Raw genomic sequence first — 72,089 nt, forward strand, 5'->3', positions numbered from 1 at the left:
TCCCTCACTCCCACCCACCCACCTTACCTCCTTTCCTACCCATCGAGGGGCACGCGCGCACACACACACACACACACACACACATATACACACATACAGTGCATATATACACACACACACACACACACACAGTGCATATGTACACACACACACACACACAGATATACACACACACAGTGCATATATACACACACACAAGCACACACACACACACACACAGATATACACACACACAGTGCATATATACACACACACAAGCACACACACACACACACACAGATATACACACACACAGTGCATATATACACACACACAAGCACACACACACACACACACACACACACTCTTCTATTTTGTGGATGTCTGTGAAGAGTAAGGGTTTCAGGTTGTATACTGTATACATTCCCTGATTTTAAATGGAACCATTCATACATTCACTTCAATCATTTGGATCTTGAACCAAGTGGCGCAACCCTAATCACTATTGCTTAACAGCATGATCACCCCTTTCATCACTTTGCATTAAACTGATGTGACATTGTAGATGGAACTTCACTCTGTGTCTGACCCCTAGAGCGTGTGATGGGACGGGGTGGAGGGAGCTTCACTCTGTGTCTCATCTGTAAATTATCTGTGCTCCTGAGAATGAATTCTCACATACATAACAGCATAAAAGAAAGATGAAGTCTCTACCTGGCCTGCTCGTCTGCTGTTCCTGTGGATTAGTGAGGGAGCATTAACCGTGTCATGGCTGATGGGACAGTGTGTGTGTTTGTGTGTGTGTGTGTGTGTGTGTGTGAGAGAGAAATGAGGGAAGGCAGGGTGAAAACTCTCAAGGGTGCTCATTGCTCCTGGTATCTGCTCTGACATCATGTATGACATCACACAGCTCGACTCATGACATCACAGAACTGTAACCAAGGGATGTCTCACTCTCAGAGTCAGATACCGAGGAGGGTACAGTAGTTTTTGATTTAGAGCCAGAGGTAACAAAGGGATAGCCATAGATCTCAGGTTTTGATAGTGTATGACTCACAGATTCTATTAACCAGCTCCGTCAGCCTCCCCATCACAGGGCACACCTTCAAAAGGCAATGACTCAAAAAGGCAGCATCCATCCCCTCCCCCAGGACATGCCCTCTTCTCTTTACTGCCATCAGGGAGGAAGTACAGGAGCCTGAAAACACACATTCAATGATTCCAGAACCGTTTGTCCCCGTCCGTCTTCAGATTTCTGAATGGACAATGAACCCGTGAACACTACCTCAATATATTTTTTCTCTTTTTGTAATACTGATTTATTTTAATTCTATATGTACTACTCCTGCCGCAGAACAACACATTTCACAACGTATACCCGTGATATTAAACCAGATTCTAATTCTGATTCTCTGACTTTTCATGGGTAGATGCCATAGGTTTGGGAGCCATTTCAGAAAACCCCATCAGACAGGCATTCTGGGGTTTGCTGATCGAGCCATGGAGTCATAGCACCAAAACAGGGCCTTTGGCCCACCCAGTCCATTTAGATCTATTCAGCCTAGCTCATCGACCTGCACCCAGACCATAGACCTTCATACCCCTCCCATCCATATCCCTATCCAAATTTCTCTTAAGTATTGCTGTCAAACCCACATCCACCACTTCTGTTGGCAGCTCGTTCCACACTCTCATCACCTGAGTGAAAAAGTTCCACCCTGGGTCACCTTAAATATTTCACCTTTCCCCCTTAGCCCATGACCTCTAGTTCTAGTCTCACCCAATCTAAGTGGAAAAAACCCTGCTTGCATTTACCCTATCTATACCCCTCATAATTTTGTTTACCTCTATCAAATCTCCCCTCATTCTCCTAATCTTTGGGAGGTAAAGTCCTAATATATTCAACCTGTCTCTATAACTTAGGTCCTCAAGTCCCAGCTACACCCTTGTACAACATGTCCAGATGTGAACAAGTCTTGTTTAAGGGCAGGACATGGGTAAAGTTCCCACAGACAATTGCTCTGTTTGACAGGCCTCTCAGCCTGTAGACGTACTTGAGGGGAGTGGGGCAGTTTAGCCAAACCCTTGCAGTTTAAGATCAGGTGGGCCACCCATTTTGGGGTGTGTTTCACGATAAACTCCCTGTGGTTCTCCAATATGGCAATTTTGTTGTACTCATGTTCCTGCGACCTAGAACTATTTCTTTACTGAGAGAATTCTCCGTAACCCTGATATACCGCCAGCATCCAACTAGAATCAAGCGCTTGAAATACTGCATCACCAGACAAGAAACAGTTCAACAATGGATTTTATAGCATAGTCAGGAGTTTTATTTAGGCTTGGTTGAAGAAATCCCTGCCCCAACTACTTGTATATAACCTGTAACAACCTGTAAAACCAGGGATCCCAACACACCAGACCACCGTTATACTATGATTCCCAATATCTGCTCTCCCTTACCCTGACTGCAGTTTGGGAAATCGGATCACTTGGCTGTCCTTCTACCCGCAAACAGCAGAAGCTAAAGATCAAACCTCCAAAGAGGTTCACAGGAGGCAGAAGAGTGGCTCCAGGATTGCTTCCAGTCAATGGACTGGACTGTGTTCAAGAATTCATCTGTGGATCTGAAGGACTACACCATGGGTTGTGATGGACTTTCTAAAAACAGTCCCCACAAAATTATTCAGAGTCTTGCCCAACTAAAAGCCCTGGATGAACCGTAGGCATTCAAGTATGGAGATGAAGAAAGTTACAAGAGATCCCCAGAAAACATCTCATGGGGAAAGAGGCAATTCCAGGCTCAGCTTATCACTGAAGGATGCTCCACAGCTGTGTCAGGGTTGATTGCTATCACCTCTTACAAAGAGAAGACAAACAACATGAATAAATGTGAATAAATGTGAAGTTATCCACTTTAGAAGCTGGAACAAGAGGGCAGAGTATTGTCTGAACGGTGTCGAGTTAGGTAAGGGAGAAATGCAAAGAGACCTAGGAGTCCTAGTTCACCAGTCAATGAAGGTGAATGAGCAAGTGCAACAGGCAGTGAAGAGGGCAAATGGAATGTTGGCCTTTGTTACAAGGGGAATTGAATACAAGAGCAAGGATGTTCTTTTGCATTTGTACAGGGCCCTGGTGAGACCACACCTGGAATATTGTGTACAGTTTTGGTCTCCAGGTTTAAGGAAGGACATTCTGGCAATTGAGGAAGTGCAGCGTAGATTCACTAGGTTGATTCCTGGGATGGCAGGGCTGTCTTACGCAGAGAGATTGGAGAGATTGGGCTTGTACACGCTGGAATTGAGGAGATTGAGAGGGGATCTGATTGAAACGTTTAAGATAATTAAAGGATTTGATAGGATTGAGGCAGAAAATATGTTCCAGATGTTGGGAGAGTCCAGTACCAGAGGGCATGGATTGAGAATAAGAGGTCAGTTATTTAAAACAGAGTTGAGGAAGAGCTTCTTCTCCCAGAGAGTTGTGGAGGTGTGGAATGCACTGCCTCGGAAGACGGTGGAGGCCAATTCTCTGGATGGTTTCAAGAAGGAGCTAGATAGATATCTGATGGATAGGGGAATCAAGGGATATGGGGACAAGGCAGGGACTGGGTATTGATAGTGAATGATCAGCCATGATCTCAGAATGGCGGTGCAGACTCGAGGGGCCAAATGGTCTACTTCTGCACCTATTGTCTATTGTCTAACACAGGAAAGAAGAGAGCTTCACTCCCAGATGAGCTCAATGCCTTTTATGCTCACTATGACCATCAGAACATGGCGGGACCATCATGAACTCCCACAGCCCCTGATGATCTTGTGATTTCATTCTTGTGTGAGCATCCATCAGGAGAGTGAAATCATGGACAGCATCTGGCTCAGCTGGAGTACCTGGCCAAGTACTAAAGACCTGTGCTGATCATCTGACTGGAGTGCTTACAAAGATCTTTAATCTCTTGCCTCAGCAGTGCACAGTACCAACCTGCTTCAAGCAGACTTCCCTTATACCGGTATCGAAGAAGCACGTGGTATCTTGCCTCAATGACGATTGTCCAGTGGCACTTACATCCACTGTGATGAAGTGCTCTTCACTCAGCAAAGATTCATATATCAGGATGATCTCTATTGACAACAGTTTCGTTCAATCCCATTGTCCCCTGAAAACTAATCAAAATCCTTCAATACCTTGTGCAATTGGATCCTCAATTTCCTCACTTGTAGACCCCAGTCAGTTTGGATTGGCAACGACATCTCCTCCACGATCTCCCTCAGCACAGGTGCACCACAGAACTGTGTGCATAGCCCCCTCTTTTACTCGCTTTACACCTATGACTGTGCAGCTAAGCACAGCTCCAATGCCATCTTCAAGTTTTCTGATGACAACCTTTTATTGGCCAAATCAAAGGTGGTGAAGAATTAGCATATAGGAGTGAGATTGAAAATCTTACTCAATCTCAGCAAGACCAACGAGAGCAAACCAGAGTCCATGAGCCAGTCTTCATCAGAGGGTCAGCAGTGGAGACGATCAAAAACTTTAAATCCCTGAGTGTTATCATTTCAGAGAACCTTTACTGGGGCCAGTAGCTAAGTACAATTATGAAGACAACTAAGCCATGCCTGTATTACCTTGGGAGTTTGCGAAGATTTGGCGCAACATGTAAAATTTTGAACATGTGTGGTGGAGAGCCTATTTACAGGTTGAATTATGGTCTGCTATGGAAACACCAATGCCCTTGAATGGAAAAGCCTACAAAAAGAAGTGGATATGATCCAGTCCATTATGGGTAAAGCCCTCCCCATCACTGGGCATATCTACAAGGAGCATTGTTGCAGGAAAGCTACGTGTATTGTCAGGGAACTTCACCACGCAGGCAATGCTCTCTTTTTGCTCATGTCATCAGGAAGAAGGCTCAGGAGCCTCAGGAGTAACACTGCCAGATTCGGGAACAGTTATTACTCGTCAACCATCAGGCTCTTGAACGAAAAGGAAAAAACTGCACTCAGCTTCACTTGCCCCATCATTGACATGTTCACACAATCTATGGACTCATTTTCCATAGAGAGTGAACCCTCACAAGGCAGGAGGTCTCGGTGGAGTACCTGGTAAGGCTCTGAAGCCCTGTGCCAACCAATTAGTGGGAGTATTCAGGAACATTTTCAACCTCTCACTGCTATAGGCGGAAGTTCACACTTGCTTTGAAAAGGCAACAAAGGCAACAGTACCTAAGAAGAATAATGTGGACTGCCTTAATGACTATCGCCCGGTAGCACTCACATTGACAGTGATGAAATGCTTTGAGAGTTTGGTCATGACTAAACTGAACTCCTGCCTCAGCAAGGACCTGGACCCATTGCAATTTGCCGATCACCACAGTAGGTCAACGGCAGATGCAATCTCAATGGCTCTCCACATGGCTTGAGACAACCTGGACAACACAAACGCCTATATCAAGATGTTGTTCATCAACTATAGCTCAGCATTTAATACCATCATTCCCACAATCCTGACTGAGAAGTTGCAGAACCTGGGCCTCTGTACCTCGCTCTGCAATTGGATCCTCGATTTCCTAACCGAAAGACCACAGTCTGTGCGGATTGGTGATAACATTTCCTCTTCGCTGATGATCAATACTAGTGCACCTCAGGGGTGTGTGCTTAGCCCACTGCTCTACTCTCTATATACACATAACTGTATGGCTAGGCATAGCTCAAATACCATTGTTATGTACCCCTAGCATTCATATTTTCTGTGGACTATTACTTTAAAATGTCGGGAGAATGAGACTGGCATTTGGACACTGTTTGGGCTGTTATTAGGAGAGAGAGAGAGGCGAAGAATGCTCGGAAGATTGATGTTATGGTTTCTCAGAAGTTTGTTTACCTTTTCACAAGGACACTTGCCTGCTTGTAAAGTGCTTACAGAGAGAGGAGAGCAGAGCTGGTTCTTTAACCCATTCACGGGGTGCATGACATAATTGGGGCCTGCGTCCAGGATTTGAATAAATTGTGCGGGGGCGTGTTTGAACTGATTGGGGAAAATCCCTTAATTTAATTTGGTTGTGTAGATGTTGATAAATTTTTGGAGGTGCCAACCTCTGAGGCGTTAGAGGATGCCAGAAGGTTGGAGCTGTTGAGTATTGCAGAAAAGTTGAAACTTGCAAAGATGAAATCGACAATGAGGGGTTTACAGATGCAGAGGGTCATAGCCGAGTTTTATGTATCTGAGGGGATGTTTAAAGTAGATGAGTTGGAGTTGTTTCCTGAAAGTAAACCTAGCGGGTTTGAGACCCAGTTTCAGATGGAAAGATTAAGGCTGGAGGCTGAGGAGAAGCGAAGGGAGTTTGAGTTACGAGTAAAACAGCTGGAGGCTGAAGAAGCAAAGAAACAGAGAGAGGAAGCAGAAAGACAGAGAAAGTTCGAGAGGGAGATGTGGCAGCTGAGAGGTCCAGTGTTGGACCCAGGCGATTTTTATAGCTTGAAAGAGCTGGTTGTAATTAAGGAATTTAAGTGTGTTCCCGATGATGTAAGGGCATTCCGAGATGAAAAGAATGTCGCTACCTTGCAGGAGTCTGCTAGGTTGGCAGATGAGGTCGTTTTAACCCACAAGGTTGAGTTTACTCCGGATAGGAGTTGCCCAGAGAATAGCTGGGAGGATCAGGGGAACCTGGAATTTGAAACTGGGACTGGTATTGAAAGCCTAGAAGTGGCAGCTGTCTCGTTTGCCAGTGTTCAGGTTGTTGAAGTACCTGTGGATTCATAGGGTACTGAACCTTGTGTTGAGACTTAGGTAAGGTCTGAGGTGTCTGACTTGGTTAAAAAGGAATGTAGTCCTTTTGTGTCAGATGGACATGGTTCAGTGAGTAAGGGGTTAACCCTGGCACCAGTGGAAAGTGAGGATTCTCAGTCACTTGTGTTAGAAGGTGTTCTAAAAGTTAGTGATGAGATGAAAACTGATGAGGTGAATTTTATTGAAGATAGTTGAAAAAGTATTGTTCCTGGATTTTTGAATAAAGTACTTGTGAAGTCTGGATTGGTTTCAAGACTTTTGACTTTGCTGAGAGAAACAGCTCTCTCAGATGTTGAGACAGTACATGCTGATTTGTTAAACTATATTTTGAAATTTAAAGATAAACAACTTGGTAATGTTGTTCAAGTTTTGAGATTTGGAGAGACCATTGGCAGGTGTTATTACGGAAACATTTGGAATTAAAGATCTTGAAGATAAAATTAATGACTTGTTTGGAAGTTCAGCAAATGGGCTTAGTTTGGAAAACATTGGTGATAAGCTAGCACTTGTGCAGGGTAAGGTTCAGGTCGTCCTTGAAAGCCCTGCTCAAGCTGATCACGTGATGGTTAGGTGTCCTGTTTCAAAGTAGAAAAGGGACAACGGTTGACCAAACACCACTTTGAATAACAGGATCTGGTTTTGCAGGAATTTGACTTATTTTTTGTAACAAAGCATGTGAAAGATAAAGACAATATCATTGTAGATTGACTGTTTGAATGTTAAGTTTAAAAGTGAAATAGAGGTTAGTATTTGTATATGCTTCTGTAATGTATTACATGATAATCATATACATATTGGTTCAAACTCTGTAATATACACCTAAGCTAAACATTTTTCCTCGTAAAAATTTCCTTAAAAGGAAGGGGGTGTTATGTACCCCTAGCGTTCATATTTTCTGTGGACTGTCACTTTAAAATGTCAGGAGAATGAGACTGGCATTTGGACACTGTTTGGGCTGTTATTAGGAGAGAGAGAGGCGAAGAATGCTCGGAAGATTGATGTTATGGTTTCTCGGAAGATTGTTTACCTTTTCACAAGGACACTTGTCTGCTTGTAAAGTGCTTACAGAGAGAGGAGAGCAGAGCTGGTTCTTTAACCCATTCACGGGGTACGTGACACCAATTTGCATTGTTGGGAGAATCTCAGGTGATGATGAGAGGGTGTACAGGAGTGAGATATGCCAACTAGTGGAGTGGTGTCGCAGCAGCAACCCGCCACTCAACGTCAGTAAGACAAAAAGGCTGATTGTGGACTTCAGGAAGGCTAAGACAAAGGAAGACATATCAATCCTCAAAGAGGGATCAGAAGTGGAGAGAGTGCGCAGCTTCAAGTTCCTGGGTGTCAAGATCTCTGAGGATCTAACCTCGTCCCAACATATTGATACAGTTATAAAGAAGGCAAGACAGGGGCTATATTTTATTAGGAGTTTGAAGAGATTTGGCATGTCAACAAATACACTCAAAAACTTCAATATTTGTACTGTGGAGAGCATTCTGACAGGCTGCATCACTGTCTGGTATGGCAGGAGCTACTGCACAGGACCGAAAGAAGCTCGATCTTGTGTACTAGCCTACAAAGTACCTAGGACATCTTTGGGGAGTGGTGTCTCAGAAAGGCAGCGCCCATTATTAAGGACCTCCAGCACCCAGGGCATGCCCTTTTGTCACTGTCACCCTCAGGTAGGAGGTACAGAAGCCTGAAGACACAAACTCAGCGATTCAGGAACAGCTTCTTCCCCCCTGCCATCCGATTCCTAAATGGATATTGAATCTTTGGACGCTACCTCACTTTTTTTTTAATATACAGTATTTTCTGTTTTTGCACCTTTTTTTAATCTGTTCAATATATGTAATTGATTTACTTGTTTATTTATTATTATTTATTATTTATTTTCCCTGCTAGATTATGTATTGCAGTGAACTGCTGCTGCTAAGTTAACAAATTTCACGTCACATGCCGGTGATAATAAACCTGATTCAAGGACTCTTCATCTCATGTTCTCAATATTTATTGCTTATTTATTTATTATTATTATTAAATTTTTCTTTTTGTAGTTGCACAGTCTATTGTTTTTTTGCACATTGGCTGTTAGCCCGGTCTTTCATTGATTATATTATGATTATTGCATTTATTGAGTATGCCCACAAGAAAATGAATCTCAGGTTTGTATATGGTGACATATGCTGTATGCACTTTGATAAATTTACTCTGAACTTTGATCTGGACCCTTCCCCACCCCAGCCACATTAAAAGGACCATTGCTCAGGGGAGATCAATGTTGGAAGAAATACAAAATGATGCCAGGCTTCAAGGCTTGAACAGACCCTGAGCAAAGCTATGTTGATTATTGAGATTCAGGTGTGATCTAATCATTCGCCTGCTCCCCTTCCCACTTCCTCTCTTTTTTTCCATTTCCCCCAACTGGTTCTCCTCCCACCTCTTCTCATCTCGCTCTGGGTCCGCTCCTCCCTCCCCTTCTCCCATAGTCCATTCTCATCTCCTACCAGATTCCTTCTTCAGCCAGTCACATTTTCCACTTATCACCTGCCAGCTTCTTTCTTCATCACCTTCCCCCAACCCCTGGCTTCACCTATCACCTGCCAGGTTGTACTCGTCCCCTCCCTCCACATAGTTATTCTGGCTTCCCCCTTCCTTTCCAATCCCGACAAAGGCTCTCAGCCCAAAATGTAGATGCTGCCTGGCCTGCTGAGTTCCTCTAGCTTTTTGTGTGGGTTTATGCTTCAGGTTACCAGCTTCAACTAAAAAGGAGAAGGCAAAGAAAATTGTTTGTTCCCCCAACCCATTATTTAGAACATAGACCAGTGTAGCCCGTGAACAAACAGGTTTTTCAGCCTTCAATGCTATGCCAAACCGATTAAATTAGTAATCAAATCCCTTCTGCCTACACAAACCCTTCCATTTTCTCACATCCATCTGCCTATCTAAACGTATTTTAGAAATCCCTCATGTATCTGCCTTTACTACCACCCCCAGCAGTGCATTCCAGGCACCCACCACTCTGTGTGTAAGAAAACTTGCCCCTCACATCTCCTTTGAATTTACCCCCTCTCACCTTAAATGCATGCCCTCTGGTATTAGATACAGTATTTCAACCCTGGGGAAAAGACACTGTCTACTCTATCTATGCCTCCCATTATCTTATGAACCTCTATCAGATCTCCCCTCAACCTCTGCTGCTCCAGAGAAAACACTCAAAGATTGTCCATACAAAGATAGCACATCCTTCTAATCCAGACAACATCCCAGTGAAACTCTTCTGCACTCTCTCCAAAGCCTCAACACCCTTTCTATAATAAGGCCATAAGACAAAGGAGGAAAATTGGGTCATTTGGCCCATTGAGTCTGAACAGCCATTTCACCATGGCTGATCCATTTCCCTCTCAGGCCCAACCTCCTGCCTTCTCTCTGTATCCCTTCACACCCAGACTATTCAAGAATTCAAGTATCAACCTGTGTCTTAAGTATACCCAATGACTTGGCCTCCACAGACATCTGTGCAACACATTCCACAGATTTTCTTGACATCCCTCCACTCTGAGGGTGTGTCCTCTGGTCTTGGACTCCCCCACCATGGGAAACCTCCTCTCCACATCCACTCTATCGAGGTCTTTCAACATTCGATAGGTTTCAATTATTCACCCCTCATTCTTCAGAATTCCAGTGAGTATAGGACCAGAGGCCTCAAATGCTCCTCATCTGATAAGTCATTCAATCCTGGAGTCATTTACCTGAACCTCCTTTGAACCCTCTCCAATGTCAGCACATCCTTTCTTAGATAGAAGGCACAAAACTGTTCACAGTACTCCAAATGAGGCCGTAATGGGGCAAACAGAATAGTATGCATTTAAGAATAAATAATTTACACCCAGTAAATGTTTTAAAAATAAAATCTGTCTAATTTATTTGCTTTTACATGTTTTTGCACTGATCACAGAGGCATGCTGATTCTGTGAAGGAGACCTGTTGGGTGAGGGTTCTTGTGGCTCTCCGCTGCACAGCTACAACCCCGGACACTTTGGCTGGAAGAAGAGAGCCAACACAAGGCTGTGGTTGGATCAGTCCATCACATTAACATATGGGAAAGGTCACCTTGAGATCCTTGGCCCAGAATGGTTCTGCCGGAAAAAGCGTCTGCTTAGAACGGAAGGAGAGATTTTGCTGATGCCATGGGATTGTAGCCCAGGTACTGGGACGAAAGCTGGCTCAGGACACCAACTGAGGACATCCCAACAAGAATCCACAGCATCTTGGCACTGAAGTACAGTGGAGGTAACCTAAGAAAAGAGAAGAAAGTCACTTTCAAGGACTCTTAATCTCATGTTATTGATAATTATTGGTTATTTATTTATTATTATTGCCTCATTTTGTATTTACACAATTTATTGGTTTTTGCACACTGGTTGTCTGCTCTGCTCTGTTGGTGTGCTCAGTCACTGATTGGAGTTAATGAGTATGGTCACTAGAAAAGGCATCTCAGGACTGTATGTGGTGACATATATGTACTTGATATTCAATTTACTTTACAGGACATGTATCAAAGGTGAGTGGGGAGAAGTTCCAAGGAATTGGAATTGGATATTGGTTTATTATTGTTCCATGTACTGAGAGACAGAGAACAACTTGTCTTGCACACTTCTACAGATCAGGTCATTACACAGTGGCTTGAGGCTCTCTGTGAGGAGCATTTCTGTTCACCCTGCTTTATGTGGGTTTCCTCTGGGTACCCCAGTTTCCAAGGACAGACGGTTAGGGTGAGTGAGTTGTGGGCCTGCTCAGTTGGCACTTCCAGGCTGACCACAGCACATCCTCGGACTGTGTTGGTCACTGACGCAAACAACGCATTTCACTGTATGTTTCGTTGTTTCAATGTACGTGTGACAAATAAAGCTAATCTTTAGTCTTTACGAGCCCCTGTTGTTATTTCTTTTTACCTTTTTTGAGCTGATTCAGCATAGCCTTTGAAGTACTTGTACCTGCCGCCCAGGTAGAGGACCCCAATGCACGTGGCAAGTGCTGTACAGGGAGGAGACAGGACGATTAGTGTCTATCCTTTCAATCCCTTCTGCAATTATCCTACATACTTGTAGCATTTACAGTGGCCATTAGTTCAAGTTTAATTGTCAATAAACAATAGGTGCAGGAGTACGCCATTCAGCCCTTCGAACCAGCACCACCATTCACTGTGATCATGGCTGATCATACACAATCAGTAACCTGTTCCTGCCCTCTCCCCATATCCCTTGACTCCGCTATCTTTAAGAGCTCTATCTAACTCTTTCTTGAAAGCATCCAGAGAATTGGCCTTCACTGCCTTCTGAGGCAGAGCAGTCCACAGATCCACAACTCTCTGGGTGAAAAAGGTTTTCCTCAACTCCATTCTAAATGGCTTACCCCTTATTCTTAAACTGTGGCCTCTAATTTTGGACTCACCCAACATCGGGAACATTTTTCCTGCCTCTAGCATGTCCAATCCCTTAATAATCTTATATGTTTCAATCAGATCCCCTCTCATCCTTCTAAATTCAAATGTATACAAGCTCAGTTGTTCCAATCTTTCAACATACGACAGTCCTGCCATCCCAGGAATTAACCTCGTGAACCTACGCTGCACTCCCTCAATAGCAAGAATGTCCTTCTTCAAATTTGGAGACCAAAACAGAACACAATACTCCAGGTGTGGTCTCACCAGGGCCCTGTACAGCTGCAGAAGGACCTCTTTGCTCCTATACTCAACTCCCCTTGTTATGGCCAACATGCCATTAGCTTTCTTCACTGCCTGCTGTACCTGCATGCTTACTTTCAGTGACTGTTGTACAAGAACACCTAGATCTCATTGTACTTCCCCTTTTCCTAACTTGACACCATTCAGATAGTAATCTGCCTTCCTGTTCTTGCCACCAAAGTGGATAACCTCACATTTATCCACATTAAACTGCATCTGCCATATATTTGCCCACTCACCCAACCTGTCCAAATCACCCTGCATTCTCATAACATCCTCCTCATATTTCACACTGCCACCCAGCTTTGTGTCATCTGCAAATTTGCTAATGTTACTTTTAATCCCTTCATCTAAATCATTAATGTATATTGTAAATAGCTGCGGTCCCAGTACCGAGCCTTGAGGTACCCCACTAGTCACTGCCTGCCATTCTGAAAAGGACCCGTTAATCCCTACTCTGTCTGCCAACAAATTTTCTATCCATGTTAGTACCCTAACCCCAATACCATGTGCTCTAATTTTGCCCACTAATCTCCTGTGTGGGACCTTATCAAAGGCTTTCTGAAAGTCCAGGTACACTACATCCACTGGTTCTCCCTTGTCCATTTTCATAGTTACATGCTCAAAAAATTCCAGAAGATTAGTCAAGCATTATTTCCCCTTTGTAAATCCTTGCTGACTAGGACCGATCCTGTTACTGCTATCCAAATGTGCCGCTATTTCATCTTTTATAATTGACTCCGGCATCTTCCCCACCACTGACGTCAGGCTAACTGGTCTATAATTCCCCGCTTTCTCTCTCCCTCCTTTTTTAAAAAGTGGGATAACATTAGCTACCCTCTAATCCTCAGGAACTGATCCTGAATCTATAGAACATTAGAAAATGATTACCAATGCGTCCACGATTTCTAGAGCCACCTCCTTAAGTACCCTGGGATGCAGACCATCTGGCCCTGGGGATTTATCAGCTTTCAGTCCCATCAGTCTACCCAACACCATTTCCTGCCTAATGTGAATTTCCTTCAGTTCCTCCATTACCCTAGGTCCTCTGGCCACTATTACATCTGAGAGATTGTCTGTATCTTCCCTACTGAAGACAGATTCAAAGTACCCGTACAACTTGTCTGCCATTTCTTTGTTTCCCCATAATAAATTCACCCGTTTCTGCCTTCAAGGGCCCAACTTTGGTCTTAACTAACTTTTTCCTCTTCACATACCTAAAGAAGCTTTTACTATCCTCCTTTATATTCTTGGCTAGCTTATCTTCGTACCTCATCTTTTCTCCTCATATTGCCTTTTTAGTAATCTTCTGTTTCTCTTTAAAAGTTTCCCAATCCTCTGGTTTCCCGCTCATCTTTGCTATGTTATACTTCTCTTTTATTTTTATACTGTCCTTGACTTCCCTTATCAGCCACGGTTGCCCCCTACTCCCCTAAGAATCTTTCTTCCTCTTTGGAATGAACTGATCCTGCACCTTCTGTATTATTCCTGCCATTGTTGTTCCACTGTCATCCCTGCTAGGGTATCTTTCCATTGAACTTTTGCCAGCTCTTCCCTCATGGCTCCATGGTCCCCTTTGTTCAACTGTAATACTGACACTTCCTATTTCCCCTTCTCCCTCTCAAATTGTAGATTAAAACTTATCATATTATGGTCACTACCTCCTAATGGCTCCTTTACCTCGAGTTCCCTTATCAAATCTGGTTCATTACACAACACTAGATCCAGAATTGCCTTCTCCCTGGTAGGCTCCAGTACAAGCTGTTCTAAGAATCCATCTCGGAGGCACTCCACAAACTCCCTTTCTTGGGGTCCAGTACCATTCTGATTCTCCCAGTCTACCTGCATGTTGAAATCCCCAATAACAACCGTAGCATTACCTTTGCAACATGCTAATTTTAGCTCTTGACTCAACTTGCACCTTCTATCCAGGCTACTATTTGGAGGCCTGTAGATAACTCCTAATAGGGTCTTTTTGCCCTTACAATTTCTCAGTTCTATCCATACTGACTCTATGCCATTCAACCAAACCCATGAATACAGCCAAACAAAACAGCGTTCCTCCAGGGCCAGGGTGCATACCACAGTACCAACAGGCACAAGGCGCCTACAGCATATACAATTATGATAGCAGAAAACCATACAGTCACAAGAAATAATATGACCCAATTAACACAGAATGTAGAACAGTAGAGCAAGGCAGCTCACCATGCCTGGAATGCACTGCCAGGGCCAGTGGCAAGGGCACCGGAACTGCTGGGGCCTGTGGTAGGGGCACACACATTATGGGCATTTAAGAGATTCTTAGATGGATGATGAAAGAACAGTTATGTGGGAGGAGAGGGTTAGAAAGTTGGTTTATGTAGGTCAGCACAACATTGTGGGCCAAAGGATCTGCACTGTGCTTTAGTGTTTTAAGTTCTATCGAATTATATTACATCTTTTCTTTCTGCTGTGATGAGCAAAGCAAGCTAAGATGGGGTCTAGAGCTGACCCCCCTGTGAACTACGCTGCTAATGAGAGAGAGAGAAGAAGGGGGAGGCATCCTGCTGCAGATGAGAGAGAGGGAGATGATTTAATATTATGGCTCCTTGGCTGATTGTTTACCTTTGCTTCAAGGACACTTTCTTTGCCTGCTTGTGAGGATTCTTGCTGAGACAGCAAGGCGGGACCAGGTGATGGACGGCCGGTGGCCTGCAAGGGGAGATAAAAAGCAAGTCTGCGAAGACACAAGCAGACACACCACGGGACACTGAAAGAGCATTGTGCACCCACGTGAAGGTGGGGGTTTGGAGGATCGATTCGGGGGAATCGATCAGGGGCTCACAGTGTGAGAAGGTGCGACCGGTGGGGGCTTGTTTGTGTGTCCACCCTCGCCTGGGTGACAGGTCTACCACTGAAGAACGGTCATGCCTGGTACAGTCACAGTCGGTGACTTCAACAGGAAGACAATGGGAAGATTGACGGCAACAGCATCACCTCTCTCTCTCTCTCTCTCTCCAACGGTACACCAGCAACCACCTCAACTAAACTAAACTGAACTGAACTCTGCACCATCATAAGACTATTCATTTACCCCTAGACTTCGATAGAGCTTGGTTTTGATTCCTATTTCCACATTTCTGTGTATATCATTGCTAACCTGTTTTATATATTTGCATTTTATAGTACTGTATTACTTAGTTTACTAATAAACACTATTAGTTACAGTAATACCAGACTCCAACGTGTATTCTATTTCTGCTGGTTCGGTAACCCGGTCAAGGGGTACGTGACACTGCAAATGCTCCATATCCAGCCATTCTCTGCCTGGAGGCCAAGTCATTGAGTATATTTAAAGTGGAGGTTGATAGGTTTTCGATTAGTCAGGGCATCAAAGGTTACGGGACTAAGGCAGGAGAATGGGTTGAGAGGGATAGTAAATCAGCCATGATGGAATGGCGGAGCAGACTTGACGGGCCAAATGGCCTAATTCTGCTCCTTCTCCTGCTTTATGGTCTTCACAGCCATCTGTGGCAATGAATTCCAAAGAACCACCATCAATAGCTAAAGAAACTCCGCCTCATCTCTGTTCTAAATGGATATTCTGAGGCCGTGTCCTCTAGTTCTAGACTTAGCCAATATAGGAAACATTCCCTCCACATCCACTCTCTCTAGGCCTTTCAATGTTTGGTAGTTTTCACTGAGTTCCCCACCCACCCCTCCACCCCTTCTAAACTCCAGCGAGTACAGGCCCAGAACAATCAAATGCCCCTCATGCGTTAACACGAGGAAATCTGCAGATGCTGGAAATTCAAACAACAACACACACAAAATGCTGGTGGAACACAGCAGGCCAGGCAGCATCTATAGGAAGAAGTACAGTTGACATTTTGGGCTGAGACTCTTTGTCAGGACTAACTGAAGGAAGTGATAGTAGAAGATTTGAGAGTGGGAGGAAGAGGGGGAGATCCGAAACGATAGAAGAAGACGGGGTGGGGGGGGTGGGATAAAGCTAAGAGCTGGGAAGTTGATTGGCAAAAGGGATACAGAGCTGGAGAAGGGAAAGGATCATGGGGCGGGAGGCCTCGGGAGAAAGAAAGGGGGAGGGGAGCACCAGAGGGAGATGGAGAGCAGGTAAGGAGTGATTGTGAGAGGAACAGAGAGAGAAAAAAGACTGGGAGACCATTTCGCTGAACCTCCAACCTGATGGCATGAGCATTGATTTCTCTAAATTCCGTAAATCCCCCTCCTCCCCTTCTTACCCCATCCCTTATTTATTTATTCATTTTATTATTTCCCTTTTCTCTCTCTCTCTCTCTCTCCCTCCCCGCCTTCCTCCCCCCCCCTCACAATCACTCCTTGCCTGCTCTCCATCTCTCTCTGGTGCTCCCCTCCCCCTTTCTTTCTCCCCAGGCCTCCTGTCCCATGATCCTTTCTTCTCCAGCTCTGTATCACTTTTACCAATCACCTTTCCAGCGACTCCCTCGACCACTCCCCCCCCCCCCCCCCCCCACCATCCCTTCCCACCGATCTCCCTCCTGGCACTTATCCCTGTAAGCAGAACAAGTGCTACACCTGCCCTTACACTTCCTCCCTCACCACCATTCAGGGCCCCAGACAGTCCTTCCAGGTGAGGCGACATTTCACCTGTGAGTCGGCTGGTGTGGTATACTGCGTCCAGTGCTCCCGGTGTGGCCTTTTATATATTGGTGAGACCCGATGCAGACTGGGAGACCGTTTCGCTGAACACCTATGCTCGGTCCGCCAAAGGAAGCAGGATCTCCCAGCGGCCACACATTTTAATTCCACGTCCCATTCCCATTCTGATATGTCTATCCATGGCCTCCCCTACTGTCAAGAATAAGCCACACTCAGGTTGGAGGAACAACACCTTATATACCGGCTGGGTAGTCCCCAACCTGATGGCATGAACATTGACTTCTCTAACTTCCATTAATGCCCCTCCTCCCCTTCTTACCCCATCCCTGACATATTTAGTTGTTTGTTTTTTTCTCACTCTTTGCACATCACTCTCCCTGTTCTCCATCTCCCTCTGGTGCTTCCCCCCCTCTTCTTTCTCCCTAGGCCTCCCATCCCATGATCTTTCCCTTCTCCAGCTCTGTATCACTTTCGCCAATCACCTTTCCAGCTCTTAGCTTCATCCCACCCCCTCCGGTCTTCTCCCATCATTTTGCATTTCCCCCTCCCCCCACTACTTTCAACTCTTAGTATTTGTCCCTTCAGTTAGTCCTGACAAAGGGTCTCGGCCCGAAACGTCGACAGTGCTTCTCCCTATAGATGCTGTCTGACCTGCTGCGTTCCACCACCATTTTGTGTGTGTTGCTTGAATTTCCAGCATCTGCAGATTTCCTCGTGTTTGCACCTTTCCAGCTCTCAGCTTCATCCCTCCCTCTCCTGTCTTCTCCTATCATTTCGGATCTCCCCTTCCCGCTCCCACTTTCAAGTCTCTCACTTCTCTTTTTTCAGTTAGTCCTGACGAAGGGTCTCGGCCCAAAACGTCGACAGCGCTTCTCCCTATAGATGCCGCCTGGCCTGCTGTGTTCCACCAGCATTTTGTGTGTATTCCTCCTCATACATTAACCTTTTTATTCCCAGGATTATTCTTGTAAACCTCTTCTGGAGCCTCTCCAATGCCAGCACATCCTTTCTTAGATAAGGGGCCCAAAACTGTTCCCAATGCAGCCTGACCAATGGATTGTAAAGCCTCAGCACCATATCTTTGCTTTTGTACTTCAGTATGTAATGGATGAAGATACATCTCTATCAAAGGAGCGTAAGGTGCTCCTTCCCTCCGCTAGCCTGCAGATCACCCTCGGGCAAGGTGTAGCACCTGCTTAGCCCCCTGAACAGGGTATTGTGAAGCCATGGGAACAGGTGGTGCATGGTCGTATGAGCAGCTGGTGCATATCACAAGTCCTAGTTATGTGACCATTGACGTCAGGCAAGGAATCTCTGAAGATTATTGATAGTCAAATAAGTTTAATTATCATTCAAACCATACATGAATGCAGCTGAACGAGACAAGGTATAAAAACATATGCCTGCGTCCTAAATAATGAGAGAGAGAAAAGAAACATAGTCATGAAAGAAAACCCTGAGCAAAAAGTCCCACAGATTGATGGTTCCCAGCAGTCTAGCCTGTAATTCCACTGATCCAACACTGGAAGGCAGCACTGACCCCCAACCAAACGTGGACACCACACTACACCGCCTCAGCTAGACCGCAGCAGCAGGCAAGCCCATGACTTGTGGCCTAGTCCTCATTACAGCAGAGGTGACACTGCTGTCTCGCCATCGAACAAAGAAAACAAGACTGCGGCAATCGATGTCCAACAGGGTCTTGCAATCGCAAACAAAGAATCCAGGACAGTCGCTCGTGGCTTCTCTGCACACCACCTTCACGCATCAAATTCGTTGCCTTCAACTAGCAGGCAGCAGCCTGGTCTACACCCAGCTGAGCTTCTGCAAACCCATTCCAGCTCCTTCCATAGCCAGGCAGCTGCCCCCCCCCTCACCAAAGTGTCACTGGCTACTCCAAGCATTGAGCAGCTCACTGAAGCAGTAGACCTGCTGTATCCATAGTTACTGGACTCCAGTAATGACTTACAATAAATAAAAACACATTCAACAAAGGAAAAACCATCTTTGGCTGGCCAGCAAGAGGCCAGCGTGTGTCTACACACGCTGCCATCTTATCAACGGGGTCACCCGACTTGTAAAGACACTGCCCAAAATAAAATTGGCAAGCCACTTCTGTAGAACAATGTAAAGAACAATCATGGCCAAAGACCATGATGGTCAACATCATGATAATGATGTTGTAATGGCCAAGGTATACGACAGGCCGCAATAGCACATTCAGTGCAAAGGTGTTTATGGTAAAGGTATTTGAGAAGCCACGGCAATGAAAGGGTTACAGGACAAGCACTTGGTCAAAGCTGTTCTGTGGATTTCCCCCTTTCTGACAAGCTGCTAACCTCAAGCGCGTAGCAGACCGCATTTCGCTCAAAGCTGGCGCTAACTGGGCCACGGAGCAGAACCAGAATGAACCGCTGCAAAAGCAGCTCCTGTTTCTCAACAGTCCTGTCACAAAATCGCTGCAAGTTGTTGCAATATGACAGATTTAATATTAGTGAGTAACTTCATTTCTGTTGGCTGGGGTTGACCATGGATGTTGCGTGATACACACACCAGGAGTGTACGATATGTATTGCCCTTACAGCAGGCTCCCCCTCTCCACACAGCTGATGAATCCAAAGGAACGGCAGAGACCGGTATAGTTTGGCACCAGTTATGTTGCCAGTCAGTGTTGAACTCAACAAAAGACGGCCTTACAGACTCCTGCTCTGGGTTTACTCCAATGAGAGGGTATTACTCCAATGAGAGGGTATTACTCCAATGAGGGTATAGCTCCAAGGCAGCAGGCATTTGAGAATTTCCTTCTCTTAGATGAGCTACCAAGCAGAGCTGACTCGCCTCATCTGCCTGAAGCAACTGGTTTTTAGGCACCAGTAATCTGCCTTTGCCCCTTCTCCTGTCAGTAGAAACAGTTCCGTTGGGCTTAATAGTTAAACCGTACACAAAGGCCAGGAGCTGGACTTGGCTGTCAGAGGCCATTTGAGTTGCACACCATTGGAAGTATTTAATATTTATGGCAAAATAATCCATTTACTCAATAACTCTTAATTAAGTTGCAGCTCAATAGGAAGTTTCCAAGTTGCATTAACTTAATTCCCTCATTCAGATCAGTGGAACTGTTTAATCAATCCTCTGGTGCCAAGTCAGGAACTTGTTTGACCGTTCAGACATCGTCTGCTCATTACTACCATCAGGGAGGAGGTACAGGAGCCTGAAGACACACACTCAATGTTTCAGGAACAGCTTCTTCCCCTCTCCCGTCAGATTTCTGAATGGACAATGAACCCATGAACATGGAAGACAGACAGTACAGGCCCTTCAATCCACAACGTTGTGCCAACCCTTTAACCTACTCTGATCAATCTAGCCCTTCCCTCCCACGTAACCCTCTCTTTCTCTTTCATCAGTGCCTATCTTAGAGTCTCTTAAACATTCCTAATGTATCTGCCTCTGGTACCATCCCTGTGTCACAATGTCGAGTTTTGGTGAGGGTCACGTGCCCTTATGAAGGTATGGACTTTAAAACTCAGGCGACAGGCCACAAAATCACAATCAAGCAAAGGTGTTTATTGTGTTTCAAAGGAGGAAAGCTTTTAGAAAAAGTGCAAAAATCTTTACAGTGGAACAAAATACCAGAAATGACAAAAGAGAAAATACAGATATATACTATCAGACCTTGAGGATCACAGCTCCTAAACTTCAGTCTGAAAGTAATACATCTTACCATGGTCTTTCTCTCTGCACCTATCAAAAGAGAACCTGAGAACTGTAATCAGCAATCTTTGCATGCTGGGAGTAAAGGGACGAACATTCTTTGGAAAGTGGGGAAGTTGTTACCATAAACCTGAACAATTACACAAAACCACATCCCCCTTCACAATTGACCACATGTACATTCATCAAAATAACATTATGCAGCAAAGTCAAAACGACTAACCATTTTCCAGGAGACCGCACTCTCCCCATCCCCCAACATTAACTTTTCCACAGAGGACCTGCACCCAGACAGCACTGCCGGACAGAGATAATGAAAATTACAAGGCCATTGGGGCGGGGGGCGGGGGGGAAGTTACTTGTGGCAGACCTTCTCTCCCACCACCCCTGGCAATGTGTTCCACACATCCACCATTCTCTGTGCAACAAATCTATACCTGACATCCTCCTGTACTTTATTCCAATCACCTTGAAATTAGCAATTTTCACCCTGGAAAAAAGTCTCTGACTGTCCACTCTATCTATGCCTTTTATTATCTTCAAGTCACCTCATTGTCCTTCTCCAAAGAGAAAAGCCCCAGCTCACTCAACCTATCCTCGTAAGACATGCTCTCTGATCCTTGTAAATCTCCTCTGCACCCTCTTCCACATCCTTCCTACAAAGAGGTGACCAGGACTGAACACAACACTCCAAGTGCAGTCTAAGCAGAGTTTAGAGCTGCAATATTACCACACGGCTCTTGAACTCAATTCCCAACAAATGAAGACCAAAACACCAAACACATCCTTAACTACCCTGTCAACTTGCGCAGCACCTTTGAGGGATCTATGGATGTGGACCCCAAGATGCCCCGGTTTCTCCACACTGCTGAGAATACAGTGTATTCTGTCTTCAGATTCAACCTTCCAAAGTGGATCACCTCACAGCTTGTTCTAAAGCTATACTTCTCTACATCTTCCACTTCCTTCCGATAATGAGGTGACCAGAACTGAACACAATACTCCAAGTGTGCTCTAACCAGGGTTTTATAGAGTTGAAACATTACCTTGTGGCTCTTGAACTCAATCTCCCGACTAATAAAGACCAACACACCATATGCCTTCTTAACCACTGCTGGATCCTGAATCTCTTGAGATAGAGGTTCAAGGTTCAAAGTAAATTTATTCTCAAAGGACATACATGTCACCAGATACAATCCGGAGATTAGTTTTCTTGTGGGCATACTCAGTAAATCCAAGAACCGTTACAGAATCAATGAAAGTCCACACCCAACGGGATGGACAAACAACAAAAATAATAATAAGTAAATAACACACACTGAGTGCTGGAGGAACTCAGCAGGTCACACAGCATCTATGGAAAAAAATTAGTCGACATTTCGGGCTGAGACCCTTCATCAGGACCAGAGAAAGAGATGAGAAGTCAGAGAAAGGTGCTGAGGGGAGGGGATGAATAAGTACAAGCTGGCAGGTGAAAGGTGAAACTGGGAGAGGGGGAGGGGTGAAGTAAAGAGCTGGGAAGCCAATAGGTGAAAGAGATAAAGGGCTGGAGAAGAGGGGATCTGATAGAAGAGGGCAGAAGAACATGAGAAGGGGAGGGAGCACCAGAGCGAGGTGATACAGGTAAGAAGATAAGGTGAGAGGGGGAAATGGGAATGGGGACTGGTGAAGGAGAGGGGATCAATCACTGGAAGTTCAAGAATTCAATGTTCATGCCATCAGGTTGGAAGCTATCCAAATGGAATATAAGGCGTTGCTCCTCCAATCTGAGTGTGGCCTCATCGCGGCAGTAGAGGAGCCCATGGACTGACGTTTCAGAATGGGAGTGGGAAGCATAATTAAAATGGGTGGCCACTGGGAGGTCCTGTTTTGTTCTGGCAGATGGAGCATAGGTGCTTGGCGAAACAGTCTTCCAATCTACATTGGGTCTCGCCAGTACACAGGAGGCCACACCAGGAGCATTCGATATGGTAGACAGACTCACAGGTAAAGCGTTGCCTCACTGGAATGACTGTTTTGGGCCCAGTGGCAGAGAGGGAGGAGGTGTGAGGGTAGGTGTGCCAGGAGGGAGATCAGTGGGGAGGGATGAATGGAGAAGGGAATCACCCAGGGAGGAATCCTAGTGGAAAGCAGAAAGTAGGGGGGAGAGAAAGAGGTGTTTGGTGGTGGGATCCCGTCGGAGAATTACATGCTGGACACAGATGGTAGGTGAGGACGAGAGGAACCCTATCCCTGGTAGTGTGGCAGGAGGATGGGGTAAGAGCAGACATTCATGAAATGGAAGAGATGCGGTTGACAACAGCATTGATGGTGGAGGAAGGGACTCCCCTTTCTTTGAAGGAGGAGAACATCTCCTTCATTCTGGAATGAAAAGCCTCGTCTTGAGAGCAGATGCGGTGGAGATGGAGGAACTGAGAGAAGGGATGCCATTTTTACAAGTGACAGGATGGGAAGAGGTGTAGTCCAGGTAGCTGTGAGAATCAATGAGTTTATAATAAACATCAGTAGATAAGCTGTCTCCAGAGATGGAGACAGAGAGATCGAGAAAGGGGAGGGAGGGGTCAGAAATAGGCCAGGTAAGTTTGAGGGTAGGGTGGATGCTGGAGGCAAAGTTGATGAAGTCAATGAGCCCAGCATGGGTGCAGGAAGCAACACCAATGCAGTCATCAATGTAGTGCAGGAAAATTGGGGGTGATACTGGTGTAGGCTTGGAACAGAGACTGTTCCATGTAGCTGACAAACAGGCAGGCACAGCTGGGACCCATGCGAGTGCCCATGGCTACACCCTTGGTTTGGAGGAAGTGGGAGGCGCCGAAGAAGAGATCATTGAGGGTGAGGATAAGTTCCACCAGACGCAGGAGAGTGGTCGTGGAGGGAAACAGGCTGGGTCAGCTGGCCAGAAAGAAGCAGAGAGCTTTATGGCCCTCCTGATGGAGGATGGAGGTATATAGGGACTGAACATCCATGGTGAAAATGAAATGATCAGGGCCCGAGAACTTGAAGTCATTGAAAATATCCAGAGTGTCTGAAGAGTCATGGGTGTCCTGTAAGTAGGAAAGGACTGAACCAGTGGGAATAAAATAGAGTCAAGGTATGCAGATTTAAGTTCGGTAGGGCAGGAACAAGCAGAAACAATGGGTCAATAAATAAATAAGCAATAAGTATTGAGATCATGACATAAACAGTGATTGAAAATGAGTCCACATATTGTGGGAACAGTTCAGTGATGGAGTGAGTGAAATTGTGTGAAGTTATCCTCTCTGATTCAAGAGCCCGATGGTTGAGGGGTAATAACTGATCCTGAACCTGGTGGTGTGGGACCTGAGGCTCCTGTATCTTCTTCCTGATGGCAGCAATGAAAAGAGAGCATGTCCTGGGTGGTGGAGATCCTTGATGAGGGATACTGCTCTCTTGTGACGACACTCCATGTAGATGTGCTCAGTGGTGGGGTGGGCTATACCCACGACTAACTGGGCTGTACATAAAGGTTCTTTGGAAGTCAAAGCTGAGACATAAAAGTTATTGCTTACAGCTGATAATAAGGCATTACAAGAACAAAGAATGAATAAAGAAAGTCAGGCCGAGTGAAGAAAGACAAAGGAGAAAGCAGTCAAGTCACAAGCAAGAGAAAAGCTGCAGATCCAAGAAGCACACCAAATGCTGGAGGAACTCAGCAGGTTAGGCAGCGTCTATGAAAAAAAGTGAACGGTCCGAGACTCTTCATCAGAAAAAAGCAGTCATGATGGTCTCATACTCAGACTAGAGACAAGAACATTGCCATGGTAACAATTCACCTATAAGATAGCCACATTCAACTGGTGTGCCACCTGCTGCTGAAAAGACAGAAAAATACAGAAACTACAGCACTGTAATTGCTGGAAAATTCACTGAACAATTCCATGTATATAAGAGATTATATAAAATACAAGTTAGCACAATAAAGATAAAATTATGACAAAAAATTAACAATTGTAAACCCTAAACCAACACCACCCTCTCGACTTGTGTGGCAGCTTTGAGGGACTTATGGATATGGCCCCCAAGATCTCCGGTTTCTCCACACAGCTGAGAACCCCGTCATTAACCCCGTACTCCGCCTTCAAGTTCAACCTGCAAGGACAAGTTTGTTGTCATTCAACCGCCAAACAAGATGTTCCTCTGGACCAACACGGTACATATAAATCATACACATGACACAAAGTAATATTACCACAAAAATTAACAAATAATAGGGTGCATTTATGAAGAAGTTAAAAAGTAAACAGTATAACGCTGCTGGTACTTCATGTGTGATGAGACCTGGGGGGGTGGCAGGGAGTTCAGTAGTCTTATGGCCTGGGGGAAGAAGCTGTTTCTCATCCTAACAATCCTTGTACCTCCTGCCTGATGACAGGGGGTCAAAGAGATTGTTGGATCAATGGGAGGGATCATTGACAATACTAAGTGCCCCAAGTGTAATTCTCAAGTGTAAATCTTAAACCTTCCTGCAGATGCAATAAATACTTCCTTCAGTAGCATCAGCTGTGAGGTAAACATCACATTTTCTATCCAGCTGAGACGATGAGATGAATAGACCCACAGCTGGGAGAGCAACCACGGCCTCAGATTTACATCTCTCTGGGAATTGGGGTGAAAACAGATGACATATAGAATCTATTTACCCTGACTGAAAAAGATCCCAGCGATCCAAAGAACACTCAGGAACATTGGGAAATACTCTGTGGAATTGGTTCTGCAAGAGAAAAGCAAAACATGACATAACTTTTAAATAAAACCTTACAAATCTCTAATGTGCTCAGAATGCAAACAGAAAGATTCAGACCCACAGAAAGAAGCTGAAGCTGACAGAGAGATCATAGAACACAAAGGCCATCCGTTGTCAGGATCGACCATAATGTTGCGTCCTAGCTGCCTACGTGATACACAAGCCAGGGCAGTACGATATGGAGAGCGAGCTGTTGCCCGTGTAGCAGGCTCCCCCTCTCCACGCAGGTGATGAATCCAAAGGAACGGCAGAGACCGATACAGTTTGGCACCAGCAGTGTCACAGGAGTTGTCAGTCAGCATTGAACTCAGCATAGGACTGGCTTAGGGACTCCAGCTCCAGATTTTTACTCTGGGTTTGCTCCCAAAGCTCTCCACATGAGTGAGTATAGTGGACAGCGGAGGTTTGAAATCAGACTTTTCTCTATAGAGAATTACAGCCCTCCATAACCCTTCGACCCATCTAACATGTACCAAATTGTAATTCTGTTTAGACCTAGCAGTATCATCTTCACCAAAAATCCAAATCCAGTCAACTAACAAAAGAATTGATACGTTCCTCTTTGGATGTTTCTGAGAAGTAAATCTGGAGTTTGGGTGTGAATATGCATCTGGAGTATTGGGTACAGTTCTGGTCTCCCCACTATCTGAAGGATGTTGAGGCTGTGGAGAGGCTGCAGAAGATGTTCACCAGGATGCCGTCTGGGTTAGAGGGCATGTGCTATCGCGAGAGGCTGGATAAACTTGGGTTGTTTTCTCTGGAGCGTTAGAAGCTGAGGGGAGATCTGATAGGGGTTATGAGAGGCATTGATAGAGTGGACAGACAATATCTTTTTCTCACGATTTCTCTAATACCAGAGGGCAAGCATTTAAGGTCAGAGGGGGTAATTTTAAAGGAGATGTGAGGGGCAAGTTTTTTTTATATACACAGAGTGGTGGTAGAGGCAATGCATTAGAGAGGCTTTTAAAAAACATTTAGGTGGGCACATGAATATGAAAAAGTGGAAGGATATGGACTTTGTGTCTGCAGGAGAGATTAGTTTAGATGGCCATTTGATTACTAATTTAATTGGTTCACCACAATATTGAGGGCTGAAGAGCCTGTTCCTGTGCTGTTCTGGTCTATGCTTTATGTTCTAAATCGATGGCAGGGGTATGAAGGGCCAATGGGACTAGGAAGAATAACTGATCTGCATGGACTAGATGGGTCGAAGGGCCTGTTTTCGTACTGTGATGCTCTATGACTCCACCTCGGTCCTCCTCACGCATACCCTGTGCTGTCACAGATCCGAGGGGAATGGTTAGTTCACTTACTGTGCTCGATACACTCTCTCAAAGTCCTCGTTGCCACTGACCCGGGGTGGCGAGACATGGAACTTCCTCCTTGCGTAGATGACTTGAAGCGAAAAGTACGCTGGAACAGATGGTGAGAGGTGATGAGTGTATTGTAGGTCCTGTTTAAAACCTAACCCGACAGCTTTTCCTGATGCATTTCCACCAAGCCGGTGAGGCCAGGACAGGGACTCGAGGTCTGACACCTTCAAGCCAAGCCTTAAAGGTTCACTGTATCATCAAAATATGAACGCAGAATACAAATCTGAGACTTATCTTCTCCAGATAGCCACGAAATACAGAAAAAAACATAAAAGACATCAAACCCCAGCCCGGGTACAAAACAAGAAAAAGACATAGAACTCGCAATCCCCAGCCCCTCCCTCATTCTATTTATGGTAGAGATTGATAGGTTCTTGATTGGCCATGACATCAAAGGTTACGGAGAGAAGGCAGGAGATGAAAAAAGATCAGCCATGATTAAATGGCAGAGCAGACTCGATGGCCTAATTCTGCTCCTACTTCTTATGGTTAGGTAACTTTATTCAGCATTGTTATAGTTTTATCAATTAATCCTAGACCAACTCTATTCACTGCGTAATGACCTGGACGAACAAGCAACATCACTGACTGTGTGCAGACTGGAGGCTCTGATCTTAAGATGGGTTCAAATGATGATATCTTCCAAGATAAGGAAATGGGGATTCTAAGGAGATGGGGAGATACATGATTCAGTGAATTATCTTGAGCTTCTGAGGATGTAAAAATGCTGATAAACAGGTTTGATCTTGAAAGATAACCAAGATGATAGGCTTGCAAGTTTTAATATCTGCTTAAGTGAGTCCTGTAGTTGTAGAACTGACCAGAAAATTAGGAGAGGCAAAACTGAGTGAAGACATGACTTGCCCTTCACCTCCCTCTGGTTCCATTCCTCCTCCCAGTTACTCCATGGTCCACTGGGGCTGTCCCACTGTGGGAAGCAGTAATGAGGGAGGATCCCACTGTGGGGGGCAGATTCAATGCTGGGGAGAATGGATTCAACGTGGGAGGCAGAACGGATTCAACGCGGGGGGGGGGGTGTACTCAGAGCACAAGACAACGACAGGATCTTTATCTTTATTTTTTATTTCAAGCTACACCACGGTAACATTAATAGCCCATTCCAGACCCACGAGTCTGTACTTCCCTTTACATCCATGAAGCCAATTAATTTCCTAACCCATTTGTCTTTGGAATGTGGGAGGAAACTGGAACACATTACAGAACACAATATTATGCCACCTCTTTAACTTTCCCCAAGATCAGTCTAACCCTTCCCTCCCACATAACCCTCCATTTTCCCATCATTCATGTGCCTATCTAAAAGTCTCTCAAATGTCCCTAATGTATCTGTCTCTATCAGCACCCTGGCAGCGCATTCCACTCACAACCACTCTCTGTGTAAAAAGAAACTACCTCTGACATGCTCGTACACTTTCCTCCTGCATAAGTTCTGGGAAGAAGTCTTTGGCTGTCCACTTTATCTCTGCCTCTAATCATTTTCACCCTCCCTTCTCCCAGCTTCACCTATAACCCACCACCTTCCCTTGCCCCACCTTTCTGATCTAACCTCATCTTTTTTTCCCAACCCCTGATGAGGGGCCTCAGCCCGAAACATTGACTGTTTATTCATTTCCACAGATGCTGCCTGGCCTGCTGTGTTTCTCCAGCATTTTGTGTGTGTTGCTGTGGATTTCCAGCGTCTGCAGATTGTCTCGTGTCAGTGGCCGTTTTATAAGGTACATCTGGATACCTTGCTAATGCAAACATCAAGTCATCCAATCACATGGCAGCAACCCAACGCATAAAAGCATGCAGACACGGTCAAGAGGTTCAGTTGCTGTTCAGGCCAAACATCAGAATGGGGAAGACATGAGATCTAAGTGATTTTGACCGTGGAATGATTGTTGGTGCCAGACAGGTGATTTGAACATCTCAGAAACTGATCTCCTGGGATTTTCATGCTCAGGTCTCTAGAGTTTACAGAGAATGGTGTGAAGAATAAAAAATACCCAGTAAGCGGCAGCCTTGTGAACGAGAGAGGTCAGGGAGAATGGCCAGACTGGTTCAAGCTAACAGAGAGGTGACAGTAACTCAAACAAAGCGTTATATTTGAATGACACTGTAGGGATCACCGAATCATGGCTGAAAGATTATAGCTGGGAGCTTAATGTCTGAGCCTACACGTTATATCAAAAAGTTAGACAGGAAGGCAATGAGGGTAGCGTTGCCCTGTTGGTAAAACATGAAATGAAATCATTAGAAAGAGGTGACATAGGGTCAGAACATGTTGAATCATTGTGGATAGAGCTAAGGAACTGCAAAAGTGAGGAAGGGATATACAGAGAAGGCAAGAGATTGGACCTGTGAGGGAAAATGAATCAGCCATGATGAAATGGACACGATAGGCCAAATGGCCTAATTCTGCTCTTTCATTCATGTGTCTAAAAGTCTCATAAATGTCCCTAATGTACCTGCCTCTACCAATGCCCTTGGCAATGCAGTCCACACACTCACCACTCCTTGTGTAAAAAATCCCACCTCTGACATCTCCCCCATCCAATCACCTTAAAATTACACCCCCTCATATTGGCCAGTTCCACCCTGGGAAAAAGTCTCTGGTTGATCGATGCCTCTCATCTTACACGTCACTATCAAATCACCTCTAATCCTCCTTAGCTCCAAAGAAAGAGGTCCTAGCTCACTCAGGCTGAGTGTTTCCAGCATTTCCTGTGTTTCTCTTTCAGATTTACAGCCTCTGCAGTTTTAAAAATTATTTTTTATTTAAAGATACAGTGCAGAATGCATCTTCCGGCACATTGAGGCAAAACACCCAGCAAGCCACTTATTTAACCCTAGCCTATCCACAGGACAATTTACAATGACCAATTAACCTACTAACGAGTGCGTCGCTGGAACGTGGGAGGAAACTGGAGCACCCGGAGGAAAGCCTCGCGATTTGTGGGAAGAACGTACAAACTCCTTACAGACAGCAGAGGAACTGAATTCCAAGCCCTGGAATGTCCTAACTGCTACTCTACCGTGGCACACAGCTTTATCGACTCTCTCTGATGCTCCTGATGTTTTCCCAGGGCTCCCTTCACCACTTCCTTAATGAAGCATTTCCCCTGTGGCTCGCTGTCAGGTAAACTGGTTGTTCCGCAATTTCCCTCTGCTTCCTTTGTTAACCTGTGGGGCTATGATGCATCTTTCCAATCTGTGGGAACAGATCTGGGGCTGTGGAATTTTGCAAGTTACCACCACTCCCATCAAAGCTCTGGGATGTAAAACAACCTGTCATGGGGACCATTGCCTTTCACAGCCATTAACTTCTCTAAGTCTGCATTTATGCTAATGCTTAAGTGATTTCTTTCTTGGTTCCTTAAGGTTCTCATAGCTGGGGGAGGTGGGGTAATGGGGATAAGCTTCCACTATCTATTAAATTTGTCACTCTATGACAGGACCAATGAATGACAAAAACCATCCTGTGGGCAGTGGGACCCGCAGGCTGGATCACGGTAAGAATATCATTGGAAGGACAGAGATCAGATGGTCTGACAGAGGTCATTTTACGACATAGAACAATGTACTACTCCGGATCTGAGAAAGGAATAGCTAAAGCAGGACGAGGCTACAACCCATTGAACGAACAACTAATGTCCCTGAAGATCTTCCTCCTCTGCATTGGTTATCTCACTGTCAACTACTCACCAATTAGCCATGCAGCTGAGGAAGAGCTTGAGGGACACCACAACCACCCGCAAGGCCTCATTGATTATCCTCCGGAAACTGATGTTGTGCTCATTCGGGGTAATTTCAATGCAAAAGCAGGACAAACGTCTCTGAATAAGGAAGTCATGGGAAACAATGGTTTAGGAAGACCAAATGAACGGGGGACACGGCTGGATGATTTCTGTCAAGAAAACCACGTCTGTGTAGTAAACGCAATGTTTGATCAACACCCTCAGTGACAGATCCTGAAGGTAAAACCAGGAACCAGATTGATTATATCCTCACAAAAAGGAGAAGGAAATGAAATATTCTGAAGTGTAGGACATATCTGGGAGCTGACTGTGATAATGATCATCAACTGCTGTTGGTCAAGATGAAGCACAGGGTTAGATGTAAAACGTGCAAAGCCACCAGTCAGATATGATCTCTTAGACATACCAAACTCTTTCAGCATAGAGGTTTCAACAGTTTTGAAGCCCTGCTGAACTTACAAGAGGTTGAACCGGAAGAGCTTTGGAATGCAGCTAGAGATGCATTGACAACAGCAGCAGAGAAACACATTCCAATGTGACGCAAGCACAAAGGCACAGAATGGATCTCAAATGAAATGCTGTGTGCAGCAGGAAAGAAGAGATTGGTGAAAGGTCAGAAAGGAACAAGTAAGGAATACAAGGAGCTGAAGCGTGAAGTACAACGACGATGCAGGTTTGACAAGAGCCATACCCACAATGCCTCTGCTCCAACATGGGAAATGAGGCCACAAAGGCAACAGCAAGATAGTTTATGCTGTAGTAAAAGAACTTACCAGCACCTTCACACCAAGAATTGGTGCAATCAAAAATGACGAAGGAAAAATTCTGGCAGAAGATGCAGATGTGAGGGAAGGGTGGTTCAAGTACACCAAGAAACTCTGTGAAAATTACGAGAGTGAAAACTGTGACAAAGCCATTGACTGGACATCACTAGAACACAAACCCGAGCCACTACTGTCAGAAATAGAAAGAGCAATCGAGAAGATTAAAAAGAATAAAGCACCTGGTCCAGACAACATACCAGCAGATCTACTGAAAGCAACAGGCACCTCAATGGCCCTCGTCTTGTACCGCATTATCTGCACCATCTGGAAGACTGGCAAATGGCCAACAGACTGGTGCAAATCTGTCTACATTCCAATTCTCAAGAAAGGGAGTCTCCTGCAGTGCAGTGATTACAGAACAATCGCATTGATATCACACGTCACCAAGGTTCTACTCAATCATCTGAGAGACTAAAGAACTACGTGCATAGAGAAATCGCACTCGAACAGGCTGGCTTCAGGAGTGGCCGAGGCACCAGGGACCAGCTCTTCAACATGCGCCTAGTAATGGAGAAAATGAGAGAGGTCAATACCCCCCTGTACACCACCTTCATAGACTACTCAAAGGTGTTTGACTGTGTCCAATGCTCCACACTGTGGACGACAATGATTCAGCTGGGCGTAGCACCACACCTAGTGGGTTCCTCTAGAAACACTGTATGCTGTGCAATCCTCCAGCCTTCGGACCACACCTGGCGAGACTGAATCATTCTGCAACGGGAAAGGAGTCCGCCAAGGCTGAATCCTTTCTCCACACCATTTTAACATCTACACTGAGATGATCATGAGACTGGCATTGAAATAGGAGGAAGAACCATCAGTAGTTTGAGATACGCAGATGAGACAGCCCTGCTAGCCACGACAGAAGAAGACCCACAAGCACTACTCAATAAAGTCTCGGCTGAATTTGCATGGCTGATAAATGGCAAAATGACCAAAGTTATGGTGAAAAGCAAAACTGCAATTCAAGCTGACATTTACATCGGACACAACAAGATCAAACAAGTGTCCTCCTTTATATACCTTGGTGCAGAACTAAATGACACAAACGAATGCAGCAAGGAAATAAGGTAAAGGCCAGCATTGGCCCACACAAGCACTACCAAACTCTGGAACATCTGGAAAGATAGATCTGTGAGCACTGACACCTCCTTAGGAGTCTCGTCTGGCCAGTAGCCCTATATGGCTGTGAAACATGGACCCTCAAAGCAGCTGATGAAAAGAAGTTGACAGCGTTTGAGATGTGGACATACAGACGGATCCTCAGAGTATCAGACAATGAGAGGAGATCCACCAATTTCATCCTAGAAGAGATTGGCACGAAACCAACACTTCTGGAAATCATTATCCAAAGGAAACTTTGCTATTTTCGACACATCTCAAGAACTGATGACACACTGGAACGCAGTGTGCTTGAAGGCAGAGTAGAAGGAAGCCGCTCCCGAGGTAGACAGAGGACAACCTGGATCGACAACATCAAGAAGTGGACCAGCCTCACCGCCAGAGATGCAAGAGGTTTGACTGCCGACAGATCGCAGTGGAAGAAAGCGGTCACCAAGGGTCTGGCAGAGAATGGCACGTGATGATGACGATCTATTAAATGCTCCCAATGGCATGCGTCTCTAATAGCCTCTGACAACCAAGTCCAGTTCCTGACCTTCACATGTGGCTTAGCACTCAGCCTGGCGGAACCGTTTCCACTGACAGGAGAAAGGCCAAAGGCAGGTTACTGGCACCTCAAAACCAGTCGGCTTTAAGCAGATCAGCCGTGGTTGGCAGCTCATCTAGGAGAAGGAAAACTCTGATCTCAAACCTCCATTGCCTTGTGGCCATACCCACTCATGGGGAAGGCTTTGGGGGTAAACCCAGAGGGAAAAATCCAGAGCTGGAGTCCCTAGTGCATTCCTATATGGAGGTTCAACGCTGACTGGCAACTCCTTCTGATGCTGCTCATGCCAAACTGCATCAGTCTCTACCATTCCTTTGGGGTTATCAGATGCACGGAGAGGGGGAGCCTGTTATACGGGCAACAGCTCACTCTCCACATCGTACTGCTCTGATTTGCAAGTCCAGACAGCTAAGATGCAACACCCATGGTCAACCCCAACCGGTGGAGTAATTTCTTGCTGATCCTGTACCTGTTAGTTTTTCCAAATTTAATTGACCTACTCTGTCTTTTTTTAACCCTCTTCTTCCCTGTCCATTCCCTATCCCATTGCATCACAGTCTGGTATGGAAACACCAATGCCCTTAAATGGAAAAGCCTACAAAAAGTAGTGGATACGGGGGTCCAGTCCATGACGGGTAAAATCCTCCCCCCCTTTGAGTTGTTGCAGGAAAGCAGACTCCATCATCGAGGTCTCCCACCACCCAGGGCATGTCCTCTTCTTAATGCTGTCCATCAGGAAGAAACGACAGGAGCCTCAGGACTCACACCATCAGATTCAGGAATAGTTACCACACCTCAACCACCAGGCTGCTGAACCAGGGAGGATCACCTCACTCACCTCCACCCACAACCTACAGACTCACTTTCAAGCACTCATTTCTCAATATTCTTTATTTAGTATTTGCAGAGATTGTCTTCGTCCGCAGTTTGGGTGTTTCTGTCTCAGTCATGTTTATGATGTTTGTGGATAGTTTTTCATCGATTCTATTGAATTTCTGTTTCACTCTGAATGCCTGCAAGAAACTGAATCTGAGGGTCGTGTCTGGTAACATATACATACTTCGATATTAAATTTACTTTGAACATCGCCCATCTTCCACCATTTCCCTCCCTCTTCCGAGCTTCATCCGCCCACTTCACACATACACAGGTGGTTCCAACTGTTGTGTGCCTCTCCCCTCCCTCCCAATGGTCTCCATTCTCACTTCCTTTGTTCACCAGAGTCCAGTGCTGGCCGCCCTAATCGGCACAGTATCACAGCAGTTACTGTAGTTTACAGTCGTACTGTTGTGTGCCTCTCCCCTCCCTCCTAATGGTCTCCGTTCTCACTTCCTATGTTCATCAGAATCCAGTGCTGGCTGTCCGAAGGCTGGTGCAGGATCACAGTGGTTAGTGTAGTCTAGAGTGCCAGCTCAATTCCTGCCACTGTTCATAAGACGTTTGTACGTTCTTCCTGTGACCATGTGGGTTTCCTCTGGGTGCTCTGCTTTCCTCCCACAGTCCAAAGCTTAGGGTTAGTGAGTTGTGGACACGCTACGTTGCTATGGGAAACATGGCAACACTTGTGGGCTGCCCCCAGCACATCCTCGGTTTGTGTTGATCGTTGACCCGCTAATCCTTGTGTTCCAGCGTAATTGTCACAAATAAAGCTAATCTTGTTCCTTTGTGTTGCTGCTTATCTCCCTCCAGCAGCCGTCTCTCACCTTCTCTTGCCCCTCCACCACCTCACTCTTTCCGTTTTATTCCTACCCCTCTCCACCTCCATCTAGCACCCACCTGCCACCATCTCTAACTCTACTCCCCTATGCCACACCATCTGCCTACATTCTCACATCCCTCCTCAGTCTACCAATCACCTCAACGTCCTTTCTTTTCCTCTGTATCAGCGCAGCCTCCTCTACAACGGTAAGACCCAACGTAGACTGGGGGGGGTGGGGGGGCACTTTGTCAAGCACCTTCACTCTGTCTGCCACAATGTCCAGGATCTTCTGGTGGCGACCTGCTTCAATTGACTTCCCATTCCCATTCCAAGATATCTCTCCATAGCCTGCACTACAGCCACTCAGGTTGGAGGAGCAACAACTCATTCTGTCTGGGCAGCCTCCAATCTGATGGCATGAACATCGATTTCTCCAATTTCTGGTAATTTCTCTCCCTTCCCCTTCACTTCCCTATTCTGGTTCCACTCTCACTTCTTTTCTTCTCCTCACTGGCCCATCATCCCCTCTGGCTCCCCTCCTCCTTCCACTTCTCCTGCGGTTCAATCTCCTCATATCACTCTTCAGTCGTTTATTTTTTCCACCTCTCACCTCCCTGCTTCTTACTTTATCCCCCCTCCGTCACCTATCACCTCCCACCTTCTCCTTCGGCTTCTTTCCCCTTCCTTTCCAGTCCTGAGGAAGGGTCTCAGCCTGAAACATCGACTCCATAGATGCTGCCTGACCTGCTGAGTTCCTCCAGTGTTTTGTGGGTGTTGCTCTGGATTTTCAGCACCTGCAGAATCCCTTGTACTCACACAAAGTTCACTGCAGATGCTGTGGTCAAATCAAGACGTACAGAAACGCTGGATGAACTCAGCAGGTCGGGCAGCATCCGTTGAAATGAGCAGAAGGGTCTCGGCCTGAAACGTTGACTGCTCATTTCAACAGATGCTGCCTGACCTGCTGAGTTCATCCAGCTTTTTTGTATCCCTTGTGTTTACGATTCCCTTTTCCTCTGTATACTGGCCATCTCCTGTCTCCAGTCTCAGCCCAAAATGTTGACATTCTTTCCTCCCAAGGATGCCACTTGACCTGCTGAGTTCCTCCAGCAGCTTGTTTCTTGCTCTAGAATCCAGCGTCTGCTGTCTCCTGTTCCAAGTACGTGAGATTCTGGAAATTGAGAACAGCGTCAACTGTTTCTTCCCCTCCATAGATGCTGCCTGACAGGTGAGTTCCTCCGGCACTTTGTGTGTGCTCCTGTGCCTCAAGATCTGGTATTCATTTATGGAGACTGATGCAACTTGTTTCATTTACTTCTAATTTTCCAACACACTCAGTGAACACTTTATCAGTTACACATGTACACCCGCTCATTAATGCAAATATTTAATCAGCCAACCATATGGGAGCATCTCAATGCATGAAAGCATGGTCAAGAGGTTGAGTTATTGTTCAGACCAAACCTCAGAATGGGGAAGAAATGTGATCTAAGTGACTTTGACTGTGGAATGATCGCTGGTGCCAGATGGGGTGGTTTGAGTATCTCAGAAACTGCTGATCTCCTGGGATTTTCACACCAAACAGTCTGGAGCACTTACAGAGAATGGTGTGAAAAAGAATCATCCAATGAGCAGCAGTTTTACAGTTGTTACGAATGTGCCACGACTCTGAGGGGCCGAAGGGTGCGGGGTAGCCCCTCCTTTTTGAGAATCGCACGATCACTATTAAGTCAGTTCAGGAGACCCAGGAAATGAGAGAAAGACATGCAGAATCCACAAAGAGTTTGGAATGTGTCCTGGCCTCCGAAAGGCGGAACCATTGATACCGGCTATTGTCTCTTGGAGACGGAATTGTGTATTGGATACTGTACGATGCATCGAAGCCCCCAGGCAAGGAACCGAGGGGGGGTTGGTGGAGGGATTGCATCATCCCAACCTGACTGACATCTGAGACCCTGTGAGTCAGGATAAAAGAGGGTCTGTGGGAACAGCCCCTCAGACGCACCAGAAGAAACGCTAGAACTCCTGTAACAGCGTACTAGCGAATGCCGATGGAAAAGCCCACGTGCGTCCTTTTCCATTTGCCTTGGAATCGGTGGGTCCTTACCACGGAAGCACGGCTTTAGCTAACCACAAAGGGGAAATCCACCCCAACGACTCTCGAAGGATTGACATCATAAAAGGAATGGGCAAGTTTAAACCTCCGTCTTTCTCTCCAACCAAAAGCTGCAGCTTGAATGAACTTGAGTGACTTTTATATTTCCATCGGACAATACATTATCCCCTAGACAACGATAGAGCTACTTCTTATTGATTATTATTATACCCGCACTTTTAGATTTAGTATTGACGACGTATATTATCTGTATGTTTGCATTGATATTATTTTTGTGTATTTTTATCAATAAATACTGTTAAAAATAGTACCATCAGACTTCAACGGACCTCTCTGTCTTTGCTGGTAAGTGACCCAGTTACGGGGTTCGTAACATTGTATACAGAAGTATTATGTTAATGAGAGAGGTCAGAGGAGAATGGCCAGACTGGTTCAAGCTGTCCTGAAGATGACAATAATTCAAATACTGACATGTCACAACAGTGGTGTGCAGAGGAGCATCTCTGAACGCACAGCAGGTCGGACCCCGAAGTGGACGGGCTACAACAGCAGACCTCAGACATACACTCAGTGGCCACTATATTAGGTACAGGAGGTTCCTAATGAAGTGCTCACTAAGTGAGCATGTTTTCAAGTCTCATTAACTTCAGCCAAATTGTCCCTTTTGTAAACGTCATGAGAAGCTTTTACCTTGTTGTTTCTGGATGGAGTCACTGCCATGTCAATGAGCCACTTCCCCTTCTGGAACGTTCCCAGTGCACAGTTTGGCAACAGTGAATGCCTTAGGTTATGAATTTAGTTAACTTCTCCAAAATGCATCTCTGTTATTGAGATTATGTTCCTAAAAAGGATATATGCAGGAATATGAACTGGCAAGTGCTATTCCAGTGAAGTCAGACTTCACTGTGGGGCTCTTCAATATTGTGCCGATCTTTCAACCTACTCCAACCCTTCCCTCCCACATAGCCCTCCATTTTTCTAACATCTCTGTGTCATCTAAGAGTCTCTAAATGCCCCTAATGCGTATGCCTCTACACCCCCACCCCCAAAGCTCCAAACTCCATGTACCCACTCACCAAAGTTAAAAGTAAATTTATTATCAAACTACACACATGCCACCGTATACAACCCGGAAATTCATTTTCTTGCAGGAATAGATCCACAGAATAACCGTAACAGGATCAAAGAGACTACACTAGCTCGTGTGCAAACGGCAGCAAACTGCAAATACAAAATTAAATTAACAATAATAAATTATCAATAACTATTGAGAACGAGATGAAGAGTGCTTGAAAGTGAGAGAGGAACTGTGCTTGCATTTCAAGATAACTCCGCGACTGGCCCCGTCCTCGCCTGCGCCAGGGTACAACGGGAACTCCGAAACCCGACTTGGCAAACCGAGCCCGCAGTTTCTAACCGAGAGTTCCGATGGATATTTTTATTAAACAAATGCAAATATCTGACAAAGAGACGCCGTCTGTTTACCTCCACACAGGGGAAAAGGAGCGTCCAGGACTCACTAAGGGAGTGGATTCACTGCTTTAGCCCGGACGACAGCGCGAATTGATCCGGCCACGGAGGTATCGATCGCACGGAGAACGGCCGCGCCACCCTACCTTGCTCCAGGACGCCCAGGACGGTGACCAGCGCCAAGAAAACACAGTCTTCTAACATCCTGTCGTCCGGTTCGACCGCGGGGAGAATCTGACCCGCAGTTACGCCGGTAACAATTCTTCGTACGGTCAGCTGGAGCCAGAGGAGGAGCCGGAGGCGTTTCCACAGCGCGCATAATCACCAAGCGCAGTCCTTGGGACACTGCCCAGCAACCCGGGCACGGCGCACGCCCGGCCGAGCTCCAGGGAGCCCCGCAGATACCCGCACATTCACCGGGAACCCTGCAGATACCCGCACATTCACCCGGAACCCTGCAGATACCCGCACATTGACCGGGAACCCTGCAGATACCCGCACATTCACCCGGAACCCTGCAGATACCCGCACATTCACCGGGAACCCTGCAGATACCCGCACATTCACCCGGAACCCTGCAGATACCCGCACATTCACCCGGAACCCTGCAGATACCCGCACATTCACCGGGAACCCTGCAGATACCCGCACATTCACCCGGAACCCTGCAGATACCCGCACATTGACCGGGAACCCTGCAGATACCCGCACATTCACCCGGAACCCTGCAGATACCCGCACATTCACCCGGAACCCTGCAGATACCCGCACATTCACCGGGAACCCTGCAGATACCCGCACATTCACCGGGAACCCTGCAGATACCCGCACATTCACCCGGAACCCTGCAGATACCCGCACATTCACCCGGAACCCTGCAGATACCCGCACATTCACCGGGAACCCTGCAGATACCCGCACATTCACCCGGAACCCTGCAGATACCCGCACATTGACCGGGAACCCTGCAGATACCCGCACATTCACCCGGAACCCTGCAGATACCCGCACATTCACCCGGAACCCTGCAGATGCCCGCACATTCACCGGGAACCCTGCAGATACCCGCACATTCACCGGGAACCCTGCAGATACCCGCACATTCACCGGGAACCCTGCAGATACCCGCACATTCACCGGGAACCCTGCAGATACCCGCACATTCACCCGGAACCCTGCAGATACCCGCACATTCACCCGGAACCCTGCAGATGCCCGCACATTCACCCGGAACCCTGCAGATACCCGCACATTCACCGGGAACCCTGCAGATACCCGCACATTCACCCGGAACCCTGCAGATACCCGCACATTCACCGGGAACCCTGCAGATACCCGCACATTCACCGGGAACCCTGCAGATACCGGCACATTGACCGGGAACCCTGCAGATACCCGCACATTCACCCGGAACCCTGCAGATACCCGCACATTCACCGGGAACCCTGCAGATGCCCGCACATTCACCGGGAACCCTGCAGATGCCCGCACATTCACCGGGAACCCTGCAGATACCCGCACATTCACCGGGAACCCTGCAGATACCCGCACATTCACCGGGAACCCTGCAGATACCCGCACATTCACCGGGAACCCTGCAGATACCGGCACATTGACCGGGAACCCTGCAGATACCGGCACATTGACCGGGAACCCTGCAGATACCCGCACATTCACCGGGAACCCTGCAGATACCCACACATTCACCGGGAACCCTGCAGATACCCGCACATTCACCGGGAACCCTGCAGATACCCGCACATTCACCGGGAACCCTGCAGATACCCGCACATTGACCGGGAACCCTGCAGATACCCGCACATTGACCGGGAGCCCTGCAGATACCCGCACATTCACCGGGAGACCTGCAGATACCCGCACATTCACCGGGAGACCTGCAGATACCCGCACATTCACCGGGAACCCTGCAGATACCCGCACATTCACCGGGAACCCTGCAGATACCCGCACATTCACCGGGAACCCTGCAGATACCCGCACATTCACCGGGAACCCTGCAGATACCCGCACATTCACCGGGAACCCTGCAGATACCCGCACATTCACCGGGAACCCTGCAGATACCCGCACATTCACCGGGAACCCTGCAGATGCCCGCACATTCACCGGGAACCCTGCAGATGCCCGCACATTCACCGGGAACCCTGCAGATGCCCGCACATTCACCGGGAACCCTGCAGATGCCCGCACATTCACCGGGAACCCTGCAGATGCCCGCACATTCACCGGGAACCCTGCAGATGCCCGCACATTCACCGGGAACCCTGCAGATACCCGCACATTCACCCGGAACCCTGCAGATGCCCGCACATTCACCGGGAACCCTGCAGATACCCGCACATTCACCGGGAACCCTGCAGATACCCGCACATTCACCGGGAACCCTGCAGATACCCGCACATTCACCGGGAACCCTGCAGATACCCGCACATTCACCCGGAACCCTGCAGATACCCGCACATTCACCCGGAACCCTGCAGATGCCCGCACATTCACCCGGAACCCTGCAGATACCCGCACATTCACCGGGAACCCTGCAGATACCCGCACATTCACCCGGAACCCTGCAGATACCCGCACATTCACCGGGAACCCTGCAGATACCCGCACATTCACCGGGAACCCTGCAGATACCGGCACATTGACCGGGAACCCTGCAGATACCCGCACATTCACCCGGAACCCTGCAGATACCCGCACATTCACCGGGAACCCTGCAGATGCCCGCACATTCACCGGGAACCCTGCAGATGCCCGCACATTCACCGGGAACCCTGCAGATACCCGCACATTCACCGGGAACCCTGCAGATACCCGCACATTCACCGGGAACCCTGCAGATACCCGCACATTCACCGGGAACCCTGCAGATACCGGCACATTGACCGGGAACCCTGCAGATACCGGCACATTGACCGGGAACCCTGCAGATACCCGCACATTCACCGGGAACCCTGCAGATACCCACACATTCACCGGGAACCCTGCAGATACCCGCACATTCACCGGGAACCCTGCAGATACCCGCACATTCACCGGGAACCCTGCAGATACCCGCACATTGACCGGGAACCCTGCAGATACCCGCACATTGACCGGGAGCCCTGCAGATACCCGCACATTCACCGGGAGACCTGCAGATACCCGCACATTCACCGGGAGACCTGCAGATACCCGCACATTCACCGGGAACCCTGCAGATACCCGCACATTCACCGGGAACCCTGCAGATACCCGCACATTCACCGGGAACCCTGCAGATACCCGCACATTCACCGGGAACCCTGCAGATACCCGCACATTCACCGGGAACCCTGCAGATACCCGCACATTCACCGGGAACCCTGCAGATACCCGCACATTCACCGGGAACCCTGCAGATGCCCGCACATTCACCGGGAACCCTGCAGATGCCCGCACATTCACCGGGAACCCTGCAGATGCCCGCACATTCACCGGGAACCCTGCAGATGCCCGCACATTCACCGGGAACCCTGCAGATGCCCGCACATTCACCGGGAACCCTGCAGATGCCCGCACATTCACCGGGAACCCTGCAGATACCCGCACATTCACCGGGAACCCTGCAGATACCCGCACATTCACCGGGAACCCTGCAGATACCCGCACATTCACCGGGAACCCTGCAGATACCCGCACATTCACCGGGAACCCTGCAGATACCCGCACATTCACCGGGAACCCTGCAGATACCCGCACATTCACCGGGAACCCTGCAGATACCCGCACATTCACCGGGAACCCTGCAGATACCGGCACATTCACCGGGAACCCTGCAGATACCGGCACATTGACCGGGAACCCTGCAGATACCCGCACATTCACCGGGAACCCTGCAGATACCCGCACATTGACCGGGAACCCTGCAGATACCGGCACATTCACCGGGAACCCTGCAGATACCCGCACATCCACCGGGAACCCTGCAGATACCCGCACATTCACCGGGAACCCTGCAGATACCCGCACATTCACCGGGATCCCTGCAGATACCCGCACATTCACCGGGAACCCTGCAGATACCCGCACATTCACCGGGAACCCTGCAGATACCCGCACATTCACCGGGAACCCTGCAGATACCCGCACATTCACCGGGAACCCTGCAGATACCCGCACATTCACCGGGAACCCTGCAGATACCCGCACATTGACCGGGAACCCTGCAGATACCCGCACATCGACCGGGAACCCTGCAGATACCCGCACATCCACCGGGAACCCTGCAGATACCCGCACATTCACCGGGAACCCTGCAGATACCCGCACTTTCACCGGGATCCCTGCAGATACCCGCACATTCACCGGGATCCCTGCAGATACCGGCACATTCACCGGGAACCCTGCAGATCCCGGCACATTGACCGGGAACCCTGCAGATACCCGCACATTGACCGGGAACCCTGCAGATGCCCGCACATCCACCGGGAACCCTGCAGATGCCCGCACATTCACCGGGAACCCTGCAGATGCCCGCACATTCACCGGGATCCCTGCAGATACCCGCACATTCACCGGGAACCCTGCAGATACCCGCACATCCACCGGGAACCCTGCAGATACCCGCACATTCACCGGGAACCCTGCAGATACCCGCACATTCACCGGGAACCCTGCAGATACCCGCACATTCACCGGGAACCCTGCAGATACCCGCACATTCACCGGGAACCCTGCAGATACCCGCACATTCACCGGGAGCCCTGCAGATACCCGCACATTCACCGGGAACCCTGCAGATACCCGCACATTCACCGGGAACCCTGCAGATACCGGACCATTCACTGGGAACCCTGTAAACCCTGTAAAGTGCAGCGTAGGTTCACAAGGTTAATTCCCAGAATGGCGGGACTGTCATATGTTGAAAGATTGGAGCGACTGGGCTTGTATACACTGGAATTTAGAAGGATGAAAGGGGATCTGATTGAAACATATAAGATTATTAAGGGATTGGTCACACTGGAGGCAGGAAGCATGTTCCCGCTGATGGGTGAGTCCAGAACTAGAGGCCACAGTTTAAGAATAAGGGGTAGGCCACTTAGAACAGAGATGCGAAGAACTTTTTCACCCAGAGAGTGGTGGATATGTGGAATGCTCTGCCCCAGAAGGCAGTGGAGGCCAAATCTCTGGATGCATTCAAGAGAGAGATAGAGCTCTTATAGATAGCGGGGTCAAGGGATATGGGGAGAAGGCAGGAACGGGGTACTGATTGTGTATGATCAGCCATGATCACAGTGAATGGCGGTGCTGGCTAGAAGGGCCGAATGGCCTACTCCTGCACCTACTGTCTATTGTCTCTAAATACCGGCACATTCACCAGGATCCCTGTAGATACCGGCACAATCACCGGGAACCGACACCAGACGCCGCTCCCCGAGATCCCCTCAAAATACAGATACCCTCCACCCCCCTGGGATCCCTATTAATACCGAACACATTAATCAGAAACCCTGTAAATACTCACTCATTCCCCGGGACCTCCTATAAATACAGACACACTCCCTGAGACCCCCTGTAAATACTGATATACTCCCCGGGACCCCCTGTAAATACTGACACACCCCCCAAAACCCTCTGTAAATACAGACATACACCCCGGGACCCCCTGTAATTACCGACACACTCCCCGGGACTCCCAGTAAGTACAGACAAACACCCTGGGACCCCCTATAAATACCGACACACTCCCCAAAACCCTCTGTAAATACCAACACACTCCCTGAAACCCCCTGTAAGTACCGACACACTCTCTGAGACCCCCTGTAGATACAGACACACTCCCTGGGTCTCCCTGTAAATACAGACATACACCCCGGGACCTCCTGTAAATACAGACATACACCCCGGGACCTCCTGTAAATACCAACACACTCCCTGAGACCCCCTGTAAATACTGACACACTCCCTGAGACCCCCTGTAAATACTGACACACTCCCTGAGACCCCCTATAAATACTGACACACTCCCTGAGACCCCCTGTAAATACTGACACACTCCCTGAGACCCCCTGTAAATACTGACACACTCCCTGAGACCCCCTATAAATACTGACACACTCCCTGAGACCCCCTGTAAATACTGACACACTCCCTGAGACCCCCTGTAAATACTGACACACTCCCTGAGACCCCCTATAAATACTGACACACTCCCTGAGACCCCCTGTAAATACTGACACACTCCCTGAGACCCCCTGTAAATACTGACACACTCCCTGAGACCCCCTGTAAATACTGACACACTCCCTGAGACCCCCTATAAATACTGACACACTCCCTGAGACCCCCTGTAAAGAAAGACGTCAGACGCTCTTCATATGACAAACTTTTCAATCCTGGAATCATTTTCATGAATCCCCTTTGAACCCTCTCCAGTTTCAGCACGTTCTTTCGAAGATAAGCTCGCTTCCTAAACACAGCAGCTGCCACTTGAACGATCAAACAGTTGTAAGTAATCTTCCAACCAAGTTTGTTTAGCTTCCGGTTGTACATGGGAGTTAGTTGTCAGTTCTTAAAATGTAAATGTAAGGCAGTAATCAGTTTGAAGTTAAAAGCACAGCTTTGCAAACAAGCTCTGTATATAGTAGATGCTCTGTCTGTGGAAAGCAGATGCTAGCTCACAGCATCCTGTCTTGCTGCTCAGAAGTGCAGTATAAGACAATCGGTTGTTTAATTTGGCTTGTTTTGAAACAGACTAACTGACTAAGTTGTTTAGTATAAGGAAGCTTGTAGACCAAGTAGGAAGAAGCTGGAGAGATTGTGGAGGTATTAACGATGATCTTTCAAGAATCGAGAGATTCAGGCATTGTACCAGATGACTGGAAAATTACAAATGTTACTCTGCTATTTAAGAAGGGTGGGAGGCAACAGAAAGGAAACTATAGACCTGTTAGCCTGACATCAGTAGTTGGGAAGTTGTTGGAATTGATTGTTAGGGATGAGATTATGGAGTATCTGGAGGTACATGACAAGATAGGCCAAAGCCAGCATGGTTTCCTGAAAGGAAAATCCTGCCTGACTAACCTACCACAATTTTTTGAGGAAATTACAAGCAGAGTAGACAAAAGAGATGCAGTAGGTGTGCTGTACTTGGATTTTCAGAAGGCCTTTGACAAGGTGCCACACATGAGGCTGCTTAACAAGATAAGAGTCCATGGAATTACAGGGAAGTTACCTGCATAGGTGGAACATTGGCTGGTCAGCAGAAAACAGAGGTGGGAATAAAGGGATCCTATTCTGGCTGGCTGCCGGTTACCAGTGGAGTTCCGCAGGGGTCGGTGTTGGAACTGCTGCTTTTTATGACGCATGTCAATGATTTGGACTATGGGATTAATGAATTTGTGGCTAAATTTGCTGATGATACAAAGATAGGTGGAGGAGTGGGTAGTGTTGAGAAAACAGAGAGCCTGCAGAGAGACATAAATAGTTTAGAGGACTTTTTTATATTAAAAGCAAGAGGATAGTGAGGGATAAAATTGGCCCCTTAGAGAATCAGAGTGGTCAGCTATGTGTGGAACCGAAGGAGATGGGAGAGATTTTGAATGATTTCTTCTCTTCGGTATTCACTAAGGAGAAGGATATTGAATTGTCTAAGATGTGGGAAACAAGTAAGGAAGTTATGGAACCTATGACAGTTAAAGAGGTGGAGGTACTGGGGCTTTTAAGAAATTTAAAAGTGGATAAATCTCCGGGTCCTGACAGGATATTCCCCAGGACCTTCAGGGAAGTTTGTGTAGAAATAGCAGGAGCTCTGACGGAGATCTTTAAGATGTCTTTAGAAACGGGGATTGTGCCGGAGGATTGGCGTATTGCTCATGTGGTTCTATTGTTTAAAAAGGGTTCTAGAAGGAAGCCTAGCAATTATAGACCTGTCAGTTTGACATCAGTGGTGGGTAAATTAATGGAAAGTATTCTTAGAGATAGTATTTATAATTATCTGGATAGACGGGATCTGATTAGAAGTAGCCAGCATGGATTTGTGCGTGGAAGGTCATGTTTGACAAACCTTATTGAATTTTTTGAAGAAGTTACGAGGAATGTTGACGAGGGTAAGGCAGTGGATGTAGTCTATATGGACTTCAGCAAAGCCTTTGACAAAGTTCCACATGGAAGGTTAGTTAAGAAGGTTCAGTCATTAGGTATTAATGCTGGAGTAATAAAATGGATTCAACAGTGGCTAGATGGGAGATGCCAGAGAGTAGTGGTGGATAATTGTTTATCGGGATGGAGGCCGGTGACTAGCGGGGTGCCTCAGGGATCTGTTTTGGGCCCAATGTTGTTTGTAATATACATAAATGATCTGGATGATGGGGTGGTAAATTGGATTAGTAAGTATGCCGATGATACTAAGGTAGGAGGTGTTGTGGATAATGAGGTGGATTTTCAAAGCTTGCAGGGAGATTTATGCCAGTTAGAAGAATGGGCTGAACGTTGACAAATGGAGTTTAATGCTGAGAAGTGTGAGGTTCTATATTTTGGCAGGAATAATCCAAATAGAACATACAGAGTAAATGGCAGGGCTTTGAGGAATGCAGAGGAACAGAGAGATCTAGGAATAACTGTGCATAGTTCCCTGAAAGTGGAGTCTCATGTAGATAGGGTGGTGAAGAGGGCTTTTGGAACGCTGGCCTTTATAAATCAAAGCATTGAGTACAGAAGTTGGGATGTAATGCTAAAGTTGTACAAGGCATTGGTAAGGCCAAATTTGGAATATTGTGTGCAGTTCTGGTCACCAAATTATAGGAAATTAGAGAGAGTGCAGAGACGATTTACTAGGATGTTACCTGGGTTTCAGCAATTAAGTTACAGAGAAAGGTTGAACAAGTTAGGTCTCTATTCATTGGAGCATAGAATGTTGAGGGGGGATTTGATCGAGGTATTTAAAATTTTGAGAGGGATAGATAGAGTTGACGTGAACAGGCTGTTTCCATTGAGAGTAGGGGAGATTCAAACTAGAGGACATGATTTGAGAGTTAGGGGGCAGAAGTTTAAGGGAAACATGAGGGGGTATTTCTTTACTCAAAGAGTGATAGCTGTGTGGAATGAGCTTCCTGTAGAAGTAGTAGAGGCCAGTTCAGTTGTGTCATTTAAGGTAAAATTGGATAGGTATATGGACAGGAAAGGAGTGGAGGGTTATGGGCTGAGTGCGGGTAGGTGGGACTAGGTGAGATTAAGGGTTCGGCACAGACTAGGAGGGCCAAGATGGCCTGTTTCCATGCTGTGATTGTTATATGGTTATATTTTATATGGACTGGGCAGAGAAGTGGCAAATGAAATACAATGTTGGAGAGTGTATGGTCATGCACTTTGGTGAAAGAAATAAATGGGCAGACTATTATTTAGATGGGGAGAGAATTCAAAATGCAGAGATGCAAAGGGACTTGGGAGTTCTTGTAAACGATACCCTAAAGGTTAACCTCCAGGTTGAGTTGGTGCTGAAGAAGGCGAATGCAATGTTGGCATTCATTTTTAGAGGTATAGAATGTAAGAGCAGGGATGTGATGTTGAGGCTCCTTAAGGCACTCGTGAGACCACACTTGGAGTATTGTGTGCAGTTTGGGGCTCCTTATTTTATAAAGGATATACTGACATTGGAGAGGGTTCAGAGAAGATTCACAAGAATGAATCCAGGAATGAAAGGGTTACCGTATGGGGAACGTTTGGAAGCTCTTGGGCAGTATTCCCTGGAGTTCAGGAGAATGAAGGGGGATCTCACAGAAACATTCAGAGTGTTAAAAGGCCTGAACAGGTTAGATATGGTGAAGTTATTTCCCATGGTAGGGGAGTCTAGGACAAGAGGGCACGACTTCAGGATTGAAGGACGTCCATTTAGAACAGATGCGGAGAAATTGCTTTAGTCAGAGGGTGGTAAATCTGTGGAATTTGTTGCCATGAGCAGCTGTGGAGGCCAAGTCATTGGGTGCATTTAAGGCAGAGATAGATAGGGTCTTGATTATTCAGGGCATCAGGGGGTGTGGGGTGAAAGCAGGGGAGTGGGGATGACTGGAAGAATTGGATCAGCCCATGATCGAATGGCAGAGCAGACTCGATGGGCTAAATGGCCCACTTCTGCTCTTATATCTTATGGTCTTATGACCAGACAAATAATATAATTTAGCGTATCAGATAACTGATCCATTAATGTTGCAAGACTTATATATTCAAGGAAGCTAGCTTTACAGCATAATGGTTGAAAATTGAGATCTATGTCTCCAAAAAGCTCTTTGTGTTAAAAGGAAATATCAAATATGCATGAGGTCACACAAGTAGAAATATAAACTGTAATAATGTAGAAAGCACTTTAGGTTTATTGGGAATGGTGTAAGGAACATCAAAAACCATGAAACATGAGATGGACGAGAATCCATTTGTCTGGTTTCAGTTTCTACAACAGACGATTCATTCATCTGCATGATTGGTGTGTCCTTTTAGTTCATAGGGATTGTACTTGTGTTTTGGAACTTCTTTGTTTTAGAAATGGTTTTAATTTGGAAATACGTAAGACAGAAGTCCTCTGTGAGTTTTAAATGTGCTTTAAGAATGTTATTTGGATTTAAATGTCCATTACTGAACTGTGTTTTAAACTACTTTGCTAGCTGGAAGTGTCTTCTTGGTAGGGAGAGGAGACCCACTGCTTGAGTAGTGTGCATTGGCAGCTAAACTTACTGTGGGAAACAAACAGGAAAATGAAATAGTCTTTGAAGATTGGGTAGTTACAGTATAATCTCCCTTTAGTGGGAGTACTTGTGGTTATTTTTATCCACTTAGTGCCTGACATGGTGATAATACCAAAATAGAAAGAAATATTATTTGGCGGTAATCCAACTCAGAGAGCTCTCAGCAAGTTCTAAGACAAACCCCACTGTATGACCTGCTGGATTCAGAGCATGACAATTTATACCATCAACACAGCAGCAAGTTGTGCCTGGAGACAACAAATTTGTCCCCTTTTAGATAGAAAATAAGCACCTAGGTGGGGACTACATGCCTATGTGATAGAACTTAGTGACCCAGATGTTAATCCTGATGTATGGGGCACCCTGCATTCCTTCCAGGCACACATGAGGTAACACCTACACCAGCAAACGTTGCAGGGCTTCCCAACCTGGGGTCCAAGAGCCCCTTGCTTAATGGTATTGGTCCATGACATAAAGAGGTTAGGAACACCTGCCCTAGAAGCACTAATGAAGCCTAAAGAACAAATGCTTGGGAACATGCACAAGAGTTACTAAAAAGATTGACTATAAAAGAATACAGGGACAGGTTCCTGAACAGGAAGTCTGTGGTTTCCTGAATACCAACTCCTACAAGTTTTTAGATCTTTAACTATTCAGTGTTTGTCAGCAGATTTGTGTCACACCTCCAGCTGATTACTGGCCTTTTGGGCCTCTCATATTCACCAACATATACAGCAATTCTTATTAGTGTTATTTCCCAAAGCCATGGCACCACCTCCATATAAGTGTGGAAATCCATGGGTTTATAAACAAATTAGTGGTATAGATATACTGTACACAGAGGACTTAGCACTGCCTTGAGTAAAATAGTTAAAATCCAGGGCTTAATTATTGCTTTTAAGATCAGAGAACAAATGGCAAGACAGACTTGGACCCGGTTCACTCCTACGCTACATTGACAACTGCATTGGTGCTGCTTCCTGCACCCATGCTGGGCTCATCGACTTCGTCAAATTTGCCTCCAACTTCCACCCTGCCCTCAAATTTATCTGTTCCATTTCTGACACCTCCCTCCCCTTTCTCAATCTCTCTGTCTCTATTTCTGGAGACAGGTTATCTACCGATATCTATTATAAACCCACGGACTCGCACAGCTACCTGGACTACACCTCTTCCCACCCTGTTATTGTAAAGCTGCCATCCCCTTCTCTCAATTTCTCTGTCTCCTTGTTTTTTTGTCCCCTTGTTCAAAAAAGGTAGTAGGGATAGTCCGGGTAATTATAGACCAGTGAGCCTTACGTCTGTGGTGGGAAAGCTGTTGGAAAAGATTCTTAGAGATAGGATCTATGGGCATTTAGAGAATCATGGTCTGATCAGGGACAGTCAGCATGGCTTTGTGAAGGGCATATTGTGCCTAACAAGCCTGATAGAGTTCTTTGAGGAGGTGACCAGGCATATAGTTGAGGGATGTGATATAGCAGTGGATGTGATCTACATGGATTTTAGTAAGGCATTTGACAAGGTTCCACACGGTAGGCTTATTCAGAAAGTCAGAAGGCATGGGATCCAGGGAAGTTTGGCCAGGTGGATTCAGAACTGGCTTGCCTGCAGAAAGCAGAGGGTCGAGGTGGAGGGAGTACATTCAGATTGGAGGGTTGTGACTAGTGGTGTCCCACAAGGAGCGGTTCTGGGACCTCTACTTGTTGTGATTTTTGTTAACGACCTGGATGTGGGGGTAGAAGGGTGGGATGGCAAGTTTGCGGGCGACACAAAGGTTGGTGGTGTTGTAGATAGTGTAGAGGATTGTCAAAGATTGCAGAGAGAAATTGATAGGATGCTGAAGTGAGCTGAGAAGTGGCAGATGGAGTTCAACCCGGAGAAGTGTGAGGTGGTACACTTTGGAAGGACAAACTCCAAGGCAGAGTACAAAGTAAATGGCAGGATACTTGGTAGTGTGGAGGAGCAGAGGGATCTGGGGGTACATGTCCACAGATCCCTGAAAGTTGCCTCACAGGTAGATAGGATAGGTAAGAAAGCTTATGGGGTGTTAGCTTTCATAAGTCGAGGGATAGAGTTTAAGAGTCGCGATGTAATGATGCAGCTCTATAAAACTCTGGTTAGGCCACACTTGGAGTACTGTGTCCAGTTCTGGTCACCTCACTATAGGAAGGATGTGGAAGCATTGGAAAGGGTACAGAGGAGATTTACCAGGATGCTGCCTGGTTTAGAGAGTATGCATTATGATCAGAGATTAAGGGAGCTAGGGTTTTAATCTTTGGAGAGAAGGCGGATGAGAGGAGACATGATAGAGGTGTACAAGATATTAAGAGGAATAGACAGAGTGGACAGCCAGCGCCTCTTCCACTGCTCAGTACAAGAGGACATGGCTTTAAGGTAAGGGGAGGGAAGTTCAAGGGGGATATTAGAGGAAGGTTTTTCACTCAGAGAGTGGTTGGTGCGTGGAATGCACTGCCTGAGTCAGTGGTGGAGACAGATACACTAGTGAAGTTTAAGAGACTACTAGACAGGTATAAGGAGGAATTTAAGGTGGGGGGTTATATGGAAGGCAGGGTTTAAGGGTCGGCACAACATTGTGGGCCGAAGGGCCTGTACTGTGCTGTACTATTCTATGTTCTATAAGGGGCCCAAAACTGCTCATAATACCCTGTGATGCTTCACCTGTGCCTCATAAAGCCTGAAAAGTACATCCTTGCTTTCATATTCTAGTTAATACCCCAGTTAATTTGTTCCATACCTGACAATATGTAATATTAAAGCACTTCAGTTTGTTATTTCTGTGTGATTCATCTGTAGATTTTATCCTTAGCTTCATAAGTTATTGTGTGTCATGTGGATACTGTGCTTTAAACCTGGTTCAAGGAAACATTGTCTCATTTCTATGTACACTATACATTTATGTTCACTTGACTTGACTAGTCAAGGGCCTTCCATGACCTACCGTGAGGTATTGTGCTCAGCACAGAGTTGGCCAAAGGGGCTGTTTCTGTGCTTTGCAATGCTGTTATGGTTGCCTGGGATAGAGAGTTCCAAAACTGATATCCACCTAAGAGATGCCATTTCTCCTCTTCTGTGTCCTAAAAGATCAAGTCCCTGTCCAGTGAGGCCAGGTTGGCACATAGCACTTTGCAGCGCCAGCAATCAGGGTTCAATTCCAAACAATGCTTGCCAGTAGTTTGTATGTTCTTCCCATGACTAGGTGACGCGAGTTTCCTCCAGGTGCTCTGGTTTCCTCCAACATTCCAAAAATGTAAGGGTTAGAGTTGGTGAGTTGTCAGCATGCTGGAGGCATGGGCTGCCCCCAGCACATCCTGGGACTGCATTGGTCATGGATGCAAACAGTGCATTTCCTTGTGTGTTTCAATGTACATGCGACAAATGAAGCTAATTGTTTTCTTTCTTCAGGGTAAAAAAACTCCCAGCCTGCAATCCATTTAAGGAACCCTCAGACCTGAACAAGGTCACCTCTCCTTCTCCTGAACTCAAGGGAGTAATTGATCCTTTTGCAGGGAACTAGGGAACAAAAACATGGAGGAGAACAGAACAAAGGTGGGCAAAGTAAAGGGACCAACAGGGCCAGAGCAGGGATGGTCAGCAGCCTGTCATTCAAAGTGTAATAAATTAAAACTGCTCTTGCTCTCTGCTGTGTTTGTTTGTCTGCAAGACATTTTGCAGTAGGGAGGGGAAACATAAATACTTTATAGATTAGATTACTATTTAAGTACAGGATATTAGCACTGAAACATGATGCACAGAGATAATTTGCCCCAGAACAAGATACAGATCTTCCTTAGATAATACTAGAATGTGATCAGCTACTCTCTGTACGTCAAAGTCAAACTTATTATCAAAGTGCATCTCCTGTATAATATGTCACCATATACCCTTAGGTTCATTTTCTTCCAGGCATTTACAGGAAAATAACAGAATATAATAAAATTTATGAAAAAACTATACATAAACAAAGACAGACAAACAATGTGCAAAAGAAGACCAACTGTGTAAATATATAAAAAATACCGAGTACATGAGATGAAGAGTCCCTGAAAGTGAGTCCATGGGTTGAGGGAACAGTTCAATGTCGGAGTGAATGAAGATTTCCCCCTCTGGTTCAGGAACATAATGGTTGAGGGGTAATAACTGTTTCTGAACCTGGTGGTGTGGGACCTGAGGCTCCTGTACCTCCTTCCTGATGGTTGAGGGGAAATAACGGTTTCTGAACATGGTGGTGTGGGACCTCAGGCTCCTGAATCTCCTTCCTGATGGTTGAGGGGAAATAAATGTTTCTGAACATGGTGGTGTGGGACCTCAGGCTCCTGAATCTCCTTCCTGATGGTTGAGGGGAAATAAATGTTTCTGAACATGGTGGTGTGGGACCTCAGGCTCCTGAATCTCCTTCCTGATGGTTGAGGGGAAATAAATGTTTCTGAACATGGTGGTGTGGGACCTCAGGCTCCTGAATCTCCTTCCTGATGGTTGAGGGGAAATAAATGTTTCTGAACATGGTGGTGTGGGACCTCAGGCTCCTGTATCTCCTTCCTGATGGTTGAGGGGAAATAACGGTTTCTGAACATGGTGGTGTGGGACCTCAGGCTCCTGTATCTCCTGTCTGATGGCAGCAGTGAGAAATGGGCATATCCTCGATGGTGAAGGTCCCTGATGATGGACGCGGATTTTCCTGGTGCAGCGCTCCTTCAAATGTGCTGAATGGTGAGGAGGGCTTTGTGTGTGATGGGCTGGGCCGTGTTCAGTAATCCCTCCCACCCTCCCTACTGCTTAACTTCTAGTCCTCTATTTGAAACGTTAACTAGTCCTCTCTCCCCAGAAGCTGCTTGATTTGTTGAGTATTTTCAATATGGTATATTTTCTAGATTAAACTCCCAGCATTTGGTTATTTTTGACTACCATATGATCAGTTTAGAAAGAAGAACATAGAACAGTACAGGTCCTTCAGCTTGTATGTTATGCAAACCCTTTAATCAACTCCAAGCTCAGTCTAACCATTCGCTTCCACATAGTCCTCCATTTTTCTGTTATCCATGTGTCTATCAAAGAGTCTCTTAAAAGCCCCGAATGTATCTGCATCTGCCACTACCCTAGGCTGAGCATTTTATACACTCTGTGTTCGAAAACCTATCTCAGTGAACCCCCCTCCCCCGCATACTTTGCTCATATCATCTGAAAATTATGTCTTGTTCTATTATAATTTCCACACCCGGAAAAAATCTCTGGCTGTCCACGCGATCTATGCCCCTCATCATTCTGTGCACCTCTCATCCTCCTTCATTCCAGAGAGAAAATCCCGAGCTCACTCAAACTTTCCTCAAAAGACATGCTCTCTAATCCAGGCAACATCCTGGTAAATCTCCTCTGCACCCTCTCTAATCCAGGCAACATCCTGGTAAATCTCCTCTGCACCCTCTCTAATCCAGGCAGCATCCTGGTGAATCTCCTCTGCACCCTCTCTAATCCAGGCAGTATCCAGGTAAATCTCCTCTGCACCCTCTCTAATCCAGGCACCATCCTGGTGAATCTCCTCTGCACCCTCTCTAATCCAGGCAACATCCTGGTAAATCTCCACTGCACCCTCTCCAATCCAAGCAACATAGTGGTAAATCTCCACTGCACCAGCTCTAATCCAGGCAGCATCCTGGTAAATCCCCTCTCCACCCTCTCTAATCCAGACAGCATCCTGGTAAATCTCCTCTGCAACCTCTCTAATCCAGGCAGCATCCTGGTGAATCTCCTCTGCACCCTCTCTAATCCAGGCAGCATCCTGGTGAATCTCCTCTGCACCCTCTCTAATCCAGGCAGCATCCTGGTGAATCTCCTCTGCACCCTCTCTAATCCAGGCAGCGTCCTGTTAAATCAACTCTGCACCCACTCTAATCTATTCAGCATCCTGGTGAATCTCCTCTGCACCCTCTCTAATCCAGGCAGCATCCTGGTATATCTCCTCTGCACACTCTCTAATCCAGGCAGCATCCTGGTGAATCTCCTCTGCACTCTGTCTATTCCAGGCAACATCCTGATGAATCTCCTCTGCACCCTCTCTGATCAATGCAGCATTGTGGTGAATCTCCTCGGCACTTCTATAATCCAGGCAGCATCCTGGTGAATCTCCTCTGCACCCTCTCTAATTAATGCAGCATCCTGGTGAATCTCCTCTGCACCTTCTATAATCCAAGCAGCATCCTGGTAAATCTCCTCTGCACCCTCTCTAATCCAGGCAGCATCCTGGTAAATCTCCTCTGCACCCTCTCTAATCCAGGCAGATGCCTGGTGAATCTCCTCTGCACCCTCTCTAATCCAGGCAGCATCCTGCTAAATCTCCTCTAAACCCTCTCTAATCCAGGCAGCATCCTAGTAAATCCCCTCTGCACCCTCTTTGATCCAGGCAGCATCCTGGTGAATCTCCACTGCACCCTCTCTAATCCAGGCAGCATCCTGGTAAAGCTCTGCACCCTCTCTAATCCAGACAGCATCCTGGCAAATCTCCTATGCACCCTCTCTAATCCAGGCAGCATCCTGGTGAATCTCCTCTGCACCCTCTCTAATCCAGGCAGCATCCTGGTGAATCTCCTCTGCACCCTCTCGAATCCAGGCAGCATCCTGGTGAATCTCCTCTGCACCCTCTCTAATCCAGGCAGCGTCCTGTTAAATCAACTCTGCACCCACTCTAATCTATTCAGCATCCTGGTGAATCTCCTCTGCACCCTCTCTAATCCAGGCAGCATCCTGGTGAATCTCCTCTGCACTCTGTCTACTCCAGGAAGCATCCTGGTGAATCTCCTCTGCACCCTCTCTAATCCAGGCAGCATCCTGGTGAATCTCCTCTGCACCCTCTCGAATCCAGGCAGTATCCTGGTAAATCTCCTCTGCACCCTCTCTAATCCAGGCACCATCCTGGTGAATCTCCTCTGCACCCTCTCTAATCCAGGCAACATCCTGGTAAATCTCCACTGCACCCTCTCCAATCCAAGCAACATACTGGTAAATCTCCACTGCACCAGCTCTAATCCAGGCAGCATCCTGGTAAATCCCCTCTCCACCCTCTCTAATCCAGACAGCATCCTGGTAAATGTCCTCTGCAACCTCTCTAATCCAGGCAGCATCCTGGTGAATCTCCTCTGCACCCTCTCTAATCCAGGCAGCATCCTGGTGAATCTCCTCTGCACCCTCTCAAATCCAGGCAGCATCCTGGTGAATCTCCTCTGCACCCTCTCTAATCCAGGCAGCATCCTGGTATATCTCCTCTGCACACTCTCTAATCCAGGCAGCATCCTGGTGAATCTCCTCTGCACTCTGTCTATTCCAGGCAGCATCCTGGTGAATCTCCTCTGCACCCTCTCTGATCAATGCAGCATTGTGGTGAATCTCCTCGGCACTTCTATAATCCAGGCAGCATCCTGGTGAATCTCCTCTGCACCCTCTCTAATTAATGCAGCATCCTGGTGAATCTCCTCTGCACCTTCTATAATCCAAGCAGCATCCTGGTAAATCTCCTCTGCACCCTCTCTAATACAGGCAGCATCCTGGTAAATCTCCTCTGCACCCTCTCTAATCCAGGCAGATGCCTGGTGAATCTCCTCTGCACCCTCTCTAATCCAGGCAGCATCCTGCTAAATCTCCTCTAAACCCTCTCTAATCCAGGCAGCATCATAGTAAATCCCCTCTGCACCCTCTTTGATCCAGGCAGCATCCTGGTGAATCTCCACTGCACCCCCTCTAATCCAGACAGCATCCTGGTGAATCTCCTATCCACCCTCTCTAATCCAGACAGCATCCTGGTGAATCTCCTCTGCACCCTCTCTAATCCGGGCAGCATACTGGTGAATCTCCTCTGCACCCTCTCTAATCCAGGCAGCATCCTGGTGAATCTCCTCTGCACCCTCTCTAATCCAGGCAGCATCCTGGTAAATCTCCTCTGCACCCTCTCTATTCCAGGCAGCATCCTGCTGAATCTCCTCTGCACTCTGTCTATTCCAGGCAGCTACCTGGTGAATCTCCTCTGCACCCTCTTTGATCCAGGCAGCATCCTGGTGAATCTCCACTGCACCCTCTCTAATCCAGACAGCATCCTGGTGAATCTCCTATCCACCCTCTCTAATCCAGGCAGCATCCTGGTGAATCTCCTCTGCACCCTCTCTAATCCAGGCAGCATCCTGGTGAATCTCCTCTGCACCCTCTCTAATCCAGGCAGCATCCTGGTGAATCTCCTCTGCACCCTCTCTAATCCAGGCAGCATCCTGGTAAATCTCCTCTGCACCCTCTCTAATCCAGGCAGCATCCTGCTGAATCTCCACTGCACCCTCTCTAATCCAGGCAGCATCCTGGTGAATCTCCTCTGCACCCTCTCTAATCCAGGCAGCATCCTGGTAAATCTCCTCTGCACCCTCTCTAATCTAAGCAGCATCCTGGTAAATCTCCAATGCACGCTCTCTGATCCAGGCAGCATTCTGGTGAATCTCCTCTGCACCCTCTCTAATCCAGGCAGCATCCTGGTAAATCTCCTCTGCACCCTCTCTAATCCAGGCAGCATCCTGGTAAATCTCCTCTGCACCCTCTCTAATCCAGACAGCATCCTGGTGAATCTCCACTGCACCCTCTCTAATCCAGGCAGCATCCTGGTAAATCTCCTCTGCACCGTCTCTAATCCAGGCAGCATCCTGGTGAATCTCCTCTGCACCCTCTCTAATCCAGGCAGCATCCTTGTGAATCTCCTCTGCACCCTCTCTAATCCAGGCAGCATCCTGGTGAATCTCCTCTGCACCCTCTCTAATCCAGGCAGCATCCTGTTGAATCTCCTCTGCACCCTCCCTAATCCAGGCAGCATCCTGGTAAATCAACTCTGCACCCACTCTAATCCATTCAGAATCCTAGTGCATCTCCTCTGCACCCTCTCTGATCCAGGCAGCATACTGGTGAATCTCCTCTGCACCCTCTCTAATCCAGTCCGCATCCAGGTGAATCTCCTCTGCACCCTCTCTAATTCAGTCAGCATCCTGGTGAATCTCCTCTGCACCCTCTCTAATCCAGGCTGCATCCTTGTGACTCTCCTCTGCACCCTCTCTAATCCAGGCAGCATCCTGGTGAATCTCCTCTGCACCCTCTCTAATCCTGGAAGCATCCTGGTGAATCTCCTCTGCACCATCTCAAATCCAGGCAGCATCCTGGTGAATCTCCTCTGCATCCTCTCTAATCCATTCAGCATCCTGGTGAACCTCCTCTGCACCCTCTCTAATCCAGGCAGCATCCTGGTGAACCTCCTCTGCACCCTCTCTAATCCAGGCAGCATCTTGGTAAATCTCCTCTGCACCCTCTCTAATCCAGGCAGCATCCTGGTGAATCTCCTCTGCACCCTCTCTAATCCAGGCAGCATCCTGGTGAATCTCCTCTGCACCCTCTCTGATCAATGCAGCATCCTGGTAAATCTCCTCTGCACCATCTCAAATCCAGGCAGCATCCTGGTGAATCTCCTCTGCACCCTCTCTAATCCAGGCAACATCCTGGTGAATCTCCTCTGCACCCTCTCTAATCCAGGCAACATCCTGGTAAATCTCCACTGCACCCTCTCCAATCCAAGCAACATACTGGTAACTCTCCACTGCACCAGCTCTAATCCAGGCAGCATCCTGGTAAATCCCCTCTCCACCCTCTCTAATCCAGACAGCATCCTGGTAAATCTCCTCTGCAACCTCTCTAATCCAGGCAGCATCCTGGTGAATCTCCTCTGCACCCTCTCTAATCCAGGCAGCATCCTGGTGAATCTCCTCTGCACCCTCTCTAATCCAGGCAGCGTCCTGTTAAATCAACTCTGCACCCACTCTAATCTATTCAGCATCCTGGTGAATCTCCTCTGCACCCTCTCTAATCCAGGCAGCATCCTGGTATATCTCCTCTGCACACTCTCTAATCCAGGCAGCATCCTGGTGAATCTCCTCTGCACTCTGTCTATTCCAGGCAACATCCTGATGAATCTCCTCTGCACCCTCTCTGATCAATGCAGCATTGTGGTGAATCTCCTCTGCACTCTGTCTATTCCAGGCAGCATCCTGGTGAATCTCCTCTGCACCCTCTCTAATCCAGGCAACATCCTGGTAAATCTCCTCTGCACCCTCTCTAATCCAGGCAGCATCCTGGTAAATCTCCTCTGCACCCTCTCTAATCCAGGCAGATGCCTGGTGAATCTCCTCTGCACCCTCTCTAATCCAGGCAGCATCCTGCTAAATCTCCTCTAAACCCTCTCTAATCCAGGCAGCATCCTAGTAAATCCCCTCTGCACCCTCTTTGATCCAGGCAGCATCCTGGTGAATCTCCACTTCACCCTCTCTAATCCAGGCAGCATCCTGGTAAAGCTCTGCACCCTCTCTAATCCAGACAGCATCCTGGCAAATCTCCTATGCACCCTCTCTAATCCAGGCAGCATCCTGGTGAATCTCCTCTGCACCCTCTCTAATCCAGGCAGCATCCTGGTGAATCTCCTCTGCACCCTCTCTAATCCAGGCAGCATCCTGGTGAATCTCCTCTGCACCCTCTCTAATCCAGGCAGCGTCCTGTTAAATCAACTCTGCACCCACTCTAATCTATTCAGCATCCTGGTGAATCTCCTCTGCACCCTCTCTAATCCAGGCAGCATCCTGGTATATCTCCTCTGCACACTCTCTAATCCAGGCAGCATCCTGGTGAATCTCCTCTGCACTCTGTCTATTCCAGGAAGCATCCTGGTGAATCTCCTCTGCACCCTCTCTAATCCAGGCAGCATCCTGGTGAATCTCCTCTGCACCCTCTCGAATCCAGGCAGTATCCTGGTAAATCTCCTCTGCACCCTCTCTAATCCAGGCACCATCCTGGTGAATCTCCTCTGCACCCTCTCTAATCCAGGCAACATCCTGGTAAATCTCCACTGCACCCTCTCCAATCCAAGCAACATACTGGTAAATCTCCACTGCACCAGCTCTAATCCAGGCAGCATCCTGGTAAATCCCCTCTCCACCCTCTCTAATCCAGACAGCATCCTGGTAAATCTCCTCTGCAACCTCTCTAATCCAGGCAGCATCCTGGTGAATCTCCTCTGCACCCTCTCTAATCCAGGCAGCATCCTGGTGAATCTCCTCTGCACCTTCTCTAATCCAGGCAGCGTCCTGTTAAATCAACTCTGCACCCACTCTAATCTATTCAGCATCCTGGTGAATCTCCTCTGCACCCTCTCTAATCCAGGCAGCATCCTGGTATATCTCCTCTGCACACTCTCTAATCCAGGCAGCATCCTGGTGAATCTCCTCTGCACTCTGTCTATTCCAGGTAGCATCCTGGTGAATCTCCTCTGCACCCTCTCTGATCAATGCAGCATTGTGGTGAATCTCCTCTGCACCCTCTCTAATCTAGGCAGCATCCTGGTAAATCTCCTCTGCACCCTCTCTAATCCAGGCAGCATCCTGGTGAATCTCCTCTGCACCCTCTCTAATCCAGGCAGCATCCTGGTGAATCTCCTCTGCACCTTCTATAATCCAAGCAGCATCCTGGTAAATCTCCTCTGCACCCTCTCTAATCCAGGCAGCATCCTGGTAAATCTCCACTGCACCCTCTCCAATCCAAGCAACATACTGGTAAATCTCCACTGCACCCTCTCTAATCCAGGCAGCATCCTGGTAAATCCCCTCTGCACCATCTCTAATCCAGACAGCATCCTGGTAAATCTCCTCTGCAACCTCTCTAATCCAGACAGCATCCTGGGGAATCTCCTCTGCACCCTCTCTAATCCAGGCAGCATCCTGCTGAATCTCCTCTGCACCCTCTCTAATCCAGGCAGCATCCTGCTGAATCTCCTCTGCACCCTCTCTAAACTAGGCAGCATCCTGGTGAATCTCCTCTGCACCCTCTCTGATCCAGGCAGCATCCTGGTGAATCTCCTCTGCACCCTCTCTAATCCAGGCAGCATCCTGGTCAATCTCCTCTGCCCCATCTCTAATCCAGGCAGCATCCTGGTAAATCTCCTCTGCAACCTCTCTAATCTAGGCAGCAACCTGGTGAACCTCCTCTGCACCCTCCCTAATCCAGGCAGCATCCTGGTGAATCTCCTCTGCACCCACTCTAATCCATTCAGCATCCTGGTGAATCTCATCTGTACCCTCTCTAATCCAGGCAGCATCAAGGTAAATCTGCTCTGCATCCTCTCTAATCCAGGCAGCAACCTGCTGGATCTCCACTGCACCCTCTCTGATCCAGGCAGTATCCAAGTGAATCTCCTCTGCACCCTCTCTAATCCAGACAGCATCCTGGTAAATCTCCTCTGCCCCCTCTCTAATCCAAGGCAGCATCCTGGTTTATCTCCTATACACCCTCACTAATCCAGGCAGCATCCTTGTGACTCTCCTCTGCACCCTCTCTGATGCAGGCAGCATCCTGGTCAATCAACTCTGCAACCTCTCTAATCCAGGCAGCATCCTGGTGAATCTCCTCTGCACCCTCTCTAATCCAGGCAGCATCCTGGTGAATCTCCTCTGCACCTTCTCTAATCCAGGCAGCGTCCTGTTAAATCAACTCTGCACCCACTCTAATCTATTCAGCATCCTGGTGAATCTCCTCTGCACCCTCTCTAATCCAGGCAGCATCCTGGTATATCTCCTCTGCACACTCTCTAATCCAGGCAGCATCCTGGTGAATCTCCTCTGCACTCTGTCTATTCCAGGTAGCATCCTGGTGAATCTCCTCTGCACCCTCTCTGATCAATGCAGCATTGTGGTGAATCTCCTCGGCACTTCTATAATCCAGGCAGCATCCTGGTGAATCTCCTCTGCACCTTCTATAATCCAAGCAGCATCCTGGTAAATCTCCTCTGCACCCTCTCTAATCCAGGCAGCATCCTGGTAAATCTCCTCTGCACCCTCTCTAATCCAGGCAGATGCCTGGTGAATCTCCTCTGCACCCTCTCTAATCCAGGCAGCATCCTGCTAAATCTCCTCTAAACCCTCTCTAATCCAGGCAGCATCCTAGTAAATCCCCTCTGCACCCTCTTTGATCCAGGCAGCATCCTGGTGAATCTCCACTGCACCCTCTCTAATCCGGACAGCATCCTGGTGAATCTCCTATCCACCCTCTCTAATCCAGGCAGCATCCTGGTGAATCTCCTCTGCACCCTCTCTAATCCAGGCAGCATCCTGGTGAATCTCCTCTGCACCCTCTCTAATCCAGGCAGCATCCTGGTAAATCTCCTCTGCACCCTATCTAATCCAGGCAGCATCCTGCTGAATCTCCTCTGCACTCTGTCTATTCCAGGCAGCATCCTGGTGAATCTCCTCTGCACCCTCTTTGATCCAGGTAGCATCCTGGTGAATCTCCACTGCACCCTCTCTAATCCAGACAGCATCCTGATGAATCTCCTATCCACCCTCTCTAATCCAGGCAGCATCCTGGTGAATCTCCTCTGCACCCTCTCTAATCCAGGCAGCATCCTGGTGAATCTCCTCTGCACCCTCTCTAATCCAGGCAGCATCCTGGTGAATCTCCTCTGCACCCTCTCTAATCCAGGCAGCATCCTGGTAAATCTCCTCTGCACCCTCTCTAATCCAGGCAGCATCCTGGTAAATCTCCTCTGCACCCTCTCTAATCTAAGCAGCATCCTGGTAAATCTCCTCTGCACGCTCTCTGATCCAGGCAGTATTCTGGTGAATCTCCTCTGCACCCTCTCTAATCCAGGCAGCATCCTGGTAAATCTCCTCTGCACCCTCTCTAATCCAGGCAGCATCCTGGTAAATCTCCTCTGCACCCTCTCTAATCCAGACAGCATCCTGGTGAATCTCCTCTGCACCCTCTCTAATCCAGGCAGCATCCTGGTAAATCTCCTCTGCACCGTCTCTAATCCAGGCAGCATCCTGGTGAATCTCCTCTGCACCCTCTCTAATCCAGGCAGCATCCTTGTGAATCTCCTCTGCACCCTCTCTAATCCAGGCAGCATCCTGGTGAATCTCCTCTGCACCCTCTCTAATCCAGGCAGCATCCTGTTGAATCTCCTCTGCACCCTCCCTAATCCAGGCAGCATCCTGGTAAATCAACTCTGCACCCACTCTAATCCATTCAGAATCCTAGTGCATCTCCTCTGCACCCTCTCTGATCCAGGCAGCATACTGGTGAATCTCCTCTGCACCCTCTCTAATCCAGTCCGCATCCAGGTGAATCTCCTCTGCACCCTCTCTAATTCAGTCAGCATCCTGGTGAATCTCCTCTGCACCCTCTCTAATCCAGGCTGCATCCTTGTGACTCTCCTCTGCACACTCTCTAATCCAGGCAGCAGCCTGGTGAATCTCCTCTGCACCCTCTCTAATCCTGGCAGCATCCTGGTGAATCTCCTCTGCACCATCTCAAATCCAGGCAGCATCCTGGTGAATCTCCTCTGCATCCTCTCTAATCCATTCAGCATCCTGGTGAACCTCCTCTGCACTCTCTCTAATCCAGGCAGCATCCTGGTGAATCTCCTCTGCACCCTCTCTAATCCAGGCAGCATCCTGGTGAACCTCCTCTGCACCCTCTCTAATCTAGGCAGCATCCTGGTAAATCTCCTCTGCACCCTCTCTAATCCAGGCAGCATCCTGGTGAATCTCCTCTGCACCCTCTCTAATCCAGGCAGCATCCTGGTGAATCTCCTCTGCACCCTCTCTGATCAATGCAGCATCCTGGTAAATCTCCTCTGCACCATCTCAAATCCAGGCAGCATCCTGGTGAATCTCCTCTGCACCCTCTCTAATCCAGGCAGCATCCTGGTGAATCAGTTCTCCAACCTCTCTAATCCAGGCAGCATCCTGGTGAATCTCCTCTGCACCCTCTCTAATCCAGGCAGCATCCTGATAAATCAGTTCTACACCCTCTCTAATGCAGGCAGCGTCCTGTTGATTCCCCTCTGTACCCTTTCTAATCCAGGAAGCATCCTGGTAAATCTCCACTGCACACTCTCTAATCCAGGCAGCATCCTGGTGAATCTCCTCTGTACCCTCTCTAATCCAGTCCGCATCCAGGTGAATCTCCTCTGCACCCTCTCTAATTCAGTTAGCATCCTGGTGAATCTCCTCTGCACCCTCTCTAATTCAGTCAGCATCCTGGTGAATCTCCTCTGCACCCTCTCTAATTCAGTCAGCATCCTGCTGAATCTCCTCTGCAACCTGTCTATACCTGGCAGCATCATGGTGAATTTCCTCTGCACACTCTCTAATCCAGGCAGCATCCAAGTGAATCTCCTCTGTACACTCTCTAATCAATTCAGCATTGTGGTGAATCTCCTCAGCACCTTCTATAATCCAGGCAGCATCCTGTTAAAACAGCTCTGCACCCTCTCTAATCCAGGCAGTATCCTGGTGAATCTCCTCTGCACCCTCTCTAATCCAGGCAGCATCCTGGTGAATCACCTCTGCACCCTCGCTAATCCAGGCAGCATCCTAGTAAATCCGCTCTGCACCCTCTCAAATCCAGGCAGCATCCTGGTAAATCTCCACTACACCCTCTCTAATCCATTCAGCATCCTGGTGAACCTCCTCTGCATCATCTCTAATCCAGGCAGCGTCCTGTTAAGTCAACTCTGCACCCACTCTAATCTATTCAGCATCCTGGTGAATCTCCTCTGCACCTTCTATAATCCAAGCAGCATCCTGGTAAATCTCCTCTGCACCCTCTCGAATCCAGGCAGCATCCTGGTAAATCTCCTCTGCACCCTCTCTAATCCAGGCAGCATCCTGCTAAATCTCCTCTAAACCCTCTCTAATCCAGGCAGCATCCTAGTAAATCCCCTCTGCACCCTCTTTGATCCAGGCAGCATCCTGCTGAATCTCCTCTGCACTCTGTCTATTCCAGGCAGCATCCTGGTGAATCTCCTCTGCACCCTCTCTGATCAATGCAGCGTTGTGATGAATCTCCTCGGCACTTCAATAATCCAGGCAGCATCCTGATAAAACAGTTCTGCACCCTCTCTAATCCAGGCAGCATCCAAGTGAATCTCCTCTGCACCCTCTCTTATCCAGGCAGCATCCTGGTGAATCTCCTCTGCACCCTCTCTAATCCAGGCAGCATCCTGGTAAATCTTCTCTAAACCCTCTCTAATCCAGTCAGCATCCTGGTAATTCTCTTCTGCACCCGCTCTGATCCAGGCAGCATCCTGGTATATCTCCTCTACAACCTCTCTAATCCAGGCAGCATCCTGGTAAATTTCGTCTGCACCCTCTGTAATCCAGTCAGCCTCCTGGTAACTCAACTCTGCACCCTCACTAATCCAGGCAGCATCCTGGTGTATCTCCTCTGCACCCTCTCTAATCCAGGCAGCATCCTGGTGAATCTCCTCTGCACCCTCTCTCATCTAGGCAGCATCCTGGTGAACCTCCTCTGCACCCTCTCGAATCCAGGCAGCGTCCTGTTAAATCAACTCTGCACCCACTCTAATCTATTCAGCATCCTGGTGAATCTCCTCTGCACCCTCCCTAATCCAGGCAGCATCCTGGTGAATCTCCTCTGCACCGATTCTAATCCATTCAGCATCCTGGTGAACCTCCTCTGCATCATCTCTAATCCAGGCAGCGTCCTGTTAAGTCAACTCTGCACCCACTCTAATTTATTCAGCATCCTGGTGAATCTCCTCTGCACCCTCTCTAATCCAGGCAGCATCCTGGTAAATCAACTCTACACCCACTCTAATCCATTCAGCATCCAGGTGAATCTCCTCTGCAGACTGTCTAATCCAGGCAACATCCTGGTCAATCTCCTCTGCCCCATCTCTAATCCAGGCAGCATCCTGGTAAATCTCCTCTGCACCCTCCCTAATCTAGGCAGCATCCTGGTGAACCTCCTCTGCATCCTCTCTAATCCAGGCAGCGTCCTGTTAAATCAACTCTGCACCCACTCTAATCTATTCAGCATCCTGGTGAATCTCCTCTGCACCCTCTCTAATCCAGGCAGCATCCTGGTATATCTCCTCTGCACACTCTCTAATCCAGGCAGCATCCTGGTGAATCTCCTCTGCACCCTCTCTAATCCAGGCAGCATCCTGGTCAATCTCCTCTGCACCCTCTGTAATCCACTCAGCCTCCTGGTAACTCAACTCTGCACCCTCTCTAATCCAGGCAGCATCCGGTTGAATCTCCTCTGCACCCTCACTAATCCAGGCCACATCCTTGTGAATCTCCGCGGCACCCTCTCTAATCCAGGCAGCATCCTGGTGAATCTCCTCTGCACCCTCTCTAATTAATGCAGCATCCTGGTGAATCTCCTCTGCACCTTCTATAATCCAAGCAGCATCCTGGTAAATCTCCTCTGCACCCTCTCTAATCCAGGCAGCATCCTGGTAAATCTCCACTGCACCCACTCCAATCCAAGCAACATACTGGTAAATCTCCACTGCACCCTCTCTAATCCAGGCAGCATCCTGGTAAATCCCCTCTGCACCATCTCTAATCCAGACAGCATCCTGGTAAATCTCCTCTGCAACCTCTCTAATCCAGACAGCATCCTGGGGAATCTCCTCTGCACCCTCTCTAATCCAGGCAGCATCCTGCTGAATCTCCTCTGCACCCTCTCTAATCCAGGCAGCATCCTGGTAAATCTCCTCTGCACCCTCTCTAAACCAGGCAGCATCCTGGTGAATCTCCTCTGCACCCTCTCTAATCCAGGCAGCATCCTGGTGAATCTCCTCTGCACCCTCTCTAAACTAGGCAGCATCCTGGTGAATCTCCTCTGCACCCTCTCTGATCCAGGCAGCATCCTGGTGAATCTCCTCTGCACCCTCTCTAATCCAGGCAGCATCCTGGTGAATCTCCTCTGCACCCTCTCTAATCCAGGCAGCGTCCTGTTAAATCAACTCTGCACCCACTCTAATCTATTCAGCATCCTGGTGAATCTCCTCTGCACCCTCTCTAATCCAGGCAGCATCCTGGTATATCTCCTCTGCACACTCTCTAATCCAGGCAGCATCCTGGTGAATCTCCTCTGCACTCTGTCTATTCCAGGAAGCATCCTGGTGAATCTCCTCTGCACCCTCTCTAATCCAGGCAGCATCCTGGTGAATCTCCTCTGCACCCTCTCGAATCCAGGCAGCATCCTGGTATATCTCCTCTGCACACTCTCTAATCCAGGCAGCATCCTGGTGAATCTCCTCTGCACTCTGTCTATTCCAGGAAGCATCCTGGTGAATCTCCTCTGCACCCTCTCTAATCCAGGCAGCATCCTGGTGAATCTCCTCTGCACCTTCTCTAATCCAGGCAGCGTCCTGTTAAATAAACTCTGCACCCACTCTAATCTATTCAGCATCCTGGTGAATCTCCTCTGCACCCTCTCTAATCCAGGCAGCATCCTGGTATATCTCCTCTGCACACTCTCTAATCCAGGCAGCATCCTGGTGAATCTCCTCTGCACTCTGTCTATTCCAGGCAGCATCCTGGTGAATCTCCTCTGCACCCTCTCTGATCAATGCAGCATTGTGGTGAATCTCCTCGGCACTTCTATAATCCAGGCAGCATCCTGGTGAATCTCCTCTGCACCCTCTCTAATTAATGCAGCATCCTGGTGAATCTCCTCTGCACCTTCTATAATCCAAGCAGCATCCTGGTAAATCTCCTCTGCACCCTCTCTAATCCAGGCAGCATCCTGGTAAATCTCCTCTGCACCCTCTCTAATCCAGGCAGATGCCTGGTGAATCTCCTCTGCACCCTCTCTAATCCAGGCAGCATCCTGCTAAATCTCCTCTAAACCCTCTCTAATCCAGGCAGCATCCTAGTAAATCCCCTCTGCACCCTCTTTGATCCAGGCAGCATCCTGGTGAATCTCCACTGCACCCTCTCTAATCCAGACAGCATCCTGGTGAATCTCCTATCCACCCTCTCTAATCCAGGCAGCATCCTGGTGAATCTCCTCTGCACCCTCTCTAATCCAGGCAGCATCCTGGTAAATCTCCTCTGCACCCTCTCTAATCCAGACAGCATCCTGGTGAATCTCCTCTGCACCCTCTCTAATCCAGGCAGCATCCTGGTAAATCTCCTCTGCACCGTCTCTAATCCAGGCAGCATCCTGGTGAATCTCCTCTGCACCCTCTCTAATCCAGGCAGCATCCTTGTGAATCTCCTCTGCACCCTCTCTAATCCAGGCAGCATCCTGGTGAATCTCCTCTGCACCCTCTCTAATCCAGGCAGCATCCTGTTGAATCTCCTCTGCACCCTCACTAATCCAGGCAGCATCCTGGTAAATCAACTCTGCACCCACTCTAATCCATTCAGAATCCTAGTGCATCTCCTCTGCACCCTCTCTGATCCAGGCAGCATCCAGGTGAATCTCCTCTGCACCCTCTCTAATTCAGTCAGCATCCTGGTGAATCTCCTCTGCACCCTCTCTAATCCAGGCTGCATCCTTGTGACTCTCCTCTGCACACTCTCTAATCCAGGCAGCAGCCTGATGAATCTCCTCTGCACCCTCTCTAATCCTGGCAGCATCCTGGTGAATCTCCTCTGCACCATCTCAAATCCAGGCAGCATCCTGGTGAATCTCCTCTGCATCCTCTCTAATCCATTCAGCATCCTGGTGAACCTCCTCTGCACTCTCTCTAATCCAGGCAGCATCCTGGTGAATCTCCTCTGCACCCTCTCTAATCCAGGCAGCATCCTGGTGAACCTCCTCTGCACCCTCTCTAATCCAGGCAGCATCCTGGTAAATCTCCTCTGCACCCTCTCTAATCCAGGCAGCATCCTGGTGAATCTCCTCTGCACCCTCTCTAATCCAGGCAGCATCCTGGTGAATCTCCTCTGCACCCTCTCTGATCAATGCAGCATCCTGGTAAATCTCCTCTGCACCATCTCAAATCCAGGCAGCATCCTGGTGAATCTCCTCTGCACCCTCTCTAATCCAGGCAGCATCCTGGTGAATCAGTTCTCCAACCTCTCTAATCCAGGCAGCATCCTGGTGAATCTCCTCTGCACCCTCTCTAATCCAGGCAGCATCCTGATAAATCAGTTCTACACCCTCTCTAATGCAGGCAGCGTCCTGTTGATTCTCCTCTGTACCCTTTCTAATCCAGGAAGCATCCTGGTAAATCTCCACTGCACACTCTCTAATCCAGGCAGCATCCTGGTGAATCTCCTCTGTACCCTCTCTAATCCAGTCCGCATCCAGGTGAATCTCCTCTGCACCCTCTCTAATTCAGTCAGCATCCTGGTGAATCTCCTCTGCACCCTCTCTAATTCAGTCAGCATCCTGGTGAATCTCCTCTGCACCCTCTCTAATCCAGGCTGCATCCTTGTGACTCTCCTCTGCACCCTCTCTGATGCAGGCAGCATCGTGGTAATTCAACTCTGCACCCTGTCTAATCCAGGCAGCATCCTGGTGAATCTCCTCTGCACCCTCTCTAACCCAGGCAGCATCCTGGTGAACCTCCTCTGCACCCTCTCTGTTCAATGCAGCATCCTGCTGAATCTCCTCTGCAACCTGTCTATACCTGGCAGCATCATGGTGAATCTCCTCTGCACCCTCTCTAATCCAGGCAGCATCCTGGTAAATCAACTCTACACCCACTCTAATCCATTCAGCATCCAGGTGAATCTCCTCTGCAGACTGTCTAATCCAGGCAACATCCTGGTCAATCTCCTCTGCCCCATCTCTAATCCAGGCAGCATCCTGGTAAATCTCCTCTGCACCCTCCCTAATCTAGGCAGCATCCTGGTGAACCTCCTCTGCATCCTCTCTAATCCAGGCAGCGTCCTGTTAAATCAACTCTGCACCCACTCTAATCTATTCAGCATCCTGGTGAATCTCCTCTGCACCCTCTCTAATCCAGGCAGCATCCTGGTATATCTCCTCTGCACACTCTCTAATCCAGGCAGCATCCTGGTGAATCTCCTCTGCACCCTCTCTAATCCAGGCAGCATCCTGGTCAATCTCCTCTGCACCCTCTGTAATCCACTCAGCCTCCTGGTAACTCAACTCTGCACCCTCTCTAATCCAGGCAGCATCCGGTTGAATCTCCTCTGCACCCTCACTAATCCAGGCCACATCCTTGTGAATCTCCGCGGCACCCTCTCTAATCCAGGCAGCATCCTGGTGAATCTCCTCTGCACCCTCTCTAATTAATGCAGCATCCTGGTGAATCTCCTCTGCACCTTCTATAATCCAAGCAGCATCCTGGTAAATCTCCTCTGCACCCTCTCTAATCCAGGCAGCATCCTGGTAAATCTCCACTGCACCCTCTCCAATCCAAGCAACATACTGGTAAATCTCCACTGCACCCTCTCTAATCCAGACAGCATCCTGGTAAATCCCCTCTGCAACCTCTCTAATCCAGACAGCATCCTGGGGAATCTCCTCTGCACCCTCTCTAATCCAGGCAGCATCCTGCTGAATCTCCTCTGCACCCTCTCTAATCCAGGCAGCATCCTGGTAAATCTCCTCTGCACCCTCTCTAAACCAGGCAGCATCCTGGTGAATCTCCTCTGCACCCTCTCTAATCCAGGCAGCATCCTGGTGAATCTCCTCTGCACCCTCTCTAAACTAGGCAGCATCCTGGTGAATCTCCTCTGCACCCTCTCTGATCCAGGCAGCATCCTGGTGAATCTCCTCTGCAACCTCTCTAATCCAGGCAGCATCCTGGTGAATCTCCTCTGCACCCTCTCTAATCCAGGCAGCGTCCTGTTAAATCAACTCTGCACCCACTCTAATCTATTCAGCATCCTGGTGAATCTCCTCTGCACCCTCTCTAATCCAGGCAGCATCCTGGTATATCTCCTCTGCACACTCTCTAATCCAGGCAGCATCCTGGTGAATCTCCTCTGCACTCTGTCTATTCCAGGAAGCATCCTGGTGAATCTCCTCTGCACCCTCTCTAATCCAGGCAGCATCCTGGTGAATCTCCTCTGCACCCTCTCGAATCCAGGCAGCATCCTGGTATATCTCCTCTGCACACTCTCTAATCCAGGCAGCATCCTGGTGAATCTCCTCTGCACTCTGTCTATTCCAGGAAGCATCCTGGTGAATCTCCTCTGCACCCTCTCTAATCCAGGCAGCATCCTGGTGAATCTCCTCTGCACCTTCTCTAATCCAGGCAGCGTCCTGTTAAATAAACTCTGCACCCACTCTAATCTATTCAGCATCCTGGTGAATCTCCTCTGCACCCTCTCTAATCCAGGCAGCATCCTGGTATATCTCCTCTGCACACTCTCTAATCCAGGCAGCATCCTGGTGAATCTCCTCTGCACTCTGTCTATTCCAGGCAGCATCCTGGTGAATCTCCTCTGCACCCTCTCTGATCAATGCAGCATTGTGGTGAATCTCCTCGGCACTTCTATAATCCAGGCAGCATCCTGGTGAATCTCCTCTGCACCCTCTCTAATTAATGCAGCATCCTGGTGAATCTCCTCTGCACCTTCTATAATCCAAGCAGCATCCTGGTAAATCTCCTCTGCACCCTCTCTAATCCAGGCAGCATCCTGGTAAATCTCCTCTGCACCCTCTCTAATCCAGGCAGATGCCTGGTGAATCTCCTCTGCACCCTCTCTAATCCAGGCAGCATCCTGCTAAATCTCCTCTAAACCCTCTCTAATCCAGGCAGCATCCTAGTAAATCCCCTCTGCACCCTCTTTGATCCAGGCAGCATCCTGGTGAATCTCCACTGCACCCTCTCTAATCCAGACAGCATCCTGGTGAATCTCCTATCCACCCTCTCTAATCCAGGCAGCATCCTGGTGAATCTCCTCTGCACCCTCTCTAATCCAGGCAGCATCCTGGTAAATCTCCTCTGCACCCTCTCTAATCCAGACAGCATCCTGGTGAATCTCCTCTGCACCCTCTCTAATCCAGGCAGCATCCT

General features: G+C 47.8%; 1 protein-coding gene across 1 annotated transcript; it reads right to left on the reverse strand.

Annotated features, from left to right (window-relative positions):
- Nucleotides 1-10,655: 10,655 nt before the first annotated feature.
- Nucleotides 10,656-38,831, reverse strand: ltc4s (leukotriene C4 synthase). Its single transcript, XM_059990689.1, has 5 exons — nucleotides 38,681-38,831; nucleotides 26,936-27,035; nucleotides 25,519-25,589; nucleotides 11,712-11,793; nucleotides 10,656-11,054 (listed from the first exon to the last, which is right to left on the reverse strand). Exons 1-5 carry the CDS (start codon nucleotides 38,736-38,738, stop codon nucleotides 10,916-10,918), a joined length of 450 nt encoding a protein of 149 aa, XP_059846672.1. The 5' UTR covers nucleotides 38,739-38,831; the 3' UTR covers nucleotides 10,656-10,915.
- Between the last annotated feature and the right edge of the window lie 33,258 nt (nucleotides 38,832-72,089).

The sequence above is a fragment of the Hypanus sabinus genome, chromosome 15, assembly GCF_030144855.1.
Source record: "Hypanus sabinus isolate sHypSab1 chromosome 15, sHypSab1.hap1, whole genome shotgun sequence".
Lineage (NCBI taxonomy): Eukaryota > Metazoa > Chordata > Chondrichthyes > Myliobatiformes > Dasyatidae > Hypanus > Hypanus sabinus.

Excerpts from the sequence above, each read along its gene's own strand:
- ltc4s (XM_059990689.1), bottom strand. The coding sequence starts at position 38,738 with ATGTTAGAAGACTGTGTTTTCTTGGCGCTGGTCACCGTCCTGGGCGTC. Across the intron at positions 25,590-26,935 it reads GAGAGAGTGTATCGAGCACA|AACCAATTCCACAGAGTATT; the intron begins GTAAGTGAACTA and ends TTTCTCTTGCAG. Across the intron at positions 11,055-11,711 it reads GCTGAATCAGCTCAAAAAAG|GTTACCTCCACTGTACTTCA; the intron begins GTAAAAAGAAAT and ends CTCTTTTCTTAG.